The sequence below is a fragment of the Lagopus muta genome, chromosome 28 (genome assembly GCF_023343835.1).
Source record: "Lagopus muta isolate bLagMut1 chromosome 28, bLagMut1 primary, whole genome shotgun sequence".
Classification (NCBI taxonomy): Eukaryota; Metazoa; Chordata; class Aves; order Galliformes; family Phasianidae; genus Lagopus; species Lagopus muta.
This window is the reverse complement of record NC_064460.1, coordinates 1605467-1657709: the sequence shown is the minus strand read 5'-3', so window position 1 is coordinate 1657709 and position 52243 is coordinate 1605467. Positions and strand designations below refer to the sequence as shown.

At 49.8% G+C, this 52243-nt stretch overlaps 4 protein-coding genes across 5 annotated transcripts in view; 2 read left to right on the top strand and 2 right to left on the bottom strand.

Moving 5' to 3' along the window:
* Positions 1-4089: 4089 nt before the first annotated feature.
* BCDIN3D (BCDIN3 domain containing RNA methyltransferase) lies at positions 4090-8270 on the bottom strand. Of its 2 annotated transcripts, none has more exons than XM_048928521.1 (2): positions 8066-8270; positions 4090-5015 (listed from the first exon to the last, which is right to left on the bottom strand). In XM_048928521.1, the coding sequence occupies exons 1-2, from the start codon at positions 8255-8257 to the stop codon at positions 4401-4403; spliced, it is 807 nt and encodes a 268-aa protein (XP_048784478.1). In that variant the 5' UTR covers positions 8258-8270; the 3' UTR covers positions 4090-4400. The 2 variants fall into 2 exon arrangements, with proteins under 2 accessions (XP_048784478.1, XP_048784479.1); XM_048928522.1 differs by having other exon boundaries at positions 4090-5655; positions 8066-8080.
* Positions 8271-11239: 2969 nt separating this feature from the next.
* FAIM2 (Fas apoptotic inhibitory molecule 2) lies at positions 11240-27760 on the bottom strand. Its single transcript, XM_048928514.1, has 12 exons — positions 27383-27760; positions 25747-25933; positions 23070-23173; positions 22867-22931; positions 22145-22198; positions 19902-19952; positions 19429-19468; positions 18932-18969; positions 17654-17741; positions 17068-17163; positions 15242-15295; positions 11240-13867 (listed from the first exon to the last, which is right to left on the bottom strand). The coding sequence occupies exons 1-12, from the start codon at positions 27395-27397 to the stop codon at positions 13718-13720; spliced, it is 942 nt and encodes a 313-aa protein (XP_048784471.1). The 5' UTR covers positions 27398-27760; the 3' UTR covers positions 11240-13717.
* Positions 27761-38781: 11021 nt separating this feature from the next.
* AQP2 (aquaporin 2) lies at positions 38782-45727 on the top strand. Its single transcript, XM_048928518.1, has 4 exons — positions 38782-39236; positions 41188-41352; positions 42154-42234; positions 43010-45727. The coding sequence occupies exons 1-4, from the start codon at positions 38871-38873 to the stop codon at positions 43223-43225; spliced, it is 828 nt and encodes a 275-aa protein (XP_048784475.1). The 5' UTR covers positions 38782-38870; the 3' UTR covers positions 43226-45727.
* Positions 45728-51462: 5735 nt separating this feature from the next.
* AQP5 (aquaporin 5) overlaps positions 51463-52243 on the top strand; it is a 3965-nt gene continuing 3184 nt past the window's right edge. The window contains exon 1 of the mRNA XM_048928524.1: positions 51463-52243. This exon is cut by the window's right edge and continues 15 nt beyond it. Within this exon, the coding sequence (XP_048784481.1) occupies positions 51896-52243 (348 nt within the window). The 5' untranslated portion in view covers positions 51463-51895.

Sequence of the window (52243 nt, the reverse complement as noted above, 5' to 3'; positions counted from 1 at the left end):
CCTCTGGCTTGCTCTGACATACCCAGTGCTCTCATTTGTAACTTGGCCAAACAGGACAGCCTTCAGCACAAGTCTGGAGCGAAGACAAGGGAAGCCCTCTCCCATAAGCCCCCCCCCCCAGCACTGAGGAAGGGGATCAGGTTCTTCACCCCACCAGCTAACCTGACAAACCAGAACTGTGCAAGAGGACTGGCTCACACCCGGTACAGAACAGGCATCGTGTGTTTGATGCATAGCTGTTCTTCTTTCAGGTCCCCAGCGCGCCAGGAACAGATGCCCATACTTCACGGGGCTGACACCTCTCACTTTTCTCCTTTAATTCACAGGCTGCAAAGTTCCAGGAAGAACAAGAACAAACGTGCCCTCAGCTGAGCAAAGGAAATCCGAAAATCTGCAGCTCCTAACATACACGCTTGTAGTGGCAAGCTGCCGGGTTTCCAGCTAGAGGAAGCTGCTTATGGGAGCAGACACACTGCTGCCAACCCTCAGTTCCTAAGCTTGATTCCTCCGCTCCTGAGCTGCTCAGACATTCTGGGGAAAGTGGAGTGAGAAAGGCCAACAAACCAGCGCTTGCAAGGCTGTCAGTGTGTGCGTGTGCAGGAATGGAGGCAGACAGCAGGGAGACAGGAGTTTACAGCACTCGTTTGATCCGGCAGCTGTTAATGTTAAACTGATAAAGCGGCCGCTGTTGCACCATGTTTGCACACTACATTCTTCCCCACTCAGTGCATTCCTTGCTCTCATCCAGTCCAAGACCCTAAGAGACAGAGAACTGCTCCTTAGCGTAAGAGTTAAAATGAAAAAGTTAATTAAAAAAAACAGAAGGAAAAAAAAAAAAAGGGATTTCTCATCAACTCAATTTAATTTACTTCCTACAAAGGCTGGAAACCACAGCAGAATCACCCAGAAATTGGAACTCAGCCCCAGCTTCAATAGTGACTTGCTCAGCTTTAGCTATTCGGTCTAGATTTTTCTACCCAAGGAAGGAGGATAATTACACACAACTCGCTACACAGCAGTGGTGTGAGACTTAATTAGTCAGAACACTTTGAAGGTACAGCACCTAATTAATATCTGAAGCGGCTGCAGTGATCATTATGTACAATGGCATAGCTCACAGCTGATGATACAGCTCAGCTCATCAGGACTTTTTCATCCTCAAAAGTGCTGCGCAAACATCCAGCCCGTATTCCACATCAGAAATCTCCACGATGGTGGGTGGATGCCAAACTCCTTTCATGGATGGAAAAACTGAGGCAAGGTCTGACGGGGCCCAGCAACAAACCACAGAGCCTGAGAACTCAACGAGGCACTCGCATGGGAACTCCCAGTTTGGTGCTGGGTGGAACAGGGCAGCACCTTGCTGTGAATTCTGTAGGCTCCTGCAGACAACTGTGGAGCCGTGGAGATGGAGGGAGCAAGCAGGACTTCCTTACTACCCTTCCAACATGCAGGAGAAAAACATGACACAAAATGAGTGGACCAGGATGGCAAAGAAGGTCAGCACAGGCAGCAGAGTAGTGTGAGCACGCTCCCATTTCCTTTGTTTTAGCAACAGCACCATCCCTGTATTGCAAAGATGAGCACAGAGGCTTCTGCACCAGCTTTGCCATCCCTCATCATTACACAGGTGTCCTCAAACAAGCAGGGACATCACTCTGCCTCCCCAGCTCACGAAGAACAATGACCACCCAGCTCTGCACAGCGAGAGAACAGGTGTCAGTCTTAACCCCCACCTTTACTTTCCTTATCTCCTGCCACCAGGAGACCTGTGAATACCTCTTAACCACGTTGCAAAATTGAAAGAGCACAGAGTATATAAAAGAAATATTCTCCAGAGCCTCACATAAGCACAGCAGATGAGATCCACAGGCTTTCTTCTGTTGCTGTGTCATGGAGCTGGGCTCCCAGCTGTCTCATCTCATGACACCTTCCTGGAGAACAAAAGCAGCGAGCTGGAAAGAAAGGAGATTCTTATTATTTTAACACTGTCTGCTAAAGGACTGACTTCATTCCATTCCACCTGGTATCTCAAGAACCACACAGGGATTTATGTTGACGTTAATTTAAGCTGTGTTTGTGGCAATATCCAAAGGAAGAGAAACAAAACACGCTGCTGTGCCAAAGTCAGAGTAGTTTTGGAGCTGAGCCATTTCTGAGTGGGATATATTGATATTAGCAATTTAGAAGTCCAGACTTGAGACAGATAAGAAGTCACCGTACTGTTACATACACACTGGGCTGGTTTGCAGGTCTGCACGCAGCCAGCACATAAAGGCTGCAAAAGAAAGAAATGAGGAAATAAGAAAACAGAATCTTTCAACAATGAGCAGACCAAAGGAATCACCCAGGCAGATACTATCAGCGCAGAAAGAACATAAAACAGGCCCTCTTTGAAGAGGAATGCCATTCCAGGTGGGTGCAGGGAAGGTCTCCTGTAATTCTTTGGGTTGTTTACCTTCCTAGCAACGATTTATTAAGCTTTTCAGACAGCTGTGCAAATTCCCACGCAGAACTGAAAGGCAGAAAACCCTGCTCACCCCTTTACAACAGACATTTTCAAATATTTCAAAGAGAACAACAAGGAATGTTGACACAACCCAACAGCTGTAGGCTGCACGATACTCCAGTGCCACCAGCTGCACAGTGCAGGGAACAGCAGTGGCTCAGCCACCACCCCTGAGTCATTGCAGCTCACCCATAGATTGCGGCCGAGGTCATAGGTGCTTCGTTATCAAAGAGATAAGTGGGATTCATTTACAACCTGAAAGAGAGAGAGAGATTGGGCACTTGGGTGAACCCTTAAGAAAATGCAGGATGAAGTTTTGCTTGCGCTCTCCCACAAGGATAAGGGAAACAGCCCTGATTTTAAAGCCTTCTGTAACAAAACTAACAGCTATCACTGGGGCTGACACCTTGGTTTGCAGCTGAGAAAGCAGACTCTGAGAGCTCCTCTTTCTGTGACCCCTTTCAGTCCATACAAACACACTCACCCCCATAACCACCCTTTTTTCACTCTCACAGATCTATCCACGGGTCCCAGCAGCTCCTCAACCACAAGCCCAGGGCAGCCCAGCAGAGCACACACCCCCTTCACTCTTTAATCTGAGCTCATTACAAAGGAAACTAAAACTTTCTGATTTCCTGCCACTGCCTCAGCAAACAACCAGGAAGTCCCAGCCACAACATCAACTAAAACAGCCTGCTCATGCACAAGAAGTGCTAGACAAGAGCACCTCCTGGAGGAGATTCCCTTTGGGCACACACCTGGGCTTCCCTCACTGCACAGTAAAGGAGCTGCAGAACTCAGAGCTTTGGAGGAGTCATCGCTTATCTATTCCAGTGTGTCACAGCTTACTCATACAAGCTGTTCATCTGCTTGAACACCCTGCAAGCATGACTCCTGCTGACTGTAAAAGCTAGCAAACCCACTAATCACATATGAACTAAAGCCAGTAGGGAGATTAAGCAAAGTAAAGTAAAGACACTTTACCCTTGTTTTTCCTTCTTTCTTCCCAGACCTTACTGAACAATAAGAAACAACCCAGATATTGTGATATTTTAACCTTAGTCACAGACAGCATTCAAGCTTCAGGCTTACCAAAGTGGCACTCAGACCTAAGAATAAATGAAAATGTTCACTCAGCTACCAGAGCCTACGAAAACTGCCTGAAAAAATAGATTTAAAAAGGAAAAAAAAAAAAACCTACAAAAACTGAAATGTTTACTGATAAAATTAAATTACTTTTATTTTATTTTAAGGATACTGTTACAAAGAGCTCCCACTTCGTTACACTCTTCAATGAATACTTGCTCTGTCAAGGAAATCCTTCAGTCCAAAGAAAGTTCACACCACTGAGCCTCCAAACCAGGCAAATCCCATCTGTGAAGGTGCACAGGACACTGTGTGACCAAGATACCAACCAGACACATTCTGCAATGATCCAACTTACTCATTCATGGCTGGTAAAGCAGGCTGTGTGTTTTCCTTAAGCCTTCCATCTAGAAAACACAACAAGAGGCAGAACAAACTGCATCACATGAGTCAGTAGAAATGGATTTGCCTTTCCTTGAAAAGCTGTGTGGGCAAAAGAAAAAAAAAAAGGCATGTTCTTCCTTCTTCCAAGGAACATTCTTGGTAAGAAATCACATGAATAGCAGCTTGGATTTCAAGAGCACTTTCTAGGATCGGCAACCTCAGAACCCACAAGATAGGCCAGAACTGCCACCACATTTTACAGATGTGAAGAGGAAAAAAACCAAACACAACAAGCAAAGACATTAGTTGCCTCAAACTCCCCAGGGAGGTCAAGGTCTGACCCTGATAGGGATGTAGGAATTCCTGTATGCGACTCTGTAGCTTCCCTACAAGCTCAGGAGCACAAGAAGCCCTTTGCCAGTCACTGCTGCTGTTCTGAAGGCTCCCTGCCCTCGTGATTCGAGCCATTTGATTTAAAAAGCAAGAGGCTTCTGTCCCAGCTGGTGCTCCCAAAGCAGCACACCAGCTCCATGGTGCAGTCCCTCGTTAAGATCTGCGTGATCCTCTCTGCCATATCCCCATTGATGGCAAGAGATCGGAAGTGATCGAAGTCGTTCCTGCCCAGCTTCCGCAGGCGGCGGGCAGCTGCTCTGTAGCACTTCCAGGGCTGGGGTTCAATCAGCAAGTACCTGCACTGAGAGGACAGGAAGGCCAGGAACTCCACCAGGCCCCTGTCCCCATGGTTCAGGTGGATCCACATGGTCACAGACATGCAAAAGCTGATGTCAAAGGTAGAACGGCCAAAACGGCTCAGGTAGGAGCTGAGAAAAGGCTCTCTGGAGCTGGAGTCCATGATGTCCAAGTTGGCAAAGGATATGGAGTTAGGGAAGGGGCTGCTCTGCTGAGCCCTCTCAATGAGCACCGGATCAATGTCACAGCACAGAAGGTGCAGATCCCTCCCATCTGCAGGCTGCTCTGGACTGCCTTTGCCCTCCTGAAGGCCGAGCAGATGTCGGTACAGAGCCACACTCAGCTCCTGCAGAAAGGAAAACAACAGGAGTTCACAGGGCCCGCACTGCTTCCTCAGCACATCACCAAGCACACGGATCCCACTCTCAGCAGCAAGGTCCACGCACCACCACAGAGCTTTCTCTCGATGCAGTTCAGAACAACGAGCTCGCTGACATCTTCCCTTCTGAACTGAAAAGCACTGCAGCATCCCTGACTACCAGAGAGGCGGTCAGAAACAGGACTAAACCCATATCACCCCTCAGGTGGTGTTTGCAGGAAGAAAACCTGAGTAAGATGAATGGGTTTTACTAACAAGAATCACACTGAAGGTCCCCAACCGTCGTCAAGGTGAAGACTTCACTGGCTTCCCCAGGTGACCTCAGGACTTCCTGGCAAGACCTAAGCTGCTTGTATTTGAAGTAACACGTTTCTTCCTCTTCTGCTAAAGGAAAAGATATTTCCTGACCATCACACAGCAGTATAACAAAGTTAAGGAGAGCTGAGCTTCCTTTGAATTTCCTTTCGTAGAGGTGCGCCACTCAGCGGCAACCAAATTTGTTTCTCATTAGAGGAGATCTGACGAAGCTCCTGAATGACAGCAAGGGAAACTGTAACAGCACTGAGCTCACACAAGCAGGCAGGCAGTGTCCTCTAGTGGTGCAAGCCTGCATTTCAAAAGAACCACACAACATTTTTACCTGACCTATTCTACAAGTTCAGCTGAAACAGGACCTGGAATCGTCCTTTGTCAGTGCAGACTTCTAAGGCATTTAACAGGAGGCTGGGGAAAGGAGCCAGAGAAACAACAGCACTCACATCCTCAGCCAGAATGACTTTTCACCCCGAATAATTATTTTTAAGTTAACGCAAAGATAAAACTTTCATCTGGAAAAAAAAAAAAAAACAGTTATATTAAGCCTTGCACTAGTGTGCATCTCAATTACAACATAGCAAAGCTGCACGACAAGGAAAAGCCAGGAGAATAAAAGCAGTACAAGGAACAGAAAGACAACAGACTCCCAGGAGAAGGGAAATTCTGTGAGATTCACCAGTTTGGTTGCAAAAATCTTCAAGAATGCGTGAGCAGGATGTTGATTTGAAGTCCTGTCTGAGCAATAACTGAGGTGCTACTGCTAAACTCATACCAGATCATGGTTTCCAGTTTCAGATCTGGCCGGTTCCCTGCCTTTTTGGTGCTGAGGACGCCCAGCAACTCAGGGCTGTACATGTCCAGCACTTGGTGGGAAGGAGGACAGACTGAGCACAGCCTCCAGACCACTTCTCAGCCTCAGTATTTAGGCATGGGCAGCTCCACCCTTACCTTCACCGTTCTCTCACAGGAGATTTGAGGAGGTGGCTTCCCATACTGCAGTGGTCTGTGACTCCCACCCCAGGTTGATGCCCCACACCCCCCAGCCCTCCCAGGCTGTTTCATTCTCCACCATCTCCCTGGGTTACTGTTCCCACAGCCTTCTCCACCGCCCTCACCACTCCAGGCCACTACACCCCTCTGTTTGCTCAGTCTGCTCCATTCCTCCCCAGAATTCCACAGCAGTGCCTCCTCCATTCCTTCCTCCCATACCCCCAATCACAGATTACTCCAGTTTCCCCAGTCTGTCCCACTCTACCCCAGGCTCCTGCCTCCTCTAATCTCCTCCATTTCTGGACTAACACGAGTCACTGCTTTCCCAGACCCCCCAACTTCCTCTACTGTCCCCCAGCACCTGAGAGCACTGTCCCCCTTAAACTCCCAATGTCCTCCCAATGTCCTCCACTACTCCCAATGCCCCAGATCATTATCTTCCCTCCCAATCTTTGCCACTACACCCCAATATCCCAGGTAACTGTCTCCCTGCTAATTTTTCACTCAGCTACCCCGAGCTTTAGCCCACTCTCCTAATCTTCCCCTGTCCTCCTATACCCCAGAACACTGCCTTCCTGTTCATCTTCCCCACTGCCCCAACACTCCACACCAATCTCCCCATTATCCCAGACCATTACCCATCTTAATATTTCTTCGCTGTCCCCCAATAGTCAGCACCCCAGACCACTCTCACCCCTAATTTCTCCCACTGACTCTTAATGCTCCAGATCTCTGCTTCCCCCTAACCTTTTCCCCTGCTCCCCATATTCAAGACCTCTGTCTCCCCTCTATTTTCTCCTACTGCCCCCCCCCGTACTCCAGGCCACTCCTAACCTTTCACACTGTTCCCCCCAAGCCTTCCCATTGCTCCCTAAACCAGAGGCCACTGTCTTCCCGTGAATCTGCCACCATCCCCTAATGCTCCAGATCACTGCTCCCCCCCAGTCTTTCTCCCCTTCCCCCCATATTCTAGACCACTGCCTTCCCATTGATGTTTCCCACTGCCCGCCAGTACCCCCACCCCAATTTTCCCCACTGTCTTCCAATGTCCCAGGCCACTCTCACCCCTGCTCCTCAAACATCCCACATCACTGTCTCCCCTTACACTTCCCCATTGCCTCCCATATCCTAGACCACTCTCCCCCAGTCTTTTCTACTGCCCTCCAATACCCCAGCCCACTGCCTCCCCTCTAATTTTTCACTTTCCCCCCAATGCCCCAGATCACTTCTCCTCCCAGTCTTTCTCCCAGACCCCCATACTCAAGACCTCTGTCTCCCCTTATTATTTCCTACTGCCCCCCAGTACTCCAGGCCACCCTCACCCAATCCTTCCCACTGTTCCCCCCAAGCTTTCTGACTGCTCTCTGTATCACAGAAAACCATCTCTAACCCAATCCTTCTGTCTGCCCTCCAATACCCCAGATAATTCTCAGCCCTAATTTATCCCACGGCTCCATAACGTCCCAGATCACTGCCTCCCTCAGTCTTCCTCTCCACCCCCATACTCTACACCACCATCTCCCTATACATCTTTCCCACTGCCCCCCCCAATAGCCCTATACCAATCTCCCCATTGCCGACCCTCCTCTCCCATCAGTCTCTTCCGTAACCCCCACGTCTGCTTGTTTGCCCGTCCGTCCGTCCGTCCCCCGCCTTTCCTCCCTTCCCTCAGGAGGCCCCACCAGGCCCACCCCGCCCCGAGGTATCCTTACCCCGGAATTGCAGCCCACGTCGAGCCCCAGCAGCGGGCGGGCGTCCGAAGGGAACAGCTGCCGCAGGAGTCCTCCGGGTACGAGGCGGAGGCGGCCCTCGGGCGGATGGAAGCGGGAATAATTGGGGAAGTTCCCATAAGGAGCGGCGCCGGGCTCAAAAGCGAGACCCTCCTCGTTCGTGGGCGCCTCCATTTTGCCCCGTGGTTGTGCGCTCGCCGGGCGGGAACAGAGAGAGAGGAGAAAGGTTCCGGGAGAAAAAGGTTCCGGGAGGGAGATGTGCGCATGCGCAGAGTCTCATTGGGTTGGAGCTTTGCTGCGTGGCAGTAGGGGTGACAGAAAAAGAATCATAGAATCATGAAGGTTGGAAAAGACTTCCCAGATCATCCAGACCGAGCCCAGCCCGGCTCACCATACCCACAGACCATGGCCCCATGTGCCACCTCTCCATGGTTTCTGAGCACCTCCAGGGACGGTGACCAGATTTTATACAGAAAAGAGTACACCTGTACAAGCCATGTGCTGCAGCCCCTCCGGGATGTCCTGTGGGAGACAGAGTAAGAAGCTTTCTAAAGTCTAGGTAGCCCATATTCATAGCCTTGCTCTCATCCACCAGCCAGTTGCCTGGTCATAGAAGGAGTCCAGGTTGATCAGGAATGACTTGCCTTTTGCAAACCCATGTTGCCTGAGCCTGATCCCCTAGTTGTCCCTACATCTCATCGCAGTCAAGATGATCTGCTCCATGACCTTCCTTCTGTAGTTCCCCAAATCCTCTTTCTGACCCTTCTTGTAGATGGGCGTCACGTTGTCAAGTCTCCATTTGTATGGGACCTCCCCAGTTCACCAGGACTGCTGATAAATAGTGGATAGCAGATCAGCAGCCGCCTCTGCCAGCTCCCTCAGTGTCCTCAGGTGGATCCCATCCAACCCCATGGACGTGTGACACTTCAGATGGAGCAGTAGGTCACTGCCTACTTCCTCCTGAATCATGGGGGGTTTATTCTGCTCCCATCCCTGATAGGACCACAAGCAGGGACAAGAGAACAACACCATCCTCCTTTAGTCCAAAGGAAAATGACACTCTGGCTATGTGCACAGCCACAGCCATCCTATTCTAATCTTTCCAAATCCAATTGAGTGAAAAGTGGAATTCGTAGAGATTTTACCTAAAAGACGACTTTCCAGGCCCTGTCACACCAGAGCAGGCTGAAGAGGTGCTCAAGAAACATGAAAATGTGGCAATTAGGGAGAAGGGTTTGGGGGCATGGTGGTGTTGATTCAGTGATTGGACTGGATGACCTTAGTGGTCTTTTCCAACCTGAGTGATTCAGTGATCCTATGAGTGGGCATGGTGGGGATGGGCTGATGGTTGAACTCGATGGTCTTAAAAGTCTTTTCCAACCTTAACAATTCTGTGATTTGATAGGCAAGCAGCCAGTGGGAGGTTTTACAGCAAGAAAAAATGAAGGCCTTGGTAAAAAGGAGTGAAGAAGACCCCCAGCTGCATCACAGGGGAGGTTTGAGGGGAAAGCTGACAGGGAACACAGGATTCATTTTAGGCAGTGATGTTGTTTTTTTATCACAGCACGAAGAGCAGAGGGCGCCAGGAACTCAAGAATCTGGGTGCACACCAGAGCCAAGGTTCAGCCCTGTCTGAGTTTTGCATTGGGTAAAACAAGCAGGGTTGGCAAAGAGTCCCACTGTCCTGAACACAGCTAGAAGATGGAAGGGAAGGAAGATGGGAAGGGGAGCAAAAATAAATATTTCACTCTTCTTCTGGGAGAGAAATTTGTATTTATATACTTCAGGTTTCCTCTGACTCTCTGTCTGCATTTGGACCCCTCATATTCCTGCCTTATTTGCTGTAGGCATAGGAAACAGCTCAATGCCTTCCTCTTCTGATATCCTTCAAAATGGGGTCTGTCTCCCCATTTCCGTGCTTAGAATCAGAGAAACATTAACATTGGAAAAGACCTCCCAGAGCATCCAGTGCGACTCCGTCCCACCCCACCATGCCCACTGACCACATTCCCATGTGCCACCTCCCCACGGTTCCTGAACCCCTTTAGGGGTGATGATCCCACCACCTCCCTTGGCAGCCTGCGCCAATGCATCACCACTCTTTCGAAGAAGAAATCATTTCTAATATCCAACCTGCACCTCCCCTAGCACAAACTGAGGCCGTTCCCTCTGGTCCTATCACTGTTACCTGGGAGAAGAGTATCCTCCTCTCCCACATCCACCTCGGATTGGTCCTACTGTGCTTTAGGCCAATTGCTGTTTGCCCTATTGCTCAGTCCAGTGTTGAAGTTTGGCTGAATCATCAGTCTTTTATTTCATTTACGTTAATGACGGGAGCAGATAGCGATACCTCATACAAATGCTCACAGCCACCTCACTCTTTCTATGGCAATGTTTTGCTTCAGTTATTTTTCCACAATCACTATCCCACAGCAGAGCTTAAGTTACCCAGAACAACAATGCAACATCTTTTCTTGCTGCCAAAAAAATGCGTCTGTGGGCAGGAAAGCCCATCTGGGCCCTATCTCACTGTTTAGCCACATTTCTTGGGAAACAAATCTCACACCTGCCTTTTGGGCACGGCTCCTTCTAAGAGGCAGAGATCTGTTGCAACAAGATGCTGTGCTCGGCATTGCTCCGCTCTGACAGCCACACTAATCAGCCCTCTGTGGCTGATGGAGAGAGATAGGAGTTTTCTCCGCCCACTGTAGGCATTAATTTACATTAGGTGAATTGCTCTCTGGAGGCTTTTATTTTTCTCACTGGCTCCAGAGAAGGTTTTGAGCGTCAGGTCACTCTCCAGAGACAGTGGGAAATGCTCTCTGTGCATTTGCTTGCAGCACTTGCTTGCCTCTGCTTTGTTGCTTTGGAATCCTACATCAGCTTAACCCATGTCTAAGAGAGTCTGCTCACACCCAAGGAGTCCTCTGGCTCTCAGTTCTCAGATACTTCATGCACGGTGGCTGTGCTAAAGCCATGAGCACTTTATTGCTTCACATAGGATGCATTCTTTGGCCATAAGCAGAGAAAGAGCAATCAGGTCTGCACTAAAACCTTGAACTATGCCACGTCACGCTGCAGTCCTGGTTGTGTTTTCCATTTCAGCTGTGCAACCAAACCATCCATCAATATGGCCTCGCAACAGAACAACGCTAACAGTTTTGCAACAGTTTATTAGCAACGTTTGGAGAAAATACAAAATCCTATTTCTGAAATTGTAAGAATGGGTGGACAAAAGGAGCGCGGGGATACAGAGCCAGGGGCCAGGCAGGGAAGGCCTCAGATAAGGAATATTCACATGGCGAAAGAGAAGCAGCCCAGCACCTCTGCTGTGCAGCAGGGTGAGAATCCAAGGAGGAACCCAACGATGGCTGTTCCTCACCCCTAACCTTGTGATGCTCAGCCCTGTGGGGACTTCAACTTTCAAGTGATCTCTGTCTGGCTCGGGTGGGCAGTAAGCTGTGGGGACAGCACAGAGAGGAACCAGGACACATGCAAGAAGGAAGCCCTGCAGAGGGACATACAAGTGATCCCTGCTGAGGTGGGCTCGAGATGGAGCAGATGCCATGCAAGCTTTTCCCACATGGGAGCAGAAAGCCAGGAGAGAGCAGCAGCAGAGTTACTCTACATCAGAAGGAAAAAGAGCAAGAAATCCAGAGTGGGCTGCAGGTTTTTGTTCTCCTCCCCAGGTCTGATTGCAAGAAGTCCCAGTGCAGGAAGAGGGCTGCAGAGCTCCTGGTTTGTCCTCTTCCAGGGGAATTTTAGGACTGCTGTTGAGTCAGGACTCTTCACATTATGCTCCTTCCTGAAAAGCTGGAAAGCAGAAATACCCACAAGCCGCCTGCTATGAGCAGAGGAAGCTGCATAGCCTGTCTGCTAAGGTGTTGCAGAAGTGCCTGCGTGGGTCTGAGTGAGGAAAAATCCCTGTCTGAACTTCTACTTCACGAACTTTTAGGGTGCCTCCCATGCTGTCTTTTCTCCCAATTCCTCCTGCCCAGCAGCTCACAGCCCTTATTTGGTCCCTATGATGTGCTGCAGAAAACAGGGACTCGTGGACTTTGTGCTATCCTTGTAGCATTCCTTATCCCCAAACCATGGTTGTTTTTTCTCGAAGGGAGAGATGAAAAACATCAGTTCTGCTCCTGCATTACCAACAAGGTCAGCACAGCTGCTGAGGGGTTGAAGCATTATTTTTTTATTGACTCTTGTACAGTAACTTTCCTTTTCCTCTGCCCAGCTCGGGGCACGGAACACGTGCAGTGGGAGGATGCAACATGTGAGGGGTAACAGCTGGGGCAGCAGAAGCAGAGGAATGTGCAGCACAGAGCATTCTGGCAGAGCCTTTCTCTAAGACGTGGGGATTGCTAGAGGCAGCCCGGTGACGCACTTGCACCAGCATTCCAGGGAGATTGAAGATACGGGTTCTATCAGCAGGAAGGATCGCTTTCTAAATAAGAGCAAAAGGCCCCTTATCTCCACAGGGAGCTTTACGGCTAGAAATTAGCCAGCCAATCCCCAAACAAGGGAACGTGAGCAAGGGGAAGATGGAAATTTACCTGCGTGTGCTCTGCTATCCCTGTCTGGAGAGGGCAGACACCTCTTTGTAGCCAACACCAATGTCACTGTCTCAAGCAACGGGTGTCCACCCCCTGTCTTTGGGTAACAACCACTTAGGACCGTGGATCTCAAGTAACCAAGACACTTTCATGAAGGCATCAGGCCCTTGGGATGGATCACAGCACTTCAGACACTCACATCCCATGTCAGGAAGGCTCTGACACTCAGCCTCTCTCTCTGCTGTTCCCTGCTAACAACTGACCCATGGGATTCCAGCCTACCCACATGAAGAACGCTGACATCCCAACCTCCCTGGGTTGGGAGATGAGACCACACCAGTGGTCCTACTGTCTGGGAAGGAAAAAAAATGCAGCCTCATCCCCTCTACCAGCTGCAAAGGATACAGAATTCCCCCTGCAGAGGCATTTGGGATGCCCCCAAAGAACAACGGGTCCCTTTGAGCCTGGCGGGCTGACTGTGGGACATCCAGACTATGTGATCCCCTGCTCAGTCCTTCTATGTGCTCGAGCATTTCTCTGCAGAGGCAGTAGGGCTCTGAATGAATGCAGGTGACAAGTGTGGGGATGGTGGGGGAGGGGGCATTCCCTAGTTTTTGTTTTGCTTTGTTTTTTCCTTTGTTCAGCTGTTTTTCTTGCCAGCATCCTAGCAAAATTCCTTTCCTCTCCTGCTTCAACATCACTTTCCCTTTGCAGAGCTGTTCCCAGCACTTCAAATCCAATGATGTGCAGGCAGCTCTGACAGCCTCTGGGGAAGAGAAAACCTCAGCCTTGTGCCTCCCAGTCTCTGGTTTGGTTTGAGCTCAGTAGGAGTGGAGGGAGCAGGAGAGACATCACACTTAAGCCCTGCTTTGCTGTCTGGGTCACAAAGGCTTAACAGCATATATACAAGCTGCATAAAGAAACCCAGGAGCTTTGCTCAGCTGATAGAATGGAGCCTGCTAGTGGGCCAGAAAGGGTGGGTTGTTTTGCTGTCGTTTTTTAAACCCTCTTTTCCTTTTAAGATTTCTTTTAAACATTTGCATCTAGCTAACGAAGAGAAGATACTGCCCTGCTGTGCTCACTCCTGGCTGGAGCCAAAGAACTGGAGTAAGAAGGAGAAGATGTAGATGATGTCCAGGTAGATATTGAGGGCTCCGAAGATGTATTCCTCTGGGCTCAGTGAGTATCGGCGATTCCCCATCAGCATCTGTGTATCAAAGGCCAGGAACTGTGGGAAAAGAGGAAACTCAGTGGCAGTCATGGGTCGATTTTGCATGGGGAGGCAAAAAGAGCTTTGCTAGGAGCTCTTCAGCAGCTTCACTGTACCCACAAGAGTGCTGCCACTCTTATGGGCCCATATCTGCCCTTTAGAGGCTCAAAACTATGCACTGTTGCAACTTTCTCCTTCCTTCTTTTCACTCTCAACAGTCAAACCCTGACCCCTACTCCAGGCTTGCTTCCTTCGTACCTATTCCTAAAGCTCTCCTTCACTTCTCCCACACCAGAGGCATCCCCAAGCAGCAGAGCTAACGCCTTCCAAGCTGCGATCTGAATGAATGGTCAGTTGGCATCCTTGCCCTCCCACCCATCGCTACACCCCAAATCTCCCAGGGCATGGGCAGGCTGAGCTGACAAGCCTGGCACAACTTCTGACTGAAGTTTATAGGGTGATTATAAGATGTTTAGCTTCCTCGTATTTCGCAGAAGAGTCTTTAATCGTGAATCACAGAAGAAATATCCGAGCTCACTTGAAATGACTTTATTAGCTAATAAATTAAATTGCTCAACTGCTTTTATTCACAGCATGCCCAATGGGCACCGCCTTGAGCCCCAAGGCAGCCCTCTTCCTGACCCCCACCTCAAGGTAGAGCCAAGCATCTTCCCAGACAATTCCCACACCCAAATGCAAGCAGGGCACTGCCAGGACATGCTCAGGGAGAGGGCAGCAAGGGAGCAGCCCAAGGAATGAATGGAGCCTGTTCATCTTCAGAGGAACTGCCCCATTTCAGGGCTTTTGCTGCCTGCAGTGAAGCTTCCCAATGCCCCTTGATCCCAACCCATGGCCTCTGACTGCTCTCCTGGAGCTTTGTTTATGAGTGAATGTCATAACCAGACCTTGATCCACTCCAGCCCAGCCAGCCCTGCCTTGGCCTTGTACACTTTCGTAGCCTCATTTCACTCCCAGTTTCCCCTCGAGCCCCACACTGGGCCCCTGCTGCTGTGCCAAAGTCTCTCCTCCCACTCTCAATTGCCTTTTGACCTGTCCTTACAATACTTTCTGCTGTTCACACCTACTATTGCACTTGCAGCATGGGTTTGCCCATCACACCACGCTCTGCAACAGCACCATCACGTACACCAACACCTTCCCAGGTCAAAGCTGAAGTCACCGTGCTAATTGCTATTTGTGAGCCATTTGAGGATGTAAAGCTCTCTACAGTCCTTTGATTCACTCTTTTCCCTTCCCTAAGCACCTTTCCAGGCAAAAAACAAACAAACAAACAAACAAAAAAACAACCAAAGCACAACAATTATTCCATGTTTGCTTGCTTATATTTCCTGCCAGCACACTCCCAGCCCTGTGCCCAGCACCCCCACTTACCATAGTAAAGATGACGGCACCAAGCAGAGCGTAGATTGCATGGAGCCAGGGCACCTGGAGAAACAAACCCACCAATCAGTGCCTGTGGGAGAACTGGTTAAATGGGACCTGACACAGACATGCAGGGTACGAGCTAAGGAAGGTGCTCTAATAGCCCTGGAACTTGCACCACGTTCAGACCAAATGCAGTGCTTGTTTTAGCAGAGAGCAAGTCCCCGTGTCTCAATTTCCTGCCACACTCTGCCTTGATGTCCATTTGGCTCATGAGCTGCCAAGGCCACATGTTCTGTTTCTACAGATGCTTCAACTCAGTGCCAGCAGACACTTAGAGCAACTCTGGTGGAAACACATCCTGCAGCAGCACCAGGAGGTGTTTGCTTATCCAGGCGAGCTGATCCCGTGGGAAGAAACTCCAATTGCTTCCCAGAACCGGATTGAGTTTTGTATGTCAGTGGAAGTGGAATGATATTTGTCTGTTGGAATCACAGAGATTCAATGGGCTGGAGACCCAGTCTCAGCTCTGCTTGCTGCGCATGGTAACCCAGTGCACTGCTATTCCACGACAGGTTGCCCACATGGATGGCTGATTCAACCCAGAGATTGCAGCCTGCCCAAGACAGACAAGATCATTACATGCTGCCTCTAGCTATGCTTATCTTGACAGACTACAAGATAAAGAGCAGTTGTCTCGACGTTGTAATGGCAGCGGATTGGCACTACAAGCTGCTTTACCCTCATGTTGCAGAAGAAAGGAGGTTGATCTGAAGCCAACAAAATGCCAGCTTCCTTGTTTTGGAAACACCAGCCTGCTTTCCATCATCAGGTTAAGTCCAAGGCTGGCGCTAATGGAGCATCTTCTGTAGGTCTGACTCTTAAAGCATGACCCAGAAACACGTGTAGGGTTTGGAGGGCACTTGAAGGTTGCTGTGAGCAAAGCCAGGTGCTGCTGTCACAGTACCAGGAGGCGTTCCATGTGATTAATGGTGGTACAGAGCCCCACACACCTTCCTGCTTTCATCAGAACCTTTCAGATTCTGTCAGGCTTTTGCCTGAGTGACAGTTCACCTAATGAAGCGCTCTTGGATGAGGACCAGATGCTCCGTGCTGCCACACCAAGCTCTTTGCAAGGTGTGGTCCCAGCCAACACCGAGTTCATGCCAGGAGCAGGGATGCACAGAGCCGTGTGCAAGGCTGGAGGGAGGGCTGGACCCACGCAAGAGGGACTGGAGGCAAGTGGAGGAGCAATGAGGTGGTGCCTTGTGGTCTGAAGCACCCTCCAGAGGGGCTTCTTTCTATAGGAGAGATGCAAGCTTCAAGACAAAATGCAAGACTCTGTCCCATACTGTGTGGCTACAGCCAGGCCTGGCCAGACAGCCTCCCAGCTGCAGGCATCCAGAGTCTAAGTTCTTCCTAAATTTGGGTTAGGAGCCCACTTGGTTTGGGGCAACCCAACACAAACACTCTCACCACCCTGATTTTATTGAAGGGGAAACTGAGGCACAAGCAGGTGATGCCATCTGCCATGGGGTCACTGTGCAGCTCCAGGAACAGAAGCAAACTTCCTCCAGCCCCAGGCCAGTGCTGTCCCACAACCCGATATCTGATTGTACAAGCAGGCAGCAGCCATGTGAAGTTTTTGGGCTTTTTTTTGTGGTTTTTTTTTTTTGTTTGCTTGTTTGTTTTTACTTCTGTTGGTGCTCCTGTGCATTTTCAGAGTAGAGTGGGACACCTCTCTGAAACCAAGCCCCAGGACTTGATGCTGAGCACCTCCCAGCCTTGCAGCAGAAATGGGGGAACTGGAAAGCGGAACATGTCTCTTTACTCACATATTTGTAGGGCAGAATCACAGCCAGGATGATGCCACCGAAGAAGAGCACCATGAGCATCACAAAGAGGACGCCCTGGTAGGAGGTGAAGTCAAACTGCAGAGGCAAAGAGAAGCATTACAAGGGCAGGTAATGGAGCAGGGGGCATCGAGGAGATCCAAACACCATGCCTGCAGGCAGGGACCCCCCAGCACTACTCCGATGTTCTGCTGGAGGAAATTGCTTCATCTGTAGCTCAAGTCCTACAGCCCAGCACCCACATGACTGTGTGGCAGAGCCAAACGCTCACCATACCCCTCTTGTTTCTGTGCAGAAGAACCCAGAACCTATCACATCCCAAACATCCAAAAGTCCTTCCTGCATATTTGTGCCAGTGCCTTCCAGCATCCCAACCTAACCCTAAAAACCAAATCAAAACAAATATTACAACAAGCTTCCTCCATACATTCGCATCTTCTGATCCCTTCTATACCCCTGACCCATCCCTCACCCCAACATCTGCCATAACCTTTACTTTGCACCCCAGCATCACTCAGATTGCTCCTACAGACCTGCCCCCCTCCACTCCTCACCCAGAGGGACTGACCTTGGTTTGGAAGCTGAAGATGGTGACAGACAGACACACCAAGGCAGTGATCCCCAGGCACAGAAGAACTGACTTGGTGTCATAATAACTGCAAAATTAACAGCAAAACCAATTTTCTGGTGAGGTTTCCACAGGTATGGGGGGAAGGAGAGGTGGAGACAGGCAGCAGCCCAGTGGGAGCGCATAGGGAAAACACATAGGCAACACAAATCTCGGGGGCACAGCCTGCACCAACCATACCAACACTCCTCAGGGTCTAAAGGAAAGATAGAAAACACTGAGAAAGACCCAGATGGGTTTTTCCTCCTGCTTTAAATAGAAAGGATGAAGGTAGGCAGGAGGGGGCATATCTGTGCCTGCTGAGAGCTCAGGAGCAGTTAAGATGGGACTGAGTATAAAAATCTCTCTGTGCATGGACAGATGGAGAAGGGGAGGATTCAAACTGGGAGGTAATAAAAATAGAGTGACAAACGTCACCGCAGCACAAGTCAGAAAGCTGCAAAAAGCCACTGTTACGTGCCTGCAACAAGGGGTTGAGCACCAATAATCTGCAGGGTGGGATCTGAGCAGCTAGAAAGACTACATGGTGATATATATATATATATATATATATATATATGTCTGTATCATAAAGAATGTGTGTTTTTGTGTTTGATGCTGCCTTGGTTCCAGCACCATGCTCCTGCTCTTCCCTCCAGTTTCATTACAGAGCACTATCTCTGCTATTCTCTCCTGTTTTCTGGTATTTTCCCTCAGCTGCTGAAACCATCGATTTCTTTGTCTGCTGCACAGATCCATCAACGCCCACTGCCTCATCGCCGGGCCCCATGTGAACCAGAGCTGATCTGAGCAGAGCGTATCAGCAAAAACGAGCAAGAGGGAGCACAAAACAAAACAACTTTGTTTCTTGTGTCACTCCAGCCCAGTCTGCTCATTGCAAAGGGTGAGATCAACCTATGGCAGTGCCCTATAGCCCAGCTGTGCAGGCAAGGGGGCTCTCCAGGGCTCTCCTATAGAGTTTAGCACAGTCAGGAATTACCCTGTGCTGCCCCAGCAGTGGAGAAGAAGGGGTTAGCACCTCTTCATGTGGAGTTTCCTTGAGGGGAAAAAAAAAAAATAAAAATAAAAGGGGGTATCTTGGTGTTTTCAGAGGGAAAGTTTCTGCTTTGGGTGTCCGCTGGGGCAGATGCCCAGGGCTCAGGTGGCCCTTGTGGTTCAGAAGGGAGGAAAGGTCACACATGGGATCAGGACAGCTCCAGGACAGTGTGCTCAACCCACCTGGAAAGCATCCCTGTGAGATAAGCCATGGAGAGGGTCTGGGAGGAGAGAGAACAGCATTATTCTTGTGTTCACATCCCAAGGAGACACTGAGCAGATAGAGCACCTGAACTGCAGCAACAGTGATAACCACAAGGGCAGTGCAACCTCAAACAGATGCCCAAGAGAAGCATTTCTGCATAGTTTCAAACAGATCAATGATGAATGTCCGTGGGAATGGGTTAAAATGAATGAGAGCAATCCCACCTTCCCCCCTCCTGCACAGGACTGTCCCACTCCCGTGACCATGCAGCCTCCACAGGCATTTGGCTTTTAACAGAGGCTCCCTTCTTCCCTTCTTATCACATTCTAGTTCAATTACAGCTCCTCAGCCCCGAGTGCAGGGCAATCAGAGGATGGAATTCCTGCAGGAATTCAGAGCAGGGCCTTTTCTCTCCTGCCTGGAGCCCTTGTGAAGCTCGCAGTGGTCAGAGCAGACACCATTCAGATGTACTTACAAAGATGCTCAGCAGAATTAGGTTCCATGGGAAATACCTCCTGCAAGCGAAGAAACGGGCTGGTCAGCGGGATGCAATCAGATGTGCCGTGTAATTAATGTAATTAGTAGCCTATAAGTAAGTGGCAGGGTGGAACAGAGGAAGACACTCATTCCAGTGGGGGTTGGGGATGGATTTGTGTGTTCCAGAGCCAGAAGGGCATTAATGCCCTTCTGTTATCCCAGCAGAGCAAATAGGGGGTCAAAAAGCAGATGGCTCCCTGCAGTATTTAACAATGAGCATATAGAGCAATACAGCAGCTCATCTGGGGCTGCAACTCATCTCCCACCCCCAACAGCAACACGAAACTGCACCAGGCCTGGAAACACAGCCCCGTCCCATCTCTGCAATGCTGTTGGTCATGTTTGAAGCAAGATAACATTCATCCTTCACTGCATTGCATTGTTCTAAACCCAGAAAAGAAAACATTTTACCTGGGCCCAGAGCAACAAGCAAGAATCAGGTAGGTCACAAAGAAAACAGCACTGCAAAGAGAAAAAGAGCAGATTAAAGGGTGAAAACACAAGCACTGCGTGCTGATGCAAGAGAGGAGCTTCCAGGTGACAAGTCTTAATGCTCCACTGCACTTCTCAAATGCAGCACGGTGCCAAAGTCGAGGCTGGGGCTGAAGCTGTTTGCTGCCCCAAGCTTCCTGCTTTACGCCCATCGCTGAGGTGGGACAGGGCACCCACCCCTGAAAAAACCCTGAAGGATGGTTTAGAGCAGAGTCAATGGAGCACCCAAAGGCGTTTGTTATGGACACCTCCCCACTGCTTGTGGGGCTTGGATGGATGCAGCCAGGTTGTGCCCTTCATTTCCATCACTCATTTCCCTGGTGGGACCAGGTCACCAGAGGGACATTTCTGCAGCCCTTCCCCCCAGCCCTATGAATTCTGCTTTAAGCAGCTTGCTTAAGGACAACAGGATGCTCTGTGCTGGAGAAGGGACGTGACCTCCACCCTTCAGCAAAGCAGCAATCCCTGAGCAGAGGGATGGTCCCTGTGCCCCGCTGTCATGCTGCAGTGTTTTTCCACCACGCTGATGGGGTCCGGCGCAGTGGGAACCTGCTCACCTGCTTTCACCCTCGTGCCTGGGGGAAAGCAGCTTCCAAGCATGCCGATGGCAGCACGATAGCCACTCACCTTCGGTCTAATAAATGAACGTGACGGCAAAGGCCACGGGCCATGATAAATGCACCAGAGATAAACCTGAACTGAGCTCTCCCGCAGGGAAACCAGGAAAGTGCTCACACTGGGAGCAGAGAGTGAGCTCTGCTGCTGTCCATCTGCTTTGCACCCCCCCTGCACTCATCATCTGCTCCTGCATTATTCACCCTGGGGCATCCACTTGTACTGTGAAGGTGCAGATGCGCAGGTGATGTCTGTGCATGAAGGAGAGCCAACCAGCACAAGGACCTGGAAATGTGGGGAGTGGGGGAGAAAGGTGGGCTTGCTGAAGGGGGCAGACCAAAATGAAATCTCTCTACCTGTCCCCAGATGCATTTGCTTCTCCTGAAGGCCAGGAGGCAGATGCCCACTGCTGAGAAGGCTGCAGGTGTGCCCAAAGGGAAAACCAAGCCCAAGTTCTGCTCAGGTCTTGTCTCTCTGCAAGACAGCACAGCTCTCCAACCTATCAGTGGGTCAGGAAGGAGCAAATTCTCCTCTAAGGTCAGTGCTGGTGTCAGTTTCTACTATCACTGCTATTTTGGAGCTGTTTTCTAAGTTATACAAGCAGGCATCTCATCTCCAGGCTTGGACACATTTTGTGATTTGGGTGTAACTAATTAAAGACAGGTTCACAGAACATCATTCATGGGCAATTGCATTGCGCTCTCTGTCTGCTTAATGAACAGCATTAACACACACAGCAACCAGAAAACAGCACCACAGCAAATGTATTAAAGCACGGGGTGCAGCCAAACTCCTTCCTCTCTGACCTTTGGGACCAGGCTTGCTTAATGAATGGAGCCCCAAATTCCAAGCACTGAAAGCTGCTTTGTGATGGCAACCTCAGCATGATTGCCACCCCCCTGCCCTCCTCCCAGTGCACACTCAGGCAGGGCCAGGAGACCACAGTGTCTCCAAATACCCAGATCAACACGGCCTGCATCCTTTCCCCATCTCTTGGATATCCAGACATGGGACATAAACCCAGGCACCCTCCTTGCTTTCAATGAGAGGATCCAAAAATTGGTTGGACTGGATGATCTTAGCCATGATCTTTCCCAACCCTAATGATTCCATGAAAATTAAGCTTCTAAGGCACCCGCTGCATTCTTTCAGCTCTCCAACTGGTTTTCTGCAGTGTTTACCTGGGAGCTCCCCAGTTCTACTGGATTTGCTCTGCAACCAGTACTCATGCATTTACTTTGACGCTGGTTTGTAGGGTGGCAAGCCCTCTTTTAGGAAGAATTAGGAGGTATCCAGTCTATCTCATGACTTAGGCTCCTTTAGGTGAGGCTTCTCATTTCTATTTTCACCTTCCTATGACTTTCCCTGTCTCCCCCTGCACACACATTAAAGCAATTACAGAACAACAGGGGTTGGGAGGGACCTCTGGGGATCAGCAAGTCCTTATGCACAAAACACAGGAGTGCTTGCAAAGCATCTCCACACCACCACAGCCACGTCCAGAGCTGTTTGGCACATGCATGGCCATAGAGAGAACAGATACTCACTAGGAAGCCCAGTACCAACCAGAGTGCACCTGGACGTACCCCTTGACTGGCTCGCTGCAAAACAGAAAGGAACACTGAGCAGAGGGCATTGAAATGCCAATCACTTCACAGCTTACTGCTGAATTAAACCTGGGAATGCTCACGGGGTGACACAGCAGGAGCTATGCACAAAAACACAGCGGGCTCTACCCAGAGTGAGCAAACAGAAAGCAATCCAAGCTGTCACAGCAAGGAGACAGCCCTGCTGCTATCAGTGACCCCAGGCTTGTGGTGTTGCTGAGATGTGATGGAGGAGGTCATCTCCTCAGGCTGACAGTGATCCATTATTCATTCCACTGGCAACATGAGCTGCAATGCCCAGGATGCTCAATCACCCGAGCTGGAGAGCTGTGGGGTGTCTGCCTGCTTCTGCAGGAGCATTAGGATGGAGTCTGATAGTGCTGATAACTCCAAGGGAGGAATGAAACAGGGACAGAGCAGCAGTAGCTGCTGAATGTGAGGATAAGAATCCCCATCTCTGCTGGGGGTGGCACCCAAAGGGGCAATGCATCATTCAGGGGGCATCCAGAAGGGACACCCACCCAGCAGAAGGACCCTGTGGGGACCCTTAGTCTTAGAGTACATGGAATAAGCGTTCACATATCTAAATAAAAAATAACCCAGAATAACAGGTAGTGCAGATCACAGACAGGAAAAAGCACCACTGCAACACAGAGACCTACCAGAAGGTGAAGAAAGCAACAATGACGAGAGTCACCAGGAGCTGGACCATCAGGATGGCATAAACCTGCAATAAGAGGCACCCATAGGAGACCCACTGCATGCTCCTGGGGGGCCACAGCCACCGCAGCCAGGTCCCAGAGAGCAGAGCAGGGCTCACGACCCTGCAGGAGGCTTAGTAGAGGGACACAGCTCCAGCTCTTACCTTCCTGATGAACACTCTGCGCACGTTCCGGTCGTCCCAGCTGAAGGATGTGAGCATCTCTGTGTCTCCAGGGTATGCCCCACTGCCATAGCTGGGGCTCGTGCCTGAAGAGAAGGCAGAGATCAGCCCCATCCAGCTTTAACATTGTGTCCTCGGTGACTGATTTCAGCTCAGGAAGACCCAAAGTGCAGGAACCGTAATGCAGAACTGCGCATCGTGCAAGGATCATCTCCAAGGATGAGAAATGGGATGACCTTCCACAAACCCCAGCTCAACAAGGACACCAGGGTTGATCCCTATCTGCAGGAATAGGGCATCTCTAAAGGTAATTAGAGGGCTCATGCTGTTTCCTCATTCACCTTCTGCTGAATATTAAAATATTCCCAAGAGGAGCTGTGACTCAGCACCTCCGTCTTTCCCGTCTGGAGCCCCGGTGCAGGAGGATTCCCTCTCAGCTCTGTAATTGCCTAAGCTCAGGTTGTGGCTGCATCAGTTCTTATGCCAACAGCACGTTCTTCCCTCTGAGAGCAGCTCATTTCAGCTCCATCCTTACATCCAATTTCTATCCATGGAGCCAGAATCATTTAGCAGCAGGAGGGAAACAACCGCAGTGCAACCTTTGCTGAGCACCTTCCCCAAAATTTCCACACCTCTGCACTGCCCCTGTTGCTGCTGGAGCTTCTTCCACTCAAGAAAAACAACACAAAACACATATACCAAACCCACTGCAGCCTTCACACATCATCTCTCCATGCTACTTCTCTTCCAAAAACCTCCATCTGTGTTTCTAACCATCTGCAAGTTGGCTTTCCTATGGGAACAGAGCTGATGACATGACATGTGCTGTACGTTCCCATCTCTGCCTGTTTGGCAGATACCTCTGCTCCTCCTCAGAGCTTCACAGCTCATTGATAGGCAGCTCCTTTGGGCAGGTGGAGGGAAGACCCACGAAGACACTGAGGAGCGCTGCAGTAAAGCCCAATTCAGAGCCCTAGCCCTCAATTTCTTCTGTTTTACTGGCCAAAGGCTGCCTGCTCTTATTGCAGAAGCCTCATCTCCAGATGCCCCTGGCAGCAAATAAATCCCTTGTGCTCTCTTGGTGCGTAACGAACCCCTTGTGCCTTTTTCCCCAGAAGGAACGTGCTCCTCTGTGCATCCTATTTCTGCACGGTCCGTTGTCACAGAGCACCTGAGGTCTGTGTCCCCAGGGCACCGCTGTGCCTCCTGCGTCACAGCAATCACAGCATCCAGCACCACATCGCACCTCAATGCCTCCGAGGAATGGAGGGCTTTCCTCCTGCCCAGAAGCATCCCCAGCACCAGCCACCTCCCAACCACGGCCCCCTTTGAGGCATAGTGTCCCCACATCTTGGGACTCCAGACAGCAGCCCCAAAGCCACGTGTCACTGCATTGTAGCCTCATATGAGCCATTAAGCAGAGCCCCATCGCATCCCCCCCCCTCTGAGACCCACAGCATGGGAGCAGGGAGAGAATGTGAAATCAGAGAGAAACAATAGCAGGGATGAGTGCAGGGTGCACAGGGAAGAGCTGCAGAGGGAAAACCCAGTCAGGATTGTCAGGATGGAGCAAGGGATGACGCAGCACCAAAATGAGTCCTCTGGGAGCCCCAGAATGCTGGCACCCCAACCCATTTGGGCTTCACTCATCCTAATCCATCACAACAGCAGGAAGACCCAGATGGTGGTTACAGCCAGCTGCGAGGTTATCTATCCTCTTTTTCTGACCCCTAAAGGCAGGCATGAATGGAAAAAGACTGTGAAACCTCCAGGCCATGCAGGCACATGCACCTCAGCTCTGCTCCCTAACTCTACAGCTCTCCACCCCCACAGCTGTGACCATCCCTGCTGGCTGGAATGGGCCAAAGAAAAACAGAGGAAGAGGATGGAGCGAAGAAAGAGGGCTCAGGACCCCTTAAACGCAGTCCCTTTGGTGTTCCTTGCAACTCCAGCCATGCTGATGGAGCAGCTGCCCCCCCAGCAGCTTTTCTCCCGCTCTGCAGCCAGCAGCCACCTCCTGCACCTCCAGCTCATAGCCACAGGCAGACTTTGTCTGCTTGTCACAACCCCTGCAGAGGGGAAGAAAAGCTGTTTGTTCACCCAGGGCTGCCCTCACTGCCCTGCAGATCAATGCTGCAGCCCTGGATTGCAGTGGCGTTTCCACCTCTGCTGGCTCTGAGCGCTTCCCTGCAGCCACAGGGCATCACTGATGTCATAGTTTTGCACATTCAGCTGCTTCTCTGACAGAAGGAGATGGAAGGGGTGGGGGGAGGATGAGGTTGTATCACACCAGGATAGCCCCAGCCCCAGGAGGTGATATTGCCCTGTGCAGCAAACTGGGATTTCCTCATCCCAATACTGGAGAGGAGCAGAGCACTGGGGTTAGTCCCATGTACGGGAAGAAGGCAGTGCATTTGAGGCACTGGGCAAGCCAGATTCTTTTCCCCACTAATTCAAGTATTTTTATATCTTTAATATATTTTTCTATAGTAAATACAGAAATATTTAACATGTTTTCCTACATTTTCTATAGCTAATAGCCATAACCCTATGAGCATCTCTACCACAGATGACACCAGCTCCCCCCCATCCCTGGCTCCTCTCCCCTCTACAAGCCTGAGGAGAAACTCTGCACCCCCCTCCCAACGTGGGTACTCACTGGGGTCAACATAAGCCCAGCTGGGGTGCAATGGGACGGATGGAGGAGGAGGGTAAGCGCCCATCTTCACCCCCTCTCCCGCTGTCGCCTCCTCATAGGTTGGAGGGGCTGGGGGCGCCGTGGCATTGGCATTGTCCTTCTTCTCCCCCTGCCCCTCGGGGTTTGGGGGTTTGTTGTTCACTGAGAGCTGCACAGGAAGGGGGAAAAAAAAAGGAAAAAAAAGAAAAAAAAAGATTAGACTACAAAATGGCACAGAAATTACCTTTCAGTGTGAAATCAGAAGGGCAGAAGTGGAGGTCTGGCGCTCTATGGTTTAGTCCCACATTGCAGAGAAAGGTGACCCAGCAGCCCCCCAGAGAAGTGCATCCTCTGACTGAGAGAGAAATCGGAGGATACAACATGACAAAGGGTATGAAAAGCTGCAGATAAAATCTGGGGCTGAGGCTGCACAGTTGTGTCTCAGCTCTGGCATAACACAGGAAAGCATCCAGGTCTTTTTTTCAGCTTTTTAGCCCACTCCTTTTTGAGCTCTCTCTGCCTCAGAACAAAAACTTTCAGTTTCTAGAAAAGAAACACCTTCAGCTCTTCCATTTTCACTGGCACCCCCACTTTGGGCAGTTTCCCCCATCCCCAGTGAAGCGTCGTGATTTAGGCCTCCAGCATTTACCTCTGCCTGCACCAAAGATGCACCTTTGCTCACCCAAAGATGCACCAAACGGATTTGGGAACCAGCAGAGCCGGAATAGGAAATCCCAGCAAACAGCCAGCCACAGACCACCTGAGAACAGCATCCATTTAACCTTCCAGCAATATCTCTGTTGTCCCACAATGAGCCATGAACCTGGTGTCCTGCTCCTGCTGCCAATGTAGGTGCTAGCTCAGCATCAGGGACCCCGTGGGCCACAGGGATGTGGGGCTGGAAGCCCCAAGAAAGAAGCAGAACAGTGAACTGGTACCGAGACAGACAGCACAGTTCCTGCAAAAAGGTCTTTAATTAAAGCCAACCCTTAGAAATAAGGCTAGATGCCACACTTGGACACAGACACATCTGCTTTGGGATGAGAGTGTACTACATCCTCTGCTCTGCCCTCTATGGTGGCCAGGACCATGCAGACCTCCCCGAGATGCCCGAGGAGAAATGCAGGGCCAGCACCGCATCCAGGCAGCCTCCAGCATCGTTGCCATGGCAATGGTGCACTGTGCTGGCAGAGGATGCAAACCAACCCCCCCCCCTCCCCAGGATCAGAGCAACGGTGAACCCCAAAACACAGAACTCCCTGCATTAGGAGGTGCAGTGCCAAGGAGTGATGGGAAAGCATGAGCACCCCGATATCCAGGATGGGGAGGCAAGAAACGGCCACGGATGGGCTGAGCTCCACATCCAGCACCACAAGAAACAGCACCAGCTCCACAATGACTGCTCCATCACCTTCCTCTGCCAAAACACCACTGTCATAGGCACCTCCAAACCAGGCTTTGCTCAGACACTCCAGTTACCCCCCCACCCCCGTGCGGCAGCTTCTTTATCCCTTAAACCCTCTCCATCCAACCCATTCCCCCCACCCCCACCTACCAAACCATGCAATAATTACGCATGCATGACGACTCACCAGCCCAGCATTGACCTCCCACCTACCTTGCCCTGGGTCATGGCACCTCACTAAGGTGCTGCCAGACCCAGAGAGAAGGGACAGAGCCCCGCACTGAGCCCCTTCTGCTCCCTCTTGGAGTGATTTGGGGCTGCCTGCAGCCGCTGCAGCTCACACTGATGCCTTCACCTTCTAGCAATATCCACGGAGCAATGGGAGCTGGAGAGAGGACCGTACCATTCCCAGCCTGCAGCACAGGGGGAAGCTGGGAAAGAAACAGCTCAAAATGAGGGCAAGCACTCACTGGCAAGCGAGGGGGGGATGCACACCAGGGAGGATGCGTGTGGAGGCAGCAGTTGGGTGGGAAGCAGCTGCCTCAGAGATGCTGAGCTCGGGGCAGGTATTGCAGAGGAGAGGGAGATGCAAAGGATGCTGCGTTGCTGCAGCATCACTGCTGTGTGCCAGCCCCCAGCTACGGGCTGAGGAGCAACAGCCAATGGGCCCTGCTGTATCCAGGTATGGGGCAGCAATGGGGCAGAGGAACGCCAGAGTTGATCTCTCCATCACAAGAGCAGCAGGAAGGAATGGTGCACAGCCCTGGGTCCCTCCCTGGCCCTTTGTAGGCTTTGCACAGAGCAGGGCAGAGGCTCATTTCCCCCCCTTGCATTACCCTCTCCAGGGGGCTGGAGGTGTCCCGTGTGTGTGCATCAGCCCCACACAGCCTCCACCACTGACAAATATTATTTCTATATCCCATCCATGAATGAAGGAGCTAAATGGGGTGCCCAGCTCCCAGCACATCAAAAGCAAAGGGCACTGAGCAAAAGAGATTTCCTTTCCTTGGAAGGGGTCGATGGAAGGGTTAAAAGAAAAGCATGAGCTGGAAGTGAAGGAATGCGGCCCAGCAATGTACAGCTGGCACCCATACAGACCAACCCAATCAGCTACTCAATCAGATTACCGCAAAGACTGCAAAAACTTGTCAGGATCATTCAGAATCAATTAAGTGCCCGTTAACCACAAGCTCCTCAAGGGCTTTCTTTCTACTGGGGTTGAGCAGAGGCATAGAATCGGGCAGGTCCAAAGCTAGGGCTGGAAACCTGAGCCAGAGGGGTCAGGTTTGTGCTGCCGCAGCTGAGCATGAGGAAGTGGTGATGCTCAGCTCAGTGACATCACCCTCAGTCCCCATCCAAGATTTGGGGACAGAACCTCCAGGTGACCCGTGGTGAGAAAGCAGATGCATGTTTTCTTAATGGACCCCAGAGGGGTTCACCAGCTGCAGCCCCCAGCCCAGCCAGATTCCTCCATGGGGCACCACATACTCCATCCCAACCTGAGAATGCTTCAAAGAGCCACAGCACTGAGGCTGGAGGAAAAAAGCTCTCAGCAGAAAAAAAAACCAGATGGCGTTGCCCACAACAACAGCCTCCCACTAAATAAAAAGCAGCAGGGAATGGAACCACCCCCCTCCATTGCCCATTGTCTAAAAGGGCCATTCCCACCCCAGAGCTCAGTCTTCCCTCATGGCACAGCCCCAGAACCAATCTGACACCAGCAAGAGTTGTTGTCACTGGGCTCTGAAATCCATTGTGCCTTATTCCAACCACAAAATGAGCTGGGGGAGCCTACAGGCTGCAAGGCTTCAAGTGACTCCATTTCTACGACAAAATAGCAGAGGAAAAGCAAATCCCTTCAGCCTTCATGAGAAGCATCCTCCTCCTCCAGAATGAGCTGCTCCCAACTTGATTCCTTGCTTTCCAAGTTGGAAGGGCTCAAACACAGCAAAGTCCCACCATGAAGGTTATTTTCTCTAAATATTTGCCATTCCCCACTCTCACAGATTCATCAGGAGGATAAATGCAAACAAGACCTATAGGTGTCGAGCACAGCATCCCTGCAACTGCTCAGCATCCTCAGCATCGCGCTGCAGCTCCCCACCAAGTGCTGGTCCAGCACTGAGCCACACGAGGCAGCTGTTTTCCTGCACACACGCAGCTTTCAGGCTCTATAATAACAACACAAAAATGTATCTGTCAAGGTCACACCCCGCCAAATCCACAAGGGATTCTGCAGGGATTACAATAACTTCGCTGAACACTCAACCGCATCAAAAACAGCGCGAAGAAAACCAGATGGGATAATTATGGGATCTGCTGCATCAACACACACCATGGCACACCCAGGAGCAAGTGTGTTTTCTCCTATTCCCAGCAGGGAAAAAGCCCCCACTAGCAACAAACGCTCTGACATTGCCTTCAAAAAGAGCCAGAAAAACAGGAATTTACTTGAGACTTTCAGGCTGCTGAATTATCCATGGATTATTAATGCTAAGTCCTGCTGCTCGGTTTGGTTCCTGGGTGGGAGACTGACAGGCACGTATGGGAAGTAATCTGAAAGGGTAATAGAAAAAAAATCCACATGTGCTTGAGGGTCTTTGCCCCGTCATTATCAGCACTGTCAGCACCCAGGCAGAGCTCCCTGCTGACCACTGATCCCATGTGAGCTGCCCCAGAGCTTCACCTCCACGAGAGGTGCAAACTGGGTCCTGGGAGTCAAACACCAACCTCTCCTTGGCAGCTCAGACCTTTGTCTCTTCTACAGAGCCCTTCAGGTGAAATAGCCCTCCTCCTTGCCCAGGCTCAAAGAGCAGAGAAAACTTCTCTTTACTACACCATTTAAGGAGCTGAACAAACCAAAGCCATGTGGGACAGGCTCTCCCCACTGGCTTTTGCATAGAACACAACTCTGCAACCTAAGCTTTGATACCCAACAGCTCTTCACCATCCCCATTATACCATCAATTCTTTGTTGCCTGTAAGGAAATCCCTACAAAAGCCCTGCTGATCACAACACTGAGTGAGAATTAGGCCCTCCTTTTAATTAGAGCAGGCTTTCAGTGAGTTGTTGGGCAGCACCTGGGGGTCATCATCTGATTGGCTCCCACTGCTGCTTGCAATTGTTGCCCTTGCCATGGGTTTGAGGTGATGCTGGGGACTGGTGCGCCCTGTTCTTCTCAACCCCGTGATTGTTGCGTTCACTGAATTACAGAAAAACGGCGATGAGGTTAAAAAATAAACGGAAATGAGATCTGTGATACCCACAAACCACGTCAGCGAGAGTAACAGCACATGTGCGTTCACCAGCCAGCAAGATAGATAAACACGAGGGCAGGGCACTCCCTGGGATTACGCTGTTCAGCCGTTCAGGAGTGCACTTCACTCATCACCCCCAGAAGAACATGTTCTTAGCACCATCATGTGCATTAAATACTTTTAAACGAAAGCAATTGCACAAATACGTCCGTGCTGGGAGTGGGGGAAGAGAACAAGTTTGGGTGATGCATGGAGTGACGCCCTCATGCTGTGTGCAGTGTCCTCTTTAGAACACGAGGAATGCACTGTATATAACATAATCCAGGGATGTGCACGCAGATTTTTGTAATTCTTCAGAGCCCTTGGGATAAATGGTCCGTGACATTGAGGTGATGCAGCGGCCTGACAGCCAGGATGTCTGTTCTCCCAATTAGCAGGGAGAAGAGATGAAGAGAAGAGAGGTTTGGGCAACTTTGCTGCATCCCAGAGTTCTGAAATTGGCCACAGACCCACATTTGTTGGTGCCATCCTGGGAGGAGTCTTTGCGCTGGGAGCTCAGCCTCAGCTGGAAGCTGAGGAGTTTCCCATCCTGAATTACATCATGGGAATAGCTCATAACACGTTCATGCTCCAGGCCCACAACATTGGCCTCTTTGCCTATATTCTGAGCAAGCATCTTTGCATTTCCCCATGGCTGCAGAGATCCCAGGGAGCCACTTCCCCTTTTTCCTTCTCCTCCCAAAAGCACATCTTTCCCATCACATTCCTGCACAGGTCATGCTGTGCTGGGAGATGGGTCCCTGCCTTGCTTCTCCTCAGAGTCATCCCTCTCTCTGTTCACTATCATCCTGTGCATCTTATGGGCTGTGAGCAGGGCTCCTGTGCCCTGCAGTGCCCTTAAGCAGGAGATTTGCTGTCCTGGTGTGTGCTCTTTGCATGGGATTTTCCCCATCACTGCTGTATGACAATGGTCCCGCAGTGAGCCCTGGCTCCTCCCAGGTTTGCACTGCAGCCAATTCATAAGCTTCATTCAACCAACAAAAAGAAACACAGCTCCTTGGGCAGCTCCATCCCACCCAGAGAGTGCAATGCTCCCCACATGTCTAGCTTGTCCTGAAGGAGCTGCCAACACTGCTCCCCGATTTGCACACTATGTGGATCTCCAGATCCCACCCGTGCAGACGTAAGTGCAGAAGGAAGTCTCTTCAATTGCCCACCTATTTAAAACAAAAGGAAGAACAGTAGTAACGAAACCTACTCCAAATTCTTTCTACCAGAGGGTTGTAATTCACCCTGCTGAAAGCTCAATCTTTGCACCGCACCCAAAAACCCTCAGAGGAATCGAGTAAGTAACCACAAATAAAAATATCCCAAGATGAGCCTTTATTCTCCGAAGTGGAAGAGAGCCAGAGGCCTTATGAAACCAGCTCTGTGGTTCCCTTCTTATTGCTTTTTTGGCATGGATGTTGGTATCTGCATAGCACCATAGATCAGGGAGAGAAAGAGGCACAGGAGGGAAAGGAGGACGAAGGGTGATGGGCAGCCAGCCAGAAAAGGAGGATGAGAGAGGGAAGAAATACAGCACTCTCCTTTGCAAAATTAAATGCAACTTGTTGCATCTTTTCCAGTCAATGTGTGCTTTGAGTAAAATCAGAAGATTTAGGAGCAGACTGGGGTCTGCCCGAGGAGTGGTGATCACAAACAGGGAGGCTGTGCAAAACCCAGCCTTGGTGGAAAGCACCAACAGCCAACAATGAACACCACTGAGATCTTTCCTCAGGTGGCATCAGATACATCTCAATGTTCTGCTCCTATCCCTGCCTTTACCACCTCTTAAATATAGCATAAATCTCCATTTGATATGCAAGAAATTCCCTGAAGCTATGCAGACACCATAAAAAGCACAGAAGTATTACTTCATATGAAGATGACCTTCACCAAAGCTGCTCTCATTTTGGGAGATTCATGAAGAGGAATCATAAAGAAATTGGGGAACTCACACAGCACCCTAACCCTCTTCCAAGTGCTCTGGCAGAACAGATGAATGGTTTCTGTCCAGTCATAGCCCTAGCAGGGATAACTTCAGGCAAGTGGGTCCTCATGGCCCTTGACCAAAGCCAAGCTCCCCACAAGACCGCTCTTTCCAGCATGATGTGGGGCCAACCATCCTGTTCACTGCTGCACTGCTGGTTTCCCAAGGCCGTGTGAGATGGGAAGCCACGTTGTTTGTTAACTGTTGAGCAAGTTCTGCTAAAAAATCCTTTGGGCAGCAAGCTACAAGATACTCCTGGGTGGAGGACATGCCTGCTGCTGTTGAGACTGTTGAGCTCTGTGCTCTACTAAAACAGAGGCAGAAGCAGCTTCGAACATGTTCCTGGGTTCTAAACGACTTCTCAGGTTCACAGAATCGAGGAATTGTTAAGGTTGGAGGAGCCCTCCAAGACCACCCAGTCCAATCCCAACCCACCCCACCATGCCCACTGACCATGCTTCCAAGTGCCACATCTCCACAGTCCTTGAGCCCCTCCAGGAGCAGTGCCTCCACCACTCTTCTGGGCTGCCTGTGCCAACACATCACCACTCTTTCAGAGAAGAAATTGTTCCTAATATCCAACCTGCACTTCCCCTAGCACAACTTGAGGCTGTTCCCTCTCATCCTAATGGCTGGGAGGGATTTGATGCAATCTGACATCACATCTGGCTTTATCTCCCTAGCTACTGCACCAGAACCTGAAAGTGATACTTCTTTTCACCAATGGGCACAACATGCATCAGCACTACGGTCCCTGAGGAGAGATACTGAGATTGCAGCCTCTTCCTAAAGGTCGTGCTGGCAGACTCACCCCTGCTTCTATCCCAGCAAAGAGATTGCAGGCAAAACGTCCTGCAACACAGGCAAGAAGTCAATACACAAATTGGTGCCCACAACACTGCTGGTGAGAAAACATCTGTGCTGCAACAACCTCTATAATATCTTACAGCATCTCACATCCATGAGGCTGCAGAAAACAGGATAGGAGGCGATGGGGGGGGAGGTGGAACATCACTTCTAGAGCCACCAGGACAACCCTTGACAGTATCTAGACTTGCATTTAGAATAGTAATAATAATAATCCCAGAGAACCATCTAAAGACATCTGAATTCAAGGCTTTCAGCCTTGTGATGAAGCTTAAGAAGTGTGCAGTAGACGAATGGACAGTGAGGTGGGCTGAGAGCTGGTGGCCAGCAGAGCTCAGAGGGCTGCAACAAACCGTGCCGTCTGGTAGGAGGCTGTACATAGTGCTGCTCCCCAGTGATGAGTGCAGGTTTCGGTCTTGTTCAACGTCTTCATCAGTGACCTGGATGAAGGACAGAGTTCACCCTCAGCATGCTCAGTGATGGCACAAAGCTGGGAGGAGTGGCTGAGGCAGCAGAAGGCCGTGCTGCCATCCAGTGAGCTGGACAGGTGGAGAGTTGGGTGGAGAGGAACCTGATGAGGTTCAACGTGGGGAACACCTGGGGAGGAAGAACACACACATCAGTCGTGGGTCAGGGGCTGAGCTGCTGGAAAGGAGCTCTGTGGAGGTGTCTTGGTGGTCTACAGTTAGAGCACAAGGCAGCAGTGTGCTCTCATAGCCAGGAAGGGCAATGGTGTCCCAGCTGACCAGCGATTGACCAACAGTTGACCAACAGTTGGCCAAAGGTTGACTGTGAGCCAGCAGTGCGGCCTGGTGCCCAAGGTGGCCAATGGTTCCCTGGGATGTTCTTGCCAGCAGATTAAGGGAGATGATCTTCCACCTCTGCTCTGCCCTGGGGAGGCCACGTCCCATGTATGGAACACTGTGTCCAGTTCTGGGCTTCCCAGTTCAAAGCAACCAAAGATCTTCTAGGGAGAGTCTAGTGGAGGGCCACAAAGGTTAGGGGCCTGGAGAATCTCCCATTCGGAGGCAGGCTGGGAATGTTCAGCCTGGCTGAAGGGAGATTGCAGAGTCCTACACCTGGGTAGGAAGAACCATGTGCATCAGTGCAGGCTGGGAGCTGAGCTGCTGGAAAGGAGCTCTACAGAAAAGAACCTGAGGGTCCTGGTGGCCAACAGGGTGACCACGAGTCAGCAGCGTGTTTTGGTGGCCAAGAAAGCCAATGGTTCCCCAGGGGGAAATGCTTTCCTGTGATGCTGTAGGGAACCTTCTTTAGCATTAAGGTTGGATTCGATGACCTCCAGAGATCCCTCCCCACCCCTGTGATTCCATGATTCTGTGAATCAAGCTTGTTCACTTCTCCTTCAGGGACTTTTGATTTATCTCCAAATGAGGAGAGCCATGCAAGAGTCCGATATTGGATGCTCCATGACTGATGTCAAATCTGTGTCCCCCACTTACACCCTCTGGGAGTCTGGATCACAGATGTGATTTGTTTTGCAAACTTGACACAGCGTTTGCAGTGAAGGGTGACAGTGAGGTCTCTTGCTCGCTCCTGTCACCTGGGGATGATGTTGCAATCTGATTTTAACTGATGTAATACTCATGCCTGAGTAGGTAACACTGAGCACAAATTACTCGCACAGTCTGATAAGACCAAGGGGTCTATCTCAGATCAAAATCTGATGGCTACATGGGTATCCCGGTCTATGGCTTTGTTTTATCAATTAAAGGGAAAAAGCAATCATTGTTTTCCTACAAACGTTTGTGCAAAGTATGCCATGCGTTGGCCTTGAACTTCATCGCTCAGACAGGAGGAAAATGTCCTCCTTCCTGCACCCTTTAAGAGGTGGTTGAAGGGAGCTCATCCCCAGGCTCAGCCCTCTCTCTGACCTTGCAATGTGCTGGGATTGGCCACATTCCCTCCATGCAGTCCCTTTGCAGAAAAGAAACCCTGGTTTCTCCCTCTCCTCATTTCTGTCCATTACGGCACTCATTAGCAAAAGAAAAATGATTTTTGCTTGCAGAAAGGCCAGCAGAGGAATGCAGTGATCCTGCCATGATCCATAACCCAGCTCCACCAACACCAGTCTTGCTATGTACCTTGAACAAAGCCCTGGGCAAACATTCAGGACTGAACCTGCAAGTTCTTAAAATGGAGTAAAAAAATAAAGCAAAGCCCAAGCCCTGTTCCTGGTCTGTTCTCAAGAGCAATTCATTGAAGTCAGTGAAGGAAATCAGAGCTGCATTAATCCCTCTACTTCAATTAAAACGAGAACAATAAACACTGTAAGAGCCAGCAGAAGCTTTTGTATGAATAGGGGTTTAGGCTTTGGCCTGAAATGTTGGAAAAGGTGTTGATTTTCTTTCATTTTACTGTGTCCTTTTGAGGCAACATGACTACGACAGAATATGATTACTTCTGGTGGCCCCCTGTCCTTGAGGGATACAGACATTATACCCCCATCCTTGGAAAAAAAAACCCAACACATCACAAACAGCAGAACCCCTCAGATCTGGGTTTCTAGAAAGTTTTCTCAAGATTTAGTGCTGCTGTGGGTTCTCCTGTGCTTAATACATCGCCATGCATAGTACTTGGATCCTTTGCTGTCTAATAAACAGGGCATTGGGATTCTCCAGTGTCTAATATTTGCTGCACAGATGAGGGTTCATCTGTTAGAGGAGTTGTCTGCAGCCTCTCTCTATCTGCAGAAAAGAGCCAAAAAATGGAAATTAGAGGTCTGGGCAGCACCTTCATCTCCTGCATCCAAGCAAGAAAACCCACACAGCTCTTTATGCAATAAATCTTTTATTCTCTGTAGCTCAGAGGTATTTCAGATGGAATGGAGATATCTGAAGGATGTTTATACTTTCCTGAAAGCCAGGGGAGCAGAGATATCTGAGCCATCTAAGTCACTTGAGAAGTACGCTGTTGTGCAAGCGCGGTTCCCTCGCTTGCAAAACGTTCTTCACAAAGGTGTTCCTGGGCCTTGCTCTGCCATCAGGAGGATGCACAGTGCATCCCCATCCCCAGGGGAGGGCTGATAGTACCGCTGTGCTCCACGGGATGTGGATTGAAAGGCAAAATAATGACGTTCCCATCTCCATTTCACTGCAGAGCTCTTTGCTGTTCTTAAGGCTGCAGCAGCAATAAGGCTTTGTTTCTCCAACTAGCACCAGCAGCTCCAGAAACCCCTCCTTGCTACAAGCAGCCCCACACCAGGCTCTCCAGTCTTCCCCATCTCCCATTCTGTTTTGCAGTATGGAGGTGGCACAGCGCAGCAAGGCAGGAAACACAGCTCTGCCTGGATTGCTGCCTGGCAGCAGCAAACCTGGCTCCGTTCCGTGCTCCCTCTCTGCAATCCAGATGGATTACGTTCCCTGCAATGCTGGAGCTCTCTGGGTGAAAGCTGGAACGCGTCGCTGCTCTTTGCTGGAATGCAGTGATGGTTTGCTCGGCCCCACAGCAGAGACTGCAGTGACAGAGCTTCCTTTCAGCCCGTACAACACAGCACGTGATGCAACATCAAGCTTCTTCATACCCATTGCACACAGAAATCCCAAAGCACTGGGCAGGCAACAGCTGCAATCAGCCTTCGCATCGCCAGCTGAAAGCGAGGAGCATGAGGCTGTGTCAGGGTTTTAAGTTGCTCAGAGCTAATCTTGCCTGCTTCTCTTGCTTTTTTAATTAGTCTTCATTAAGCAGAGACACATCACGCCTTGCTTGCCATGAATAACTATTAATCAAACAGGGTATCAGCACCAGGTAATTGCCATATTAGTTATCTGACATTCCCTACGCCACTGGCAGCCTGCACCTGTAATCAGGCCCTGACGTAATGCATTTTTGAGCAATGCTAAGTTTGCAAATCCACCCCAGGCAGAGAGCAGCAGGAGGCTGCAGCCGGGATGTGACCACATTTCTGTGCCTTATCAGCACCCCAAACATAGGCAGCCTCACAGTCTGCTGTATAAGATCTGCTTCACTGCTGGAAAACCAGAGCCTGGAGCCAAAGTCACTTCTTGGCGCTGCCAAAGTCACCGAGGAAGTCAGACAGAGGAGTTTTCAGAGGAAGGGGCTGAATCCACATCTTCCATCCTCACCCTGGCCTTGTTTTCCCCACAATTTCTCCTTTGTTAAGGGCAATGTTCTCATCGGAGTCTTTATATGTAAAGAGAGGGCCAGTATTGTTACCCACCTTCTGTGGAGGAAGAAGCAATTTGAGAGATATGGAACATTTTATGCCAACTTTTCACATCCATTCAGTGGCACTCACACAGTTCCTCTGGAGGGGAAATGTTTTGTCTTGCAGCGGAAGCCTCTGTTGAAGCCAAATAGAAGATGAAACGATCCTCTCATCTCCAGCTCTGCCCTGGGGGAGCACTCTTCCCAGGATGGCTTAAGAGTCTGTTAATGAGAGGAAGAAAAAGAGGGAAAAAAGGCCATTTTTGCAGCAAACCAACCTGTCCTTATGGCACAGGGAGCAAAAGGCTTTAGTGACTTGGCCAGTCCTAAGCAATGGAATAGAAGGAAAATGGACTTGTTGAGCAATTGGTGGATGGTTTGATGGGAAGGGACCACACTCTGGAGAGGAAAATGTCAATGGGGATCAACGCCAGGAAGTAAAAAAGTGTTTCTGAGCACCGAGGTGGCCAAACAGTCAAGTTGGTACTCCAGCTGTGAGTGCCATTTTTTGGACACTAGAATTTCTTTCCTGGCAATCATTTCTTGGGGCTGGTTCCCATTTTTTTGGTGTAGGAAATCCCTGCCTGAGCCATGTAATTGTGATTCTCTGAGTTCTATTAAGTCACATGGAGGTCGGTGCCTCTGTGCATTCGGTTTTGCCTGGGTGTTCAATCATGGCCCCCTTCTCACCACAACCTGAAATTCTCCATACTCATCAGCAATACCCATGGAGTGTATCACTTTAAGCTAATAAAAGCTTAATTGGAAATGCACAATCTTGAGTCGAAAGCACCAACATCAGTCATTGTCCTTAAATGGATATAGCTATAGATACTAAAGAGACGAGAAGGGAAAAATCTATATGTATGTGATGCAGGATATGAGATGGTCAGCACTGAAGCAAGTTGTCCATGAGGCTGGGTGGGTGATGCAGGGCTCCAGCTCAGCTCCACCTTGGCCCTACAGACTCCTCATTCACCTTCTCTTCTCCCCATGCTGCAGGTGATAGGGAGACAGAGCAAGGAGCACTTCCAAAGGCTTGGTAAGAAAGCACTGGGAAGAGGAAACAGCATTTCCTGGCATTGCTCAAGGCTGATTTATGTCCTCCCAAGGATGGTGAGCACTGCATTCCCCAGCTTTAATAGCGGGGGCAGGCTCTGAAGTTCCCTCATCTGGAACACAAATGAAGGAAAGCATCGGGTTTCCCAGGACCACAACCCCACCTCCTTCAGTGGGCAATCCTCCTGCATCCCATACCCTTATATATAGGGCTTGTACCCCCATCATCATCTCTGGACCCAGCAGTGCTACAACGATTGTCTGAAGTCCCTGCAGGCAGGGCCAGTCCTTGCAGCCTCCATGATGTGGGAGCTCCGCTCTGTAGCCTTCACCCGGGCCGTCCTGGCAGAATTTCTAGCGACCTTGGTCTTCATCCTCTTCGGCCTGGGCTCTGCTCTGAACTGGCCCTCAGCTTCCACCCCGAGCATCCTTCAAACTGCGTTGGCTTTTGGCTTGGCCATCGGCACGTTGGTCCAAGCCTTGGGGCACATCAGCGGAGCCCACATCAACCCGGCGGTGACGGTGGCTTGCCTCATCGGCTCCCACGTCTCCTTCCTGCGTGCGGTCTTCTACGTGGTGGCCCAGCTCCTGGGGGCCGTGGCAGGGGCTGCCATCCTGCATGAAATCACCCCAGCCGACTCGCGGGAAGGCTTGGCCATCAACAAGGTGAGGCTGCAGCCCATGGCGGGTGAGAGAAGGAGCTGAGAGGTTTGGGGTGAAGCTTGGGGAAGGCTGAGGGATGTGTAGAAGGGCTTTGGGATCATCAAGGACCTTTGTTAAACATTGGATTGGCAGGGTGAGATGTAGCATGGATTCTACCAGCAGCAGGGATGAACACAGGGCTCCAGACTGGCTCCTCTGCTTTTAGGGACTGAAAACAGAGGTGATCCAGCTGGCTGGAGAGACACCTAGGTAGGAGACAAACCCTCATCTCAGCCTTATCTCAGGCTCTATTGAGGAAGATCTTGATTCTGTGGAGATACAGGTTGGGGAAGGACATGGGTTGGGTTAGGTTGGAAGTGGATGATTCTTAATTTCCCCTCCAACCTCAGCCATTCTATGATTCTGTGACAGAATTCTATGATTCTCTCAGCTCCTCTTGCCCCAGTCCCATCCCTTCTACCACTCTTGGTGTGGGCAGGGGAAGCCTTTTCTCCCCTCTCCATTACATTGTGCCACCACCTATAGAGCATAGCTGTGCTATGAGATTCCATGGCACTGGGGATGATGAGCCTGGATTTTTTTGTCTAAGCTCCAGCTTCTCATCAGATAGCACTGTTCATTTTGCCACATCCCACTGTGGAGGGATGGCCGTCCCAGTTCCACCTGGGACAGAACATAAAAGTGCTCCAGCAATGCCACCAGGCAAAGACACAGCATTCTGCAACCCACAGCACAAGGATCTCCCTTTACAGATGCGAGGAGAATAAAGAAAATGAGGGAACACCAGGAACCACAAAAACTCCCCAGTAGCATCCCAAATCCCCTTCTCACACCATGCACATTGTACACAGAGACTGAAAGAGAAAGTCAGTGTTCACTGTAACTCCCTTCTCCATGGGTAGCAGCAGCTGTGCTTCTGCAGAGGTGTCCATGCCAGCAGCATCATCGTCCAGAACTGGTGAGGAGGAGGAAGGCAGTGTGTTTCAGGAGGAAACGGAGAAATCCTTTCTCTTGCAGAAGTCAGCTGGCACTGCCAGACCCAGCTTCACTGCCAAAGAGATTGAAAGGGTTGAAAAGGAACTGAGGATTAGTCTGAACAAGACTATTTATATCGATAGTAGCTGAGGTTTAATAAGCCCAACAAAGCAGTATGAGTTCCAAGAGACTTTCAAAATGCTGTTTTAAAACACAAAGCACCTGAAAGAAGAGATTTTGATTTTCTTTTCCCCTGTGGGCTGTTCATCATGCAGCTGCTTGCACAGATCATCCTTCAAAAATTAGGGGAATATCAGAGAGAGAAGAGCGAGATCCCACTCTGGGTTTGGGCAGGAGGATGATTGCTGCTGTGCTGTGTCACTGAGCAAAGCGTTCTTGGGATCAGCATTTGGGGGGACACCCAAAGCAGGGGTGACATGGGGCAAGAACAGGTGGAGATGTGGCAGGATGGGCTGAGGGAAGAGAAAGCTGCTGCCAGATCCACCCAGATCCAGATTAAAAACCTTCAAGGATTTGCAAAGTGCCAGAAACCAGAGTTGGAGGAGAGGGTGTGCAACAGGCACAGCTTTGGACCAAGTCAGAGTATTTTTGTAGTCAAAGAGTGGGAAGCAAGATGGGATTATTGTTTTTTTCTGTGCCAAAATATCTCTTTTTTTTTTTTTAAAGCAATTTGTATATTTTTTTTTTTTCCAAAAGGCATTTTGCATTTCAAACAAGAGGCAAAGAGAGAAAAAAATCCTCTGGGGGAAAGAGTGGAAAAAACAATGCCCAAATGAGTGACACAAAAGCGTGTGTCCATCAGATGTTGCCCACTGAGGCACTTCCCATTTTTCCTGGGAAAATTCTCCCCCTCCTCCACAAATCTCACCCGTTTCCTCTGCCTTTCTGGGTTTCCTCTCTAAATCTCCAGTCCAGGCACTGAATTTGCCCATTCCTGAGATGTCTTCTCCCCTTCCAGCTGCACAATGAGACGACGACAGGGCAGGCGGTCACTGTTGAGCTCTTCCTCACCTTCCAGCTCGTCCTCTGCATCTTTGCTTCCACTGATGAACGCCGGGAGGACAATGTGGGGTCTCCTGCACTGTCCATTGGCTTTTCTGTTGCTGTTGGCCATCTCCTTGGAGTGAGTAGAACGGGTTAAAGAGCAGTGCTTGGTGGAGTGTCTCTGTGTTTCTGCCAAGAGGTCTGTAACTCGTGGGGGATTTGTGACTGATGCAGTCAGTACTCATGGTTTTGAAGCGGGTACAGCAGGAAAATTCCACCAAAGCCATAGTACAACCATAGCCTGAGCTGAGCTGTTATTGGTCACGAAAAAAATCCATAACCTGCTGTATCTGCTGCTCCTCAAGTCCCATTGAGAGCTCCCACAGATCCATGGGGTCTTCTATCTTGGAGCAAACGTGTTAGCAACTGTGACTCTCAAGACCGTGACAAACTGTGAATTATGTAGGATGGATAGCCAGGGAAATCCCTCACAGCTAACTTTTGCAGGGAAAAAAACACATTATCCTCCAACACTCCCAGCCTCTCAGGATTAGAACAGCAATGTTTGCATCACATCTTCCATCCTTAATGATATGCAAGCCTGTGTGGCTTGCTGTGGAATTACTTTCCTTCAGTCCTCTGTGGCAAGGAGTAGCAATGTGCTCCAGGAACAGGCACGGCAGAAACGTGTTCCCATTGCAGTATACGTCACCCAACTTGCACCATGCAGACACATCATCTTGCACCAGAGATGCACAAATGGGACTCAGCTGTGTTGACTCAAGTGCTGGAAGCTGGTAGCATTTCTTTTCCTGGAACGGGGTACACTGGGATATGAAACACTGGCTTGGAGGATGAATCATGCTAACAACACACCGGGATATATTAAAATGTGGTAAAAGGGTTTAATGCTAGCACTCAGTGTGGTGTTTCTCTGCAGATCCGTTACACTGGTTGCTCCATGAACCCAGCCAGATCCTTTGCCCCAGCTGTAATCGTTGGAGACTTTAGTGACCATTGGGTAAGAATCGTGCTCTTGGTGTTGGGTCAGTGGGATGGGCCCCCCAGGTTATCAGCATGCTTAGAAAAACAAAAAGCCAACCAGGTCCAGCATCTCAGCACCAGCTTCTGTTTAGAGGAGAGATGTAGAGATTTGCAGAAAGAGGTGGGGCTGCCGGGTGCTTAATTAGCTTATCTAGACAAGGTGAGTTGCAACAGAAAAAGGGGTGTGTTTTGTTGACCATGACTTAACAAAAGAGATAAAACCAATGGAGAATGAACCTCTTCTCACCATCCTGGAGGCCTTTCCTGGTTCCAGTTGGATCCAGGCATGTATTTTCCATCAGCTCTTTTAGGGACACTTCCAGGCATTGCCAGCTCAGCATTGAAGCTGTGGCCATGCTTAGAGGTGTTCGAGCTGAGAGCCTCTTCCTCTCCATAGGATTGTGTAAATGGGTAGGATGACATCTTCACAGCAACCCAAACCACTGTCCTGCTCACAACAGTGCTGTCATAAGTGGAGGTCTTACAGCATTCATTCTCAGAGGAGGAAGAGACAGAAGAAGGTGGGCATGTACATTCAGGCATAACAGCAAGGGAACAGACAAGAGATGGCCAAGTCAAAGAGAGGGCCAGAGCAGATCTGTCTTCTGTATTTGGTCTTAACAGCAAAACAGGGTGAACAGGTCCATAAGATGCCTGTAATGCTCTCAGAGACCCAGAGACCCTCTCCTCTTCATCCTCCAAGCACGGGCAGGCTTATGCTTACCACATTCTTCTCTTTCCTTTTTCCATAGGTCTTCTGGGTGGGCCCCCTGGTTGGGGCAGCGGCCGCATCCATCATCTACAATTACATTCTCTTCCCACAATCCAAAACCTTCTCAGAGAGGCTCGCCATCTTCAAAGGCATGGAGCCAGAGGAGGACTGGGCAGAGCGCGAGGCACGGCGGCGGCAGTCAGTGGAGCTGCACTCCCCACAGACCCTGCCGAGGGGGAGGTCTGAGAAGGTATAGCCGAGCCAACCCAGGGATAGGAGAGGAGCTGAGGGAACCCCGATGTTCCAAACAGTGCTTCACCTCTCTCCTCTCTCTGTTTTTATTTTGCTGGGGTCTCGTGTTGCCTCATCATGGGGAGATGCGCTGCGATGGCCCAACTTTGCCACCCAGCTCTATGTCTGCAGGTTTTCTAACTTTAGAGGAAAGCACCGTTAAAGCAAAGCCACCAGTGCAGCAGCAGGGATGAGCACATGCTGGAGTCCCACCCTCAAGTCCCCCTTGCAGGAGGCAGTGCATGGTGGAGCTCGTTGCCCTTCTCGAGGCGCTGCAGAGAGGTGTTATTACAGGTGTTTGCTGGGTGTGGAGGTTGCCACCCGATGCCTCATTGCTTTTGAACTCTGCTCACCCTTCTCCCACTTCTTCTCGCTGCCCAGCTGTTTGGACACACTGAGAGCATTGCTCCTTGCCACACAGATCTCACAACCTGCAAGTTTTGCTGCTGCAAGGAACCCAAGCACATTTATGACCCACAGTGGAATGCAGATGCTCTTTGCTTTTGCAGACTGGAAGAGTGTCCTCGTGTTCCCTCTGACCCCACTGGGGAGCTCTTGCAACTGCTCCCTCCTGTGATGGTGGAAACCTCCTAATTTTCAGCCCCAGATAATCCACAGCTTGGCTGTTCCTAGACCACTACTGTCCCTCAGCTTCAATGCTTCTTCTTTCTGCCCAGATTTTGCTTTTTTTCCTCCATTCCTATCCCACCCTGATTCGAATGAGTAATACAAAGCATTTCAGATATGAGCTTCTCTGACTCTTGCTTTCACAGATGCACCACACCAATGGCTCTTGACCATCCCATCCTTTCATCAGAACCTGGTTACAGCCACTAGAATAGTCAAAGAATTTGGGTTTGTCTTTGGGACATGCCTTAGCTCTTTTAAGCATTAAATTTAATCTCGTTTCTATTACTCAGCCTCAAAGTTATGCATTTCCCGCATGACATCCTCATGCCTCTTTCTGTTGACGATGTCTCCCTTGCATTGCACCGTCACAGAACATCACCACCTCGTTTGGGATTTTTTCTGCTAAGGTTGCTAATGGAAGTATTCAACAAGATGGGCTCCAATTCCAAACCCTAGAGAAAGTTACTGATTGTTTTCCTTCTCCCACTCTTTTGACTGGAACCACCATCAAATGATGCTCTTCCTCTGTCCGCTGTTCTCTACCTGTACCCATCTCCTCCTCCTCTTGTCCCAGTGGTTCTAGTCCTCCACCTTGGTTGTTCAGCGACAAAGGAGCACTTGAATACTATTTCAAAAATAGTTTGTTTGTTTTTTTAAATAAAATCTGTATCTGTTCTTAGTCTGAGCAATGGGAAATGAAATCGTAGAGTCATAGAATCCTCAGAGTTTTAAGGGGCCACTAAAGGCCATCCAGTTCAACCCCCTTGCAGTGAACAGGGATACCTTCAACTACATCAGGTTGCCCAGGCCCTGGGCACTCATCATTGATCTCCATTCAGACATGGAGCCATTGGCCACCACTCTCAAGATTCAATCTTACAGCCAGTTGTTCATCCATCAAACTGCCCGCCCGTCAAACCCATCTCTTTCCAATTTGGAGAGAAGGATGTTGTGGGTACGGTGCCAAAGACCTCACCAAAGTCCAGATAGATGACATCAGTGTCTCTTCCCTTGTCCATGGATGCAGTGACACCATCATAAAAGGCCACTAAGCTGAAGCCATGCTAGCTCTCTTGTATCACCTCCCTGTCTTCCATGTTCCTTAGCCATATTCCAGGAGAATTTGCTCCAATATGCAGGTTTTTGCTTCACGAAGCTCCTGGACTTCTCCTTTCTGGTTGAGGTACCTGTAGAAGCCTTTCTCATTCTTGGCATCCCTTGGTTCAGTTCAAGCTGGACCTTGGCCTTTCTGACCCCATCCCTACACAGCCTAGCAGCTTCCTTATGCTCTTCCCATGATACCTGTCCCTATTTCTACCAACTGTGCATTTCTTCTTGCTCTCCAGTTTGACCAGCAGGTCCCAGTTCAGCCACGCCGGCCTCTTGCCTTCCTTTCCTGACTTGCTATACCTGGAGATGGAGAGTTCTTGAGTGCTGAGAAAAGCTTCCTTAAAGATCTGCCAGGTTTCCATTCAATCACATTTCCATTCAAACAGAGTGTAAAGTCACGTAAAAATCACCAATTATTCATGTTTAAAATTAGTTCATATTTCTGCTGCTGTTTGAAGGAAAAACATTCTATGTGTTCCAGGGAAACCCAAACACATTTACCCAGAATTTATCCTGCCAATGAACTTCTATAGACAGCACCATACAGCTGATCCATGATTTTTTTTTTCTTCAGTGTTGAAGTTAATTACATGCCCTCAGATCCAACCATTTAATTTATTAGGTACCATGACAATGTTTAAGACACATAAACTGTGAAGAGCCCTACAAATGAGTTTTAGTGTCTAATAACTCACTGTCCTCTTTCAAATAAAGTGCTTTAAATTTACTTCTACCAATGAATTTACACGTGTGTCATTATTCACATTTCACATTTCTGGTCATATAATATATCTGTAGTCATATATGTATTATGCAGCCCAGCTTCAAGCCAACAGCCTATTGATCTGCAAAAATAACAGTGAAAACACAGCCCCCATCTTCCAACTACCGACCCACCAAATAAGGACCATTCCTCCTTGAGCACCTAACTCTGCTCCCATTACTTCCCTGGCTGGATTCAGCTCTTGGCATGCAGTGTTAACATGAAGCAATCTCACTGAACCAGATTTTCAGATGGCTAAAACAGCCTGAGTCCTCTCGAGACAATCAGGCACGCAAATTTTCCCTCTCCATGCAGCTATAATTGTCTTCAATGACACTTCCAAAACTTGCACTGTCAGGAAACCAAGCCAGTCATTCCAGACTTACACCAGTGCTGTTCAAATTAGAGATCTCAGCCACCCAGAGATCAGAGCTGCCACAGACCAACCAAAACCCTCCCTAAGCTGATAACGCTTTTTGTATTAGGCCTCAAGAGGAATGCTTTGGCCCAGGATTCAAAACAACCTGTGCATTCCCACCCATGAATTCATGACTCCCCACGATGAATATCTGCAATGTTCATTGCACCATAAATTAACCTTTATTAGTGTCATCACGGACTTGTGATAAATAATATGACCATGAAATCCAAACATAAATCACTGTACAAAGTGCCTCAGATCTCATTGCTTCCTATGCCCTGCCATCACTTGTGACCACAGACCTTTTCTCCCTCTCCTGTTCTGTTGCTCCACCTGTACACTGTCATCCTGACCAGTTTTGGGGCAGCCATCCTGCAAAGCCTGTTGGCAGTCCTGGAGCTGCTGTGAGAATTTAAGGGCATTTTGGACTTTCCTCGACCGCTTTCCTTGGTTGCCAGATATTCAGCTCAACCCATTTATTTAAGACATCAGTGAAGTGCCAGAGTACAGTAGGTGTTCAGCAGGAAAATGTGATTTCATGTAGATACCAGTTGGACCACCACGTTGCTACCCAGGGGCATGGTGACACTCTGCAACATGATGATCTTAGGATGAGAGGGAATGGCCTGAAGTTGTGCTAGATTAGGTGCAGTTCGGATATTAGGAATAATTTATTCTCCGAAGGAGTGGTGATGCATTGGCACAGGTTGCCCAGGGATGTGGTGAGGTCACCATCCCTAGAGGTGTTCAGGAATGATGAGATGTGGCACTCAGGGACATGGCCAGTGGGCATGGTAGGATGGGCTGGGGTTGGACTGAATGGTTTGGGTGGCCTTTTCCAACCATAATGGTTCTATGATTCTACAAAACCTTTGGCCTGAAGAAGTGGCTGGCAATAGTGGGGGTCCATAGGGAAAGTCAAGTCCTCAGCTAATTCCTACAGTTCCAGAGAGGCCTTTCTCCCAAGACTCTGCCAATGAATCTTGGTATGAGACCAGAAGCTCTGCTTCAAATTTCAGCATGGTTTTCCAGGAACGTGAGGAATCTGAAGATAATCAGACATTTATCCAGAGACCACTCAGTGCAAGCCTTCAGCTCCAGCAGCACATGGTCATGAGTCTCTTTAAGCCCCAGTCAGTGTAAATTATGGGGTGTAACTTCTTAGGGTGAGAGGTTTCTCAGTGCCTCTCGTCTGGGCCTCAGAGGCAGAACGGGGTGAAAATAATTGTTTTCTAACCAACATTTTGCTTGGCAAAGTCCCAAGCTCTTGGAGCCAGGATACAAGAATTTCAGCTTTTAAGAGATTCCAGACTATGCTTTATTATGTTACCTGCTGCATCCTACTTGTTTTGGAGGCTGGTCTTGTTCTTCAGGTCCCTTCTGCCCTGATGCAGCCCAGACTCCTTGCAACCCTACGAGGAGACTATGTGGGCAAAGATGAGGCTTCCATGGCAAATACATTTCAAGAGGAAAACCATCTCACAAATGCAGGTCTGTCTAAATCCCAGTGAGTGGCTACTGGCCTAAGAATGCAAAGTATTTACCTAGATGAGCAGAAATGCAGCCTCCCAATGTCACAGGGGCAGGTGGCTTCACTGGAAAGGGCTAGACCTGAAAATCAGGACACCAGGGTTTCAGGCCCAGCTTTCATCCTGGATGATCTGCAGAGATCTCTTTTCTAATCAGGCTTTGCTTTCCCTACTATACGTGATTATCCCCATGTGTCAATTTAATGATTATTATGATGCAAATTAATTATTAAGGATGCTGGCATTTCCATTGCAGACCAGTACCAAAGTGTTTGCATCCACTTACTTGGGTGCTTTAGAGACTGCCAAGTAATTTCTAAGCGAGGAGCAGAGCAATGCTGTTATTAAGCATTAACACTATTCAGCATTTTGATGGCATCAGCCCAACTTACACACAAGGTCTTGGTTACAAGGTCTGTGACCAGCAAGGGCTGGATGGCAACTTTGCGACCACCTTTGCAAGCCAAAGTGGCACCTGCTGCATGGTTGGATGGCAGCAAGAAAGATGAGGACATCCCAAGAGTAAACCTGGCCTGCAAAGTGCTGTAGCCCATCCCTTCTGCCTGTCCCAAAATCAAGACCCAGAACTGAGTGCAGCTCAACCAACCCCAAAGCTGCCAACGTTGGACACATCCACAGCAAAGGCTCCTACAGCCAATTTTGGGTGTTGGTTGGTGGAGCTCAAGGGCTTTTTGCTCCAAAGCACCAGATCAGGTTGCTGGGGGAAGCCAAAGCCTCCAGGGAAGGAGAAGGTGGAAATGTCACTTGCCTCAGGCCAGCAGAATAATCCCTGGACTTTAAAGCAAGTACGGGCAGATTGTGAGGTAGATTACAGAAATCCTTGAAAGCCTCATCTGAATCTGCCTGCACAAAGACACCACGGTGCAATGAGGCTTTGCCCCAACCCCACCACAGAAAGCAGCAGCCTCAGGAATAGAATGAAAAGCAAAAAGTTTGCTTGCTCTGCTTTGAATTCCCCACCTGGGTTTATTTCATACCTTGCTGCAAGCTCCCAGAGCTGAGCCAGCAAGAAACAGCCTTTCTTTAAAAACAAACCAAGGCAAACTTTCTCCTCCAGCCATCTAATCCCAACTAATCACGGATTCCAGCAGAAGGAGTTGGTTGCTGTTGTGGCTTGCTTGTATTCCTGTGCCAGCTGGAAGGTCCTTGGTCAAAGTATGGAGCCAAGTGAGAGGGCCAGACCAAAAACTGGGCTAGTCTGGATCTCAGCAGCACTTATAGTCCAAACTCAACTCCATGCAAGCTGATAGAATCATAGAATCATAGAATCACCAAGGTTGGAAAAGACCTAAAAGATCATCCAGTCCAACCGTTCACCTATTACCAATAGCTCCCACTAAACCATGTCCATGATCTGCCGGGCTTTGAGGTCTGACACAGAGCTGAACCTGCCAGAAATTGGGGCTGCTGTGGAAAAGATGAATTAATAGAAGCATGGTACAGGTTCAGAAATGCAACCAGCAACCCAGGGACGACAGGGGCTGGCACACGTATCCAGCAATGACACACACACCTCCGTGGGTGAGGCAGAGCTGCAGGGCCCCGGGCAAGGATGAGGCATGGCTGCCTTCCTCCCTTTCAAGCAATGCAAGCAGTGGGTTCAGGTCCCTTTCTGCCTCCTGCACACTGTCCCCAAGGTGCCACCAAGCCATGTGGCCCTGCAATGAATTGGGATAAGCTGGCTGTGCTTTGTTTACTTGCAGATGCCAACAGGAAGAGTGGTTGAAGCCATTCTTCTCTTGATGGCAAAGCCTCCATGTCTCTTTACCTCCTAAACCACTGGGAGAAGTGAGGTATGTGTGGCCCTGGCACGTGGGAGTCCATCTGTCAGCAGGGCCCTGTGCAACGCCTGCTTGCCCAATTCAATTACATTTGACGCATCCAAGACACTTTCAGCTCACACAGGTTCTTTGGAGGGCATATAGAAGGGAAGAGGAAGGAAGCCTTCCCAACACCTCGTGGTCAGACATCAGAGAAGCCGAGCAGGAACACCGTGACAGAGTAACAAAAATCATAAAACCAGGACAACCCTGGAAAGTCTTCAAACAACCATGGGAAAACCCATTTTGCAAGGTCTGTAGTTTGAGAAACATCCTGCATCTCTCTCTGTAGGATTTTCCCCATCATATTCAGCATAATTTCATTACATCCCCTAGTCTGGTGGGAGGACTTTCTTACTTTTGGAGGTTCTTATCCGCAATCTGGGAGGTGAGTTCAAGCTCGGTGCTGCTGGTGTTGAGCTGAAGCCACACTGTCCCCCGAAATCACCAGCCTATATCAATACACAAGGCAAAACTCGGCCACCACACACGGAGAGCTGTGCTATGAGAAAGGTGGGAGGATGAGAGCAAGGTGCATCCAATCCAGGAGGAACCACAGGAGGATGGAAGGGAAGTGGTGAGCAATTACTCCAACTGGAATCTGGCCAGGATACCTTGAAAAACCAGCTTGCAAAACTTTCACCAAAACACGCCAACGGACCAGGTGCTTCTAGGATAACAGAGCTGGTTTTTCACCCGACCAGATCCCCAGGACCAGTAGAACCGGGAGGAAATGATGAGGAGGAATTGTGCTGTAAGGAGCGCTGGATCTGTGTGCTGAGCTCAGGACTCTGGGCCCAGCTGGAGGAAAAGGGCTCCTTTATTTTTGGCTCTGTAGAAGGGAATCCCTCCTGGCTTTGACCCCAAACGGAACTGGCTGCATGCAAGTCTGACTGCACCCAGCAGAAGGCAGCAGTGAATGCAATTTTCCAGCACTTTTTAAATTCAAAGAGGGATTTGAAATGGTTTTTACCAAAAATACACGTGGAGCTTTGACTGCTGTGTGCTGGAGAGTGACTACTTCTGCAGAAGCGCACTGCAGCCTTGGATATTCCCTGCATGGAGAGATCAGTTTGCCTGAGGAAAGCAATATGCAACCAATCAGCTGTGCTGAAGAACAGCAAGGTGAGCAGAGGGGAGCCCTCAAACCCATTTGAAACAAATGTAAATCCTGGCACACAACTGCAAACGAATCAAGAAGTCATTGTGAAGCGTCACCGGAGCCATTTTCTGCCTCCAAACCTCAGCCCCCAGCAGCTCCCTGCCAGCCAAGGACTTCCAGCCAGATGGATTTGGAATGGAGACCAGTGCCGTGTGAACATGAGAAGAGACATGTAAACGTGGCTTGTGTCCATGCAATGCCTGTGGCTTTGTGCTGGCATTCCCATGAGTAAAGTAATTGACTTTGTTGAGCAAGAGCTTGGAAAGCAAAAAGAAAAAAAAGGACCTGAGATGACGGGGTAGGATTCACCCTCCCTGGTATTGGCACGGAGCACCACCGACTGCCAACTCTGGTGAAACCCACACCCGATGCTTATCAGTCTCTGGAAGGAGCAGCAGAGTAGAAAGGCAGCAAAGGGGCTCAGAGACTGAAATCAGCCTTTCTGTTCTTGGGCCATACCATCCCCTCCAGCCCCCATGTGGGCACTCCGGGGAAGCTCCAGTTTGACTGTGTTCCCCAAGCTCTGCCCTTGGGGTGATCACAAAACACTTGCTTTCTGACTCTGAGCTATCTTGACAGCCCGGGAGCAGCTCCAGGTGCTTAACTTTGCTTAACATTTCGTTTCTTATCTAAATTCAATGCACTTGGCCAAGCGTGGGAGCACAGCCCTGGGACAGCTCCTCCAGCCCAACAACAGCAATGGGAGTTTTCAAGCAAAGCTGCAGTGTTCTTTGTGCCACGAGCACATAGAGGAAGGGAATAACAGCTACACCTCAGCTAACAAAACACTCGGCACCTGACAAGAGGTAGTAAAAGGGAAAAGCAGAGGAGGGAGCGCAGCATCGTTATGCAACAGTGTTATCTAACGACCACGGAGACACCCTATAGGGGCTCTTTGTTTGCAGAGGGAAGAAGAAAGAAATACCACCAATATCTGAGTCATTGGTTCACCAAGAGGCTCCGAAGTTATTTTCAGATGGAAACTTTTCCAGTTTCACATGATAATTTGGGAGGACTGGCTAACTCCTCGGCTCCACCCACCGCCTTGTAACACAGCTCCCCGCTGCTGTTGCATATATAGATAGGTATGGCCCTACAACTCGGTGCAGACAGGAGAGCCTGGAGACAGAGGAAACCTAAACTTTCTTCCTTCCCAGCTGCCCTCCACCCACTCCCACCATGAAGAGGGAAATATTAACTTTGGCCTTCGCTCGAGCCGTCTTCGTCGAGTTCATCTCCACTCTCATCTTCGTCTTCATCGGCCTCGGCTCGGCACTGAAGTGGCCATCTGCACTCCCCAGCATCCTGCAGATCTCGCTGGCCTTTGGCCTGGCCATTGGCACACTGGTGCAGGCGTTCGGCCACATCAGTGGTGCCCACATCAACCCCGCTGTGACCATCGCCTTCTTCGTTGGGAATCAGATCTCCTTCCTCCGGACACTCTTCTATGTGATTGCTCAGCTGGTCGGGGCCATCGCCGGGGCTGGCATCCTCTACGGTGTGACACCAGCCAATACCCGTGGCAAC

Coding starts and splice junctions, on each gene's coding strand:
- BCDIN3D (XM_048928521.1), bottom strand. CDS start 8,257: ATGGAGGCGCCCACGAACGAGGAGGGTCTCGCTTTTGAGCCCGGCGCC. Junction 5,016..8,065: donor ACGTGGGCTGCAATTCCGGG/GTAAGGATACCT, acceptor TCCTTTCTGCAG/GAGCTGAGTGTGGCTCTGTA.
- FAIM2 (XM_048928514.1), bottom strand. Junction 22,932..23,069: donor GCAGAGTGTTCATCAGGAAG/GTAAGAGCTGGA, acceptor CTCTTATTGCAG/GTTTATGCCATCCTGATGGT. Junction 19,953..22,144: donor GGTTGGTACTGGGCTTCCTA/GTGAGTATCTGT, acceptor TTCTCTTTGCAG/TGCTGTTTTCTTTGTGACCT.
- AQP2 (XM_048928518.1), top strand. CDS start 38,871: ATGATGTGGGAGCTCCGCTCTGTAGCCTTCACCCGGGCCGTCCTGGCA. Junction 41,353..42,153: donor CTGTTGGCCATCTCCTTGGA/GTGAGTAGAACG, acceptor GTTTCTCTGCAG/ATCCGTTACACTGGTTGCTC. Junction 42,235..43,009: donor GAGACTTTAGTGACCATTGG/GTAAGAATCGTG, acceptor CTTTTTCCATAG/GTCTTCTGGGTGGGCCCCCT.